General features: G+C 37.1%; 2 protein-coding genes across 2 annotated transcripts; one reads left to right on the top strand and one right to left on the bottom strand.

Moving 5' to 3' along the window:
- Positions 1–29,858: 29,858 nt before the first annotated feature.
- Positions 29,859–30,830, bottom strand: LOC308678897 (olfactory receptor 2AP1-like; the record flags this gene model as incomplete). Its single annotated transcript, XM_081346129.1, has 1 exon — positions 29,859–30,830. One exon carries the CDS (start codon positions 30,828–30,830, stop codon positions 29,859–29,861), a length of 972 nt encoding a protein of 323 aa, XP_081202255.1.
- A 1,901-nt stretch (positions 30,831–32,731) lies between these two features.
- Positions 32,732–56,733, top strand: LOC308678898 (serum albumin-like; the record flags this gene model as incomplete). The annotated part of the gene is made up of 15 exons (XM_081346130.1): positions 32,732–32,837; positions 40,233–40,293; positions 40,893–41,004; positions 41,508–41,719; positions 43,056–43,188; positions 45,982–46,079; positions 47,534–47,663; positions 49,021–49,235; positions 50,303–50,435; positions 51,615–51,712; positions 52,328–52,466; positions 53,630–53,853; positions 54,255–54,387; positions 54,483–54,560; positions 56,650–56,733. 15 exons carry the CDS (start codon positions 32,732–32,734, stop codon positions 56,731–56,733), a joined length of 1,956 nt encoding a protein of 651 aa, XP_081202256.1.
- Positions 56,734–72,089: the final 15,356 nt, after the last annotated feature.

Consider the following 72,089-nt stretch of genomic DNA (forward strand, 5'->3'; position numbering starts at 1 on the left):
TCCACTCAGATTTTTCTTTTTAACAACAAATATCATATATCAATCCCACCTGGAATTTGAAATGTTTTGGTTTGTGGGATTCGAATATCTATCCTTAATTTATATAAAACTTATTGATGAGGCATTTGAAAAGATCAAAGGTGGAAAAAAAATAGAAATCTTGAAATCACAATCAAGATATTCCAAAGTGCTTCTGTTAATGTCCTGGAGAATGTTCTAATAATTATCCAAGCCTTGATTATTAGAAAAACACATATATTTTTAACATCATAGGATTTTTTGAATTCAACTTCAAGATGTGATAATATTTATTTATTTTATTTATTTTATTTATTTCTTGTCTAGAGACTAGTGGCTTTCCCAAAAGCATCCTTAAATTTTCAGTTTCTCAACCTGTAAATAAAGAGATTAATTACAGGACTATGTTAAAGAAAGAGAGAGAGAGAGAGAGAGAGAGAGAGAGAGAGAGAGAGAGAGAGAGAGGGAGGGAGGGAGGGAGGGAGGGAGGGAGGGAGGGAGGGAGGGAGGGAGAGAGAGAGAGAGAGAGAGAGAGAGAGAGGAGCACTTTGTTCAGACTTCTGCATTTTGATATTCTGTAAACAATCTTGAGGGTTCCACAGAAAATATAACTACAATGAGATAAGAAGAACAGACAGAAAATGTTTTTCTGTGATGGAAAGAATCCTTAAAATGAATCCTTAAAAAAACATAGAAATCCAAGGTCATCAACAGTTTACTTAGTGAATATCATTACAGGCAAGATATAAGAGTGGTGAATAATCACAAAAAGAAGTGGTCCATTTCATTTACATCCAGAAAGTTAACTGAGAAGCAAGGTGTGTAGAGAATGAAGTAGCCACAAAACACAAGACACTAGTGACAAATGAACACATAATCAGGCTGTTACATAGGACAAGGGCTTTCATATGGCTAAACTTCTGTCATAAAACATTGTAGTTAACACTCAAAGTAAGCAAAAGTAACCAAGGAAATAGAATTGCAGGAAACAGACACTAAAAGGAATCACAGAGTAATCTCTTTTAAAACTGACCAAAATCCTAGGAGCAATTACAGAACTGTAGTAAATCCCCCAAAAAGACAGGTTTCCCAGAAATAAATACACCAGTTTCTGAAGATTATGAATAATAATAATAATAATAATAATAATAATAATAATAATAATAATAATAATAATAATAATAATAATAATAATAATAATAAAGTTGGAAGGGACCTTGGATGTCATCTAGTCCAACCCCCTGCTAAGGCAGGAAACCTTATACCATTTCAGGCAAATGGCTGTCCAGTCTCTTCTTAAAAACCTCCAGTGTTGGAGCATTCACCACCTCTGGAGGCAGGTTGTTCCACTGGTTACAGTAATTGTTCTAACTGTCAGGAAGTTTCTCCTTAGTTCTAGGTTGCTTCTCTCCTTGACTAGTTTCCATCCGTTGCTTCTTGTCCTGCTTTCAGGTGCTTTGGAGAATAGCTTGACTCCCTCTTCTTTGTGATAGCCCCTGAGATATTGGAACACTGCTATCATGTCACCCCTCACCCTTCTCTTCATTAAACTACACATACCCAATTCCAGCAACAGTTCCCTATATGTTTTAGCCTCCAGCCCCCTAATCATCTTTGTTGCTCTTCTCTGTACCTTTTCTAGAGTCTCGACATCTTTTTTACATCGTGGTGACCAAAACTGGATGCAGTATTCCAGGTGTGGCCTTACCAAAGCATTGTAAAGTGGTATTAGTACTTCACTTGATCTTGATTCTATCCCTCTGTTAATGCAGCCTAGCACTGTGTTGGCTTTTTTGGCAGCTGCAGTACACTGGCTCATATTGAAGTGATTGTCTACTAAGACTCCGAGATCCCTCTCACAGTTACTACTATTGAGCAAGGTACCACCTATACTATACCTATGCATTTGATTTTTCCTTCCTAAATGTAGAACCTTACTTTTTTCACCATTGAATTTCATTTTGTTAGATAGTACCCAGTGTTCGAGTCTGTCCAGATCCTTCTGTATCATTAGCCTACCTTCTGGAGTATTGGCTATTCCTGCCAGCTTGGTGTCGTCTGCAAATTTGATGAGTTCCCCATCTATCCCCTCATCCAAATCATTAATGAAGATATTGAAGAGCACTGGGCCCAGAACAGAGCTACACACTACCCAGAACAGAGCTACACACTACACACTTCCTTCCATGTAGATGCGGTTCCATTGAGGACCACACGCTGAGTACGGCCTGTCAGCCAGCTACGAATCCATCTGGTGGTAATGCTATCTAACCCACATTTTTCTATCTTATCAAGTAGTAGGTTGTGATCTACTTTATCAAATGCCTTACTGAAGTCCAAGTAAATTATATCTACAGCATTCCTCTGGTCCACTAGTTTTGTCACTTGGTCAAAGAATGTAATAAGATTTGTCTGGCATGATCTGTTTTTGACAAACCCATGTTGACTTTTAGTGATGACTTTGTTTGCATCAAGGTGTTCGCTGATTTGTTGTTTGATTATCTTTTCCAGAATCTTCCCAGGTATTGAAGTCAGGCTGATAGGTCTGTAGTTTCCTGGATCTATTTTTTTCCCTTTTTTGAAGATGGGAACTACATCAGCTCTCTTCCAGTCCTCTGGTAGTTCCCCAGTGCTCCAGGATCTTTGAAAAATATAGTTCAGTGGTTCTGAGATCACGTCTGCCAGTTCCTTGAGAACCTTGGGGTGTAATCCATCTGGTCCTGGTGATTTGAACTCGTCTAGGCTGGACAGGTGCTCACTTACCATTTTCTTGCCTATCTTAACTTGCGTTTCTATTCTGTTTTTTATGGCACTGGTTTGGGTAGGTTGGACTGTTTTTTTCCCTTTGTGTAAAGACAGATGCAAAAAACGAATTAAATAGTTCTGCTTTCTCCCTATTGCTTGTCACCTTCTTGCCACTTTCACCCATGTTTGTGGTTATTATGGTGTTTCCAAGTAGTGTTGTCACCACATAGAGGAGAATCTGAAGTTCAGGAATTGTTTTGAATTAGAAATGGTGGGAAGTTTTGAAGCCTAGAAACATGAATTCTGTCATCACTATTTGATTGCTACTTTCTCCCATTGCCAGATGGTTTCGTGCAGTAGTTCCTGAAAGAGACACCACAGTTATAAATATTCACTGAATGAGATTAGATTACAGAAATATACATTTTTTTTTAGAAATTGCATGGCTTGCATTAGACTTGTGATCTACTCTAATTACCAGAGCCTTTGTTCTATGTCTCAACATAAAGAAAATCAATTTTGTGCACATCTACTTCTACTTTTTATTTGCCTGTTTGTTTGTTTGTTTGTTTTGCCACCAAAGACAAAACTCACTTCAGCAGAATCCCAATACATGAATAAAAGTGTACATATAATATAAATATTAATAAAAAGGCACTCATAAACTGAGTGTGGAAATTAAACATTAGTTTTATATAGACGTTGGGCTATAGAATAGATATAAAAGTTTTAAAGAAGGAAGCAAGATATGCATCTTTATTTAACTCCTGTTAAAACAAGAATACAAACTCTGATATATTGTCCTCCCCTACATCCCCCTCATTGTCCCTCAAAGGGCCAGAGGCTCTGCCATCCCCCCTCCCATCAGTCTCATTCATACTCTCATACATTTGGGTGATTTCAAAAAGGGAAACAGAATTTCAGGAACAAAGCTGGAGACTTTAAAATAAATTATTATAGCGAACAGAATCTTATATGACCCAAAGCAATAAACTTTAGGTAATTAATTGTTACAGATATATAATGAGAGAAATTACTTTCTACTTTAATCATCAATCAATGCACAATAACATAACATTCAAATATAAAATTATAGCCAAAATTTTTTTACACACACACACACACACACACACACACACACACACACAGACATATATATGGCTCAGTGGGTTAGGACGCTGAACTTGTCGATCGGAAGGTCGGCAGTTTGGTGGGTCGAATCCCGAGTGCCGCGTAGCAGAGTGAGCGCCTGTTACTCGTCCCAGCTTCTGCCCACCTAGCAGTTCGAAAGCACGTAAAAATGCAAGTAGAAAAATAGGGACCACTCCGGTGGGAAGGTAACAGCGTTCCGTGCGCCTTTGGCGTCTAGTCATGCCGGCCACATGACCACGGAGACGTCCTCGGACAAGCGCTGGCTCTTCGGCTATGAAACGGAGATGAGCACCGGCCCCTAGAGTCGGAAACGACTAGCACGCATGTGCGGGGGAACCTTTACCTTTACCATATATATATATATATATATATATATATATATATATATATATATATATATATATTATTAAGCTGATTTCTGATTGATGTCATTAATATTATATATATATATATATATATATATATATATATATTCCTTGATAAGATTAAAAATACGAATCCCAGGCATGTTAAAATTAACAAACAAATGAACACTGGGATAGAATTAAAAACTAAAACAGTTTTTATTGCTGAAAAATCAAGCTTTCGTTGGCCAACTGCCAACGTCATCAGGATGGAGATGCTGGGGTGGGGAGATTCCGTTTATACTGTTGGTGTCTGCACTCTGCTCATGGAGCATGCTCAGATCTGTTTGTTGAGGTCTGCCGTATTTCTTTGAGTTGTCGCGCATCCGTTTTTGGGATGTATTTGTCTCTGGGTATCTGTTGTTAAAAGTGAATTGTTTATAGCTCCATGTGTTGTAGCCATAACCCTGGTCATTGTCCGTGTTCTCATGCCAGGGATCTTAAATGGTTGTTGCTCTTCTTCCTTGTGTTCGACATTGCAGAGTGGTTGTGTGCTGGTGCAACCTTGGATTTGATGCAATGAGATAATTTGTGAATTCTTGCGCTGTTTGTCTTCATGTCGCGCACGTCGTTGCTCTTCCCAATTTTTTAGTGCCTGGTATGCAGGGGGGAGGTCTATATGCCGGTTGATGGAGGAATGGTTTGAAAACCAGGCTTCCTTAAACAGGCGGCCGCCTTTAGTGTTGTCACTGGCAATAGCCTCAGTCCCTGCTAGATTAAAGGCATGGTTGTGTGTAGCCATGTGCGTCCACACCTGTGAACGTTGTTCTTGTCTTCTAATAGCAAGCTTGTGTTCATGCACCCTAGTCCTCAGTCGTTTTGCTGTCTCCCCAATGTAATTGCAATTGCAATTCTGGCATGATATCTTGTATACGACCGAGGCTTTTTCTTCATTGGGGAGTGGATCTTTAGGGCGCATGACGCAAGCTCGTAAGGTCCGATCAGGTCTGTGGGCAACACCGACTTTGTGAGGGGTTAGTATGCGCGCTGTGGCCTCGGATACACCGTGGATATAAGGCAGTGTTATCCGTGATGTTAAGGCGTTGTTACATTCATGGCGGGTAGGTTCACTTGGCCTGCTGTATTGTCTGATGAAGTTAGACGGGTACCCGTTGTTTTTGTTTTTATCGTGTCTGCAAAAACAACGGGTACCCGTCTAACTTCATCAGACAACTCAAAGAAATACGGCAGACCTCAACAAACAGATCTGAGCATGCTCCATGAGCAGAGTGCAGACACCAACAGTATAAACGGAATCTCCCCACCCCAGCATCTCCATCCTGATGACGTTGGCAGTTGGCCAACGAAAGCTTGATTTTTCAGCAATAAAAACTGTTTTAGTTTTTAATTCTATCCCAGTGTTCATTTGTTTGTTAATATATATATATATATATATATATATATATATATATATATATATATATATATATATATATATATATATATATATATATATATATATATATATATATATATATATATATGTTTCAAATGTTAACTATTTAGATTACCTTGCTAGGCCCCAAACATGGGGCAAATCTTTATTTCCTGTTTTAAGCCTATCTTGAAGGCTATCAAACAGGCAGCAGTCACACCGGACAATTCATATATTTGTGTAAATTACTAACAAAGAATTAAAGGGAAACTGAGATGCATTTCTGAGTCCTTAGTCGTCATCAGTCAGCTATACCCTTCTGAGATTCGAACCTGGGCTGATTGCATACAAGGCAGTGTTAATATTATATATATATATATATATATATATAATATTAATGACATCAATCAGAAATCAGCTTAATAAAATACTAGAAAGACTTAGAAGGCAAGACAAAATCAGTGAGGAAGATTTAAGGGCTTTGCGACCAAAGGATACGGCGATGGCAAGATTCTATGGGCTACCAAAGATACATAACAAAGGGGTCCCATTAAGACCTATTGTAGCATTTAGAAATACTCCAACATTTGGCCTAGCAAAGTGGTTGAGCAGATGGTTAAAATACCTGGTGGGAAAAAATACAACCACAGTAAAGTCAGCACATGAATTCCTATAAAAACTGAAATCAACGAAGATAGAGGATGATGAAATAATGATATCACATCCATACCACGAGACCTAGCCATTTTGATAATAAAAGAATGATTACAACAGGAGGAATCACTACATCACAACTCACTTAAGATAGAAGACATCCTCTTATTACATTTGTGTCTTAAAACACAGTTTAAATTCCAGGGAATGACATATCAATAAATCAAGGGCACACCCATGGGGTCCCCCATTTCAGGAATCATTGCAGAAGCAGTCTTACAACAACTTGAATCCAAAGTAATGGCCAACTCTCAACCAAAATTTTGGGCAAGATATGTTGATGACACATTCACCATCATCAAACTTAAGGATAAGATTGATTTCATGAGACAACTAAATTCAATATTTCTGGATATCCAGTTTACAGCAGAGGAGGAAGCCAATGGCACCTTAGCTTTCCTTGATGGCAACAAATGGCACCCTCCACACATTCGTTTATAGAAAAGGAACATGCACAGATAGGATGCTTAATTATAAAAGTAATCACCCCACATCCCACAAGATCTCCTGCATCTGCACATTATTCAAACATTTAGGCACACACTGTAACACGAAAAGAGCCAAAGACAAGGAACGTGATCATCTATATCAGGTATGCAGACGTAACGGCTACCCAACAAATTTTATTTGGCATTTCAGTAGGCACCAAGAACCACATTTGACACAAAATGGCTTGGCAAATACAACTTGGATGACAATTCCATACATAAATGGGGTTTCAGAAGCAACGGCAAGAATATTGGCACCACACAACATTAATGTGGCACACCAGCCAAACCAGACACTCCGTACCAAGTTGATGCGCCCAAAAGAACAACTATCTGAAAAAGAAAAATCATCAGTAATTTATAGGATGAGATGCAATGACTGCCAATATAGCTATATTGGAGAAACATCCAAACAACTAAAGACAAGAATCCATGAACATAAGCTTACAACAAAAAGACATGAACAATATTCACAAATATGGACACATGTGGTCGATAATAACCACTCCTTCAACTTTGCAGGGGCACAGACCATTGCCCAAGACACCTCCAAAGGAGGTAGATTACTTAAGGAAGTCTGGTTCTTAGATAAATTTACAATTAATCACCACATAGAATTGCCACCCACCTACCAGGCATTAAAGGCACATTAACAGCAAGAGAAAGGTCTACCCACAATAAAAAGGAGAGAAACCAAAAGAAATCAAAGTTGGACAACCAGGACACCAGAAGAGATATCTAAAACACAACAACCCACCAAACCCAAAAAACAGGAACAGATGACAAACAATCATGCAATAACTCCCGAAGATCGGAGGTGGGTAGAGCAAGGGAAGAGAAGACAATGTCACACGCACGCACAAACAGATGGAGAGCACCTGGAAGACAGGAGCTTAACAGGAATGGATGGACGGACAGGCACAATGAACAGATGAAAGTGACCATCCCAAGGGAAGGAAAATAACCAGTGAATGTGTAACCCATCGAACAAAATACAGCAAACAGAGGATAACGTGATTCATAAGAAAAAGAAGATACCGATCATGCAACAACTAGCCGAGAAGACAAGGAATGATCTGAAAACAACCCCAATTGAAAGATATGGGCGAACCAAGGAAAGAGAGCGTCGCAACACACATACACACCAACACACAAAGAACATCCAAATACAGCAAGATCAACTAAATCAGATAGCAGAAAGCAAGGGCGGTATATAAATAAACAAAAAACATTGGGGTGGCTAGTCCAGGGATAAGATAAAGATCAGTGGATAAGCACTGAAAAAAAGTTATACGTGCAAGTGAATTGGGGTGGGGAGCTGTTTGCAGAAATCACGGAAGGGAGTCAAGAGGGAAACCCAGGCATAGCACAGAATGGCCAATCACAGGCAAGGAGGGTAGAGGAGGAGGACATAGAGAACAAGGAAATACAAATACCAACAGCTATGACATTGGATGAGGGACAGCAAAAGAAAACAAGATCAGTTAAGGTAGTCAAACCAAAAGAGATAGGGAGGAGAAAGTTTTTAAAAAGGGACAGTAAGACCAGATTGCAAGGGAAGTGATGTGAGACAGTCAGAACAATCACGATTGACTAGAGCAAGGTCCATCACACGGCTGATGAGCAGAGCGCGGAACCAAACAGGCTTACCAATGGTTTTTCAAACTTCAATGCTTTCTCTGATGATGCTGGCAGAGGACCAGCGAAAGCTTAGATTAGGTAGATATGCTTTAAACAGTTACTTTTTATTGCTTAAATTGCTTTAAATTGCTTTAAATTGTAAGCCGCCCTGAGTCTTCGGAGAAGGGCGGGATATAAATGGGATTAAAATAAAAATAAAAAATAAAAAATAAATAATCTTTTAGCAATAAACAACTGTTTTTTATCCACTCCGGGGTTCGAAGATTTTATATTTTAAGTAAATATGCCTGGGATTTGTATTTCTAAAATATATATAAAGACAAAAATGAATATGGTAGACTTATATAATTTGGCTAATAATAATGATAAGATAAATAACTACCATGAAATGGAAAATCCAAATATCTCTAAAATACAGATGTAAACTACATTAAGTTTAACACTGTAAGTATAAGAACTATACTACAGTGGTATAAACTATAACAGTATATAAAACATGACAGCTACTTAAAAAGTTAAAGAGACTGAGGATGAGGATGAAGTTGAAGTTAACGACTAAAAAGGGAGATGAAAGGATATGTCTTTCATGACCTAAATATATGATTTCCAAGATTATTTAGCTAGTCATTGTTAAAAACTGGAATTTAGTCTATACTAGCTTATATGGTGTGATTCAGTTGTTTTTCTGTTTAGAAAATACTTTTAAATTGAATATTGGATTGGTCTTTTATTTTTCAAACTTTGATCCGGTAGACATTTTCACTAAATAAAATGGAGACAGAAATCTAATGTAATGTTCTTTTTGCAACTGCTGTATTTCAAATCTATTCTATGATTTCAGAGGATTTTCCATAAGTTGAAACATTTCTTTTCTCCCACATATAGAAAACTTTAACCTTTGTAACTAATCTATATTGTGCTAGTCAGTTATAGCTGGATGTCAACTCTGTTTTTTAAAAAACTGGTGAAGAACTGCTAGTTCAGTTATTATTTTGGGTAATCAAAGGTAAGAAATCCTTCTCCAATGTTTGCATTTCGATCAAAATAAGGAGGCAATTCTTAAAATTCTCCTTAAACTATTCATCTATATTTGGTCAGTTTCCTACCTTCTCTCTCCCACGACAGATCCAACAGTATTTATTGGTGATGTTTTTAGTCTATAGGCTGCACAATCTATCGATTTTTTTAAAAAGTGTTACAGATAGTCTCATATTTGTTTGTAAGAACAGTCTGTTTGTTTTTCTTGTTAAAGATTCACTAGGTACCCAGTTTGGTATAGTAGTTAAGGCATAACTGGGAGACTGTGAGTTCTAGTTTTATCTTAGGGACAAAACCAAGCTGATGACACTGAAGCAGTTACTGTCTCTCAGCCCTAGGAAGGAGGAAAGGGCAAACCACTATCAAAAGTTTTGCTAAGAAAAGTATAGGAACAATCACAATGAGTCAATTCTAACTCAAAAGAATATCTTGCCCTTCCCCAAAAGATAAACATAGTTATCATATTGATAAATATGCATCAATATGATGAATCTTCAGAGACAGTTAAACCTACAATACAATGGAAACTAATTAAATAGAAAAACAAGTACAATGGATGGGAATCAGGAAAGGATAACATAAGGGGAGAAAGTAAGATAAACATATAGGCAAAAATTATCTGGGTTTTAGAGTGGGAAAAGGAAGGTGACAAACTATAAAAAAACAGCTGTAAGAGGAAATGGTTAGCCAGAAAAGGCATACTGAATTGAAAAACAGGAAAACAAGCTGAATAAGATAAGAAGAAAGGCAAACTGAATTGAAAAACAGGAAAGAACCTATTGTTCTAAAAAGGGGACATAAATATCCACAGAGTTCAAAATAACCATTTAAATGTCTATTTTTAAAATTATTATTGTATATGTGAATATGAAGGGACACGGTGGCTCAGTGGGTTAGGACGCTGAGCTTGTCGATCAGAAGGTCTGCAGTTTGGCGGGTCGAATCCTGAGTGCCGTGTAACAGAGTGAGCGCCTGTTACTCGTCCCAGCTTCTGTCAACCTAGCAGTTCGAAAGCACATAAAAATGAAAGTAGAAAAATAGGGACCACTACGGTGGGAAGGTAACAGCGTTCCGTGCACCTTTGGCGTCTAGTCATGCCGGCCACATGACCACGGAGACGTCCTCGGACAAGCGCTGGCTCTTTGGCTTTGAAACGGAGATGAGCACCAGCCCCTAGAGTCGGAAATGACTAGCACGCACGTGCTGGGGAACCTTTACCTTTACCTTTACCTTATGTGAATATGATTTAATATGTTAGCAGGACATGTGTAAGAAGAGGATGGAAACAGTGTAACCTCATAGCATCTCAGCCAATGGGAAAAGAAGAGGAATGTGGCACCCAGGATAGAGCTGTATAAAGAAGGGCATATTTTGGGTTAGAACTTTGAAGAGAACCAAGCTTTGAAAGTTTATCTTCCGCTTATTGCAATAAACAAAATGAAAGGCCTTCACTGTGTCTTGGCTGGTTATTGGTCAGGCGAGCTTGCCTCTGGTCACGAAGGAAAGTAGCCAGGAGCACATAACAATATGTAACAAGACTGCTGAATAATCAAACCATCTTTATTATTTCAAATATGAACCGACAATCCATATGGTGAACTTGGTTACAGAGGTGAATAGCATATCTGTAATATTTGATTGTACTCAATTTTTCCCTACATTGTTTTTGTAACTGTTTTTCTGCCATCATAAATATATCAACATGTGCATACATAGTTTCCAAATATACACATTTTTCATTACAAATATTTTTAATCTATGAAATTTCTGCAATTATTTTTATTAGGGAGAATGTATTCCATATACATTTATCCTGAATATGTGTTCCTTTTCTGTGCATTTAATATACAAATTGATACTTTTGATAATTTTTTTACAATATCTGCCTAAGAATGTTCTATGGGAAAAAAAGAGGTCTTGGGATATTTCAAAAACATGGAATGTGGAACAGAATTGCAATACTGCAATTGACTTGCATTTCTAGTACTATGGATAATAATATTATGAAATTGTTGTTTAAAAATATTAGAATAGGAGAAGAGAGAAATAAACTGAGAGATTTTTCTATGTTTATTTTTCAGAAAATATTATACTCAGTGTAAAAAATATTTATCCTCTCTTTGTTATTTCAGAACATACTATATTGTGGTGCTTTGTAAGTCTATGCAAAATTCTGTTTTATTTATTTAACTATATTTTCTTAGGAATTTTCATATAATAAAAGATAAATCAAAAGCAAAGGAAAAAAATCAAAAAGTGGAAAAATAGAAAATGTTAAGAAATATATAAAGGATTTCTGACCTTCTTTTCAACAGATACTTATAAACTAATTGTCATTCAATAATTGTCATTCCCTCACTCCTTCATTTAGGCCACAGGTCTGCAACCCGCGGCTCCGGAGCCACATGTGGCTCTTTCAGCCGTCTCCTGCGGCTCCCAGTCCTCTGCCATGTGCAGTGCAAAAAAAAAAAAAGTGGGACTAAAAAATTTCAGCCAATCAATTCAAATATGCAGGGTAGGTGCATATCTCGCCTTGGCTCCACTCTTCAGTCAAACCCTGTTCTGCGCATGCACGCATGTACGCACATGTGCACACATTTTTTGCGGCTCCCAGTTTTTCCTTTTGTGAGGGAACCGGTTCCGAGTGGCTCTTTCACTGTTTCAGGTTGCTGACCCCTGATTTAGGCTATACCAGCTAAATCTTCAAATTCATAAATCATATTTTTTTCTTCTTTCATTAAAAAGCCCACATAAGTTCTCCAGTCCTCCAGTCCTTCAAAAAGTTTTTTATTGTTTGTTCTTTGACCATACTCAGCCCATCTCTGCAAATTCTGATGTTTTCAAAACCTATTCCTCCATTGTGTGAGTTTTGTTATTCTACTAGTTGTATGGGATCCTTGATACTCTCTAAGCCTGGTTGTTTTCCTGAGACATTTCATTACCATCATCAAAGACTGCATACTCGACCCCATCTACAAATATTCTCTTCTATCCTCCTGTTGTGAATACAAAAATCTTGCTGCAGTTATCCTATACGAAATATATCTGCCATGAATATTTTCTAATTGATTGTCTATAAGTAATATAGCAATATTAATTTAATGTCCTGAGCATCATTATATATCCGTGGGCTGTTAGGCTTTTAAATGGGACATAATCTTATGCAGAATTGACTTGGGAGGCCGGTGTGTGGTGTAGTTGGTTCACATAGTGTGGTGGGATGGAGGGTTTGTTGTCACTGTGTGTTGGGGGGAGAGAGCACAGGGGGAGGCTCAGCTAATCTCAATGTACATATGTTGTACTTTGACAATAAAGGTTTATTATTATGAATCTATCCAAAATGTCTTAGCTTTTTAACAAGTTCATCATGTCCCTTCATGATTTTACATTTCCAACACTGGTTTGAAATATCTTTATATACTGTTTCCTTATAGTTCCCTATACTATGAATTCAATGATACCCATTTTATAAAACTTTTCTCTTAAATTATGACTAGATACACACATTCTCTCCCACATGTCCATGTCTATGTTATATCCAAAATTAGTAGCTCATTTTGTCATGTAAACTTTAACCCTTTCTTATTTTGTTTAAAATCTTAACAAAAGTTTGTTTTTGTAATCATATGTTCATCATTTGTACATAATTAAATTTCAAATTTCATTTGGTGTTTTTCAATTCCAATTGTCTTTTGGCATTCATTAAAACTTTCTTTTAACTATACATATGAAAACTATTGAAAAGTATGTTCTTCTGCCATCAATTATTTTTTTTAAATAGTTTACAAGTAATAAACTAATTATTTAAGAATATAGCAGAATATCTCTCATCAACAATATGTATGGAAGTAAATATTTATTTATTATTTAAATTTATATACCGCCCTATTCCCGTAGGACTCAGGGCGGTTTATAGGGAGAATTAAAATACATAGCATACAAAAATTAAAAGCAGTTAAAAACTATAATTAAATTACAGTCCCTGAAATTATACTAAAACCCAATTAAATTAAATTAGTTAAAACCCCTCAGTCTGGGCCAAACAGCTTGAAGAACCAGGTTTTCAAGTCCCGGCAAAATGAGCGAAGGTCGGGGGCAGTCCTGAGTTCCGTGGGAAGTTGGTTCCATAGGGCCGGTGCGCCCACAGAGAACGCCCTTCATCATCACCATCATCACTTTAGCCATTGTCTATCTATTGCATGATGAAGTTTCTACATGTTTCCAACCAATACAGTCCTGAGATTTCTTTTGCCAATTGGGCCTGCAATACTGATGTTGATCCATCTTGTTTTAGGTCTCTTTTGTGGATGGTTTTTGTCAAGTGGAATCTATTCTATGATTGCCTTGATCCATCTGCGATCAGTTCTTCTTGCTATGTGACCAGCCCATTTCCATTCAATTCTTTTACTCTATTGATGATATCATATATTTTTATTTGTTCTCTAATCCATGTGCTTTACTTGTCTTGTAATACTGAGTATGTATAGTTACATGGCTCTTTGCACCACTCTTACCTTTTGTATCAGTTGTAATATCAGATAGATAGATAGATAGATAGATAGATAGATAGATAGATAGATTTATTTATTTATTTATTTATTTATTTATTTATTTATTTATTTATTTATTTATTAAATTTCTATACCACCCTTCTCCTATATAGATATAGATATAGATATAGATATAGATATAGATATAGATATAGATATAGATATAGATATAGATATAGATATAGATATAGATATAGATATAGATATAGATATAGATATAGATATAGATATAGATATAGATATAGATATAGATATAGATATAGATATAGACAGTGCTTTTTTTGTAAAAGAAAAAGGTGCCAGAATTCACACACGTCATACAACCCACCTTGCCTACCATACAAGGTTCCATCCAAAAAAGGTGCCGGAACTCCGTTCTGAGTGTTCTATGACAAAAAACAACAACCCTGGATATAGATATAGATATAGATATAGATATAGATATAGATATAGATATAGATATAGATATAGATATAGATATAGATATAGATATAGATATAGATATAGATATAGATATAGATATAGATATAGATAGATACAGACATAGACACAGACAGATAGATAGATATAGATATAAATATAAATATAGATATAATCTACTCAAGTCTTGCCAGCTATTGTGCTGACACCCAGATCAGAATTTTTGCCTGAATTTTGGGCAACATTTGCCTGACATTTGGCCAAAAAAAGTATCTAGCAGTATAGGTGTAGTACTTTCAATATGGACAACACAGATTAATACTGCTGGTTATAATTTACTTCAACCTTTTTACATTTGTGTCCTTTTTCTCTTTAAATTAACCCCCAAAAGGATTTGATTCATTAAAGTAAGAAAGTGACAAAATGTAATGTATACATATATTATTAGTAAAACATACTGCCTTTTTCTGTTTATCAATCACCTTTATTTTAGGAAGCTTTTTAATAATTAGAATTTTATTTTAAGAAATAAATTGTTCTTTTCCCTGTATGTTATTTTTATAACGATCATAAATGAGCTAAAGGATAAATACTGAGCATAGATGAAGAAGTAACCTTCAAGATGATATGAAAATAGATTTACATAACTGTAGGGAAGCTTTGATGTAAAAAAAATCATATTTGGTTTATGCAAATCTGGCAATAACTGATTTCTGTTCATTGATTAAATTCAACAAAGTGAATTCCATCTGAAATTTCAAAGTGCTTTAAAAATTGATTGAATCTCACTGAGTTGTTCAAACTGAATAACTGAATGGGTTTGATATGATCTGGGGCAAACATTCCTGCACATGAACAGTCTGAATAACTCAAATTCACTTTTATATTCAATTCAATTCAGAAAGTGATTTAGAATTTCAATAACATTGCCTTGAATTTAATATCTTAATAATAATAATAATAATAATAATAATAATAATAATAATAATAATAATAATAATAATAATAATAATAATAATAATAATAATACCACAACTTGGCCATCGAAACTGCACGATTATGAATGAAACACATAACAGTGATACCCATTGTCATTGGGGGACTGAGAACTATGTCCAAAAACTTTACAAAATACATCAAGAAATTGTAGCTTCCTACAATAACTCCAGCAAAGCTACAAAAAACTGTGCTACTCAGAACATCTTACATTTTAAGGAGATGCCTGGTTGATACCTAGGATGCTGGCAGCAACCCGTGTCAATCATTAATGCCAGTCAATTTGAGTGTTCAGCTGACTGAGTTTCATGTTTTATGAATAAAATCCACATTATTATTCACTATCACAGATTTTTTTTCTTGACCAAAAGGTTCTGTTTCTTTTCTCCAATAACATTTACTATATTTATGGTTCAAGCAATAATATCAATTATTTCTTGAACCATAATTTTCAAATACAATACAATATACAATATGATATATAGAATTAACATCAAATCAAAATAATATTCAGTGAAAAGATATTAATAATGGTAATAAGAATGCAATGTCAATTAACTGAATGCTAATTAAACAAAATGGAAACTCACATCTAAAACCAACATGTTTTAATGGAACAAATTTACTACACTTTTACAATGCGCTTATTCTATGGAATAATTATATGAAGACATTCACACAAAACAATATAGAATTGGAGTACTATATCTGCAATAGGGGAAGAAAGAAATAATAAATTGCATTTAGCCTTACTTCACCTCTCCTAGATATTATGGTTTGAATAATTGAATGGAAGATCCAACTTCATCCAGTGATATTTCCACAGTTGGTTTAACTGTTTGATGTTGGGCCAATTGATTATACACTCTGTTTTAGGGCATGCTACACATGAATAGCAAAGAAAATCTTCAGTTTTCTCATATGAAACAAGTCTAGACTGACAGCAACCACCTTTGATTGAAAAAGTATTTTTTTTCATGCCATGACAATTCTCTTAAGTTTAATGAAACATTCCACCAAGTATCTCAGCATATAACTTTAACCTGAATTGTATTATTTTAAAATATTATTTATTATATCTATTTTTTTTTTAAAAAAACTAGTGTTTTGTCTAAAACAAACATTTATTTTCCTAAAGGCAACTTTTATTCAAATCCAATTCTTTGTGGGTTAGACGAGATCATGTTTAACTCCAATGTTAGCTGCATATTAGCATATTCATTTGTCTTAAAAGAATTATATTCGTTTGTTTTCCTTTTTTCTCTTTCAATCTTTATTTTATTCACAAGATTAAAATACAAAAGTAAAAAAATAACAAAGACAAAACAAAGCTAGACAAGAACATAAAAATGTGAATTAAAAAAAAAGACAATCTTCCAAAATTGTGGAAGAAATTGGAACAATATGGTGAAGTAGTGGGATTAAAAATTAATAAGGAAAAAACTAAAATAATAGTGAAAAATGTTACAGATAAGCAAAAAAATCGAATATGAGAGGTGATAGAAGTACAGATAGTGAAAAAGGTAATATATTTGGGTATATATTTATTAGCTAAATGCTCAACATTAAAAGAAGACAAGTATATAAGACTATTGAAACAAATAAAGTTAGACCTGGAAAAATGGAAGAATTTAAAATCCTTTACTAGGAAGGATAGCTACAATTAAAATGAATATATTGCCTAAGATTTTATTCTTATTTCAGATAATCCCGATAAAACTTGGGGGACTTTTTTTTAAAGAGTTGGACTCCTTAGTTTTGAAGTTTATATGGCAGGGGGAAAAAGCTAGAATAAAAAAGAAAACTTTGCAAGATACTAAAGAAAATGGGGGTTTTGGTGTACCTGAGTGGACTTTGTATTATCAAGCATCTGTACTGACATGGGTGAAAGAATGGATAATGCTTAGGAATAAAAGGTTGTTATATTTGGAGGGACATGACTTACAGTTGGGATGGCACGCATTTCTATGGTATGGGAAAAACAAAATTCATAAATATTTTCAAAACCACTGTATTAGAAATGCTTTGATAGCTGTATGGGGAAAAATCAAAATGAAAGTATATGTAAAAATTCCAAGGTGGCTATCAACAATCGAAGCTTTTTCACATGTAAACTTGTTAGATTTTGAAAAAATGTGGACATATAAAGATATCTTAAATATTGATGGGACATTAAAATTGAAGCAAGAACTGGAACATCAGGGTATCAACATGTCATGGTGGGTACGTTTACAAATACAAAATGGATATGAAAAAGACATGGAAATGTATGGATTTTATAAAGAACAAAATGTGTTTGATAAGATATTATTAACTGCTGATGAGAAACTAATTAAAAATTTGTATAATTTTTTGTTAACTTTAGAGACAGAAAGTGAACAAATTAAAGGGACAATGACAAGATGGGCAGAGAACTTTGGTTATAATATAGAATTAGAAGAATGGCAAAAATTATGGGAGAGAAATTACAAATTGACAATGTCAACTGCATACAAAGAAAATCTGTATAAAATGTTTTATAGATGGCATTTACCTCCAGCCAGATTAGCAAAAATGTTTAAAAATGTATCAGGCAAATGTTGGAAATGTAAACATAATATAGGTACATATTATCATATTTGGTGGACTTGTGATAAAGTTAAAGCTTATTGGAGAAAAATACATGTTTGGCTAGAAAATATATTAGGAGAACATGTAGCGTTTAATCCTGAATTATTTTTATTAGGTATATTACTAGAAAAGACTAATAAACAAAATACATACTTGGTTCTACATATCATAACTGTAGCAAAAATAAGCTATGCACAATGCTGGAAAAATGAACAAGTACCATCCGAAGAAGAGCTAATAAAGAAGATACTGGAATGCGCAGAGATGGACAGACTAACTATGAGACTAAAAGACAAAGAAGAAACAGAATATTATGAAAGCTGGAATTTATTTTATAAATGGTTGGAAAAGAGAACCAAAGAGTGAAATTTTTATATGGATTAATGGATTATGAGCTCAATTCGCACGTTGTTTGGAAAATTAACATATGTATATAAAGAGTAAAAAATAAAATAAAAAAGACAAAATTCCATGTTATTGCCCTAGTTGAACACTGACAAGTCTATTGCAACAATAATAGCTTCCCCACTTGCAAATCAGGTCCAAAAGTAATAAGTTTCTACATTTCTTTGCAACTCAATTAACCTATCATACATTAACTATATGAAAGAAAGAATAGTTAACAGCAAAGCAAAGTTAAAGTTCAAGGCACTCTGTTACTAGACTGTTATTGTAATTTCATTGTAGAAAGTCTACACATTTCTTATTTACCATAAATCACCCCAGTCATTATCTCTGATCTGTCCAGGATCAATATCCTGATTTGGTTCTTAATAATGAAACCTTTCCTTGTGTTTTTAATTGGGAAGTTTCCCAACAATTGCAACTCATTTCCAAAGTTCATAAGTCTTTGTTGTAAATATATCTGCAACATCCATTGTTAAAAAAATTCTCCTTAACAACACACCGTTCCTCTTGCCAAGTAAGTCCAGTCCACCTTCATCAATTTTATTATCTCACTTCTTATATTCATATTCCTTTAATTTTTTTCTAGCAGATCTATATTTTTAAACTAATATTTTCTTCTTCACAACTGACAGCAATAAATCAGGTTCCAATTCATCAAATTGAAAAGCAAGCCCAACTGTTATTTCCTACTTTGGGATATCATCTTGAGTTTGCCATTATTGACTCATTAAAAAAATTTTGTTTCTATTTTCAAATAAAACTTGTAAGTTGGAGAGCATCCCTTTTGCAAATGCTTTCCAGAAAAGTTTATCTTATTTTAGAGACATGAGAAACACGCTGTTCTTTCTTCAAGAACAAGAAAAGCAGATAGTCATAGCCAAGCATCCACAAGGAAAGGTTTCTCCCCTTCTCCCCCACCCCCAGGTTAAAGAAAGTGCTTTTTTTTAGTACTAAGCATTGAAAGAACAGAAAACAATGTTGCAAAAGTCCAATTTAAAAGTTATTAAATAGGCCAGAAATCAACTAGTCATAAATCAAGAGATTGTGAAGCTTTAAAAAGTGGAATTAAAACTCAGGTTCCTCTCCTAAGATGGTGTGCTGATTGACAGATGATTCTTTTTTTCCTGCTGACTAACAAATGATTTTGCCATCAAAGCTGGTTATTTTGTGGCCCTACTCCCTGTTTTTTGAAGGGGAGACTAGGAAGGATCTGAGAATACCTTTGGATGATCAGGCACCTATGAAGAGGAGGGGGGTCTTAGTAAGGAGCAATTCTTGGTAAGGAGCAGTTGAAAGGTTTCATCTCTTGTCCCCTTTTCCCTTCAGCTGCTCATTTTTTTCTTAAGTATACCTGGACCAAAGTCTTTGTTATTTCTATTTACATCCAATGACTGATCTAAATATGTAGTGGCATGCAGAAGTAGATACTCTCAACTATTTGTTAAAAAAGAGTTCGTTAAGTATCTTGCATGTTTTCTGTTCTAGAAGCAATATCTTTCTCCAATTTTAATTGCCTTTTACAAAAGAAAGGAAGGTAAAGAACGTTTTTCCCCACAACCATTTGTCATTTGCCAATTCAGATTGCAAATGGGATAATTAGTTTAGCACAATAAAACCAGAAATAAAAACAAACAAAACAACAACTCCTATTCATAGGTCTATATGAATAAGTGTTTAAAAATTCTCTAATATAAATTTGTCATTTGCTACACTTTTATTTGTTTGTTTATACTCTATGCACTGGAGCAGTTGAGAAGATTTCTTTTATTATTTATTTGTTTGTTTGTTTATTGCAATGGAGCACTGCAATAGGTTTCTTCTTACCATTTCAAGTATTACAAAACTTAGTACAGAATATTTTTCTTGGATCGTGCTTCCTGGGATATGAGTAACACCCTTTTGCTGGATCCTTTCTTGAAGGCCCTCTTAAATCCCCTATTTCATAGGCTGTTCATGGAATAATTGATCAGGGGTGTTAAGATTATGCAGAAAATAGAGAAGACTTTGTTCAAATTGTTTAGGCTGCTATGTTTTGGTAATATACTGTATAAGCAATGATAATGGTTCCATAGAAAACTGTAATCACAATGTGATGAGAATAACAGGTAGAAAATGTTTTCTTCTGGTGATCCTGAAAGAAATTCTTGAAATGGTTCTGATGACACAAACATAGGAATCCAAGGTTATCAATAAGGCTAGCTTTGTACAAGCAGAACTTAGGACATTTATCCCCAATTCTTCTTGCTAGATTTAACAATGGTGAGTAATCACAAAAGAAAAGGTCTGCTTTATTTGGATCACAGAAGGTTAAATAGGAAGCAAGGTGTGTAGTGCATGCAGAAGCCACATGGCTTATCATCCAAGACACTAGTGACAATTGAACTCATAACCTGAGGTTCATGATTGTTATATAGGACAGGGTCTTTTAGATAGCTAAATATTTGTCATAAGACTCATCTCTATCTCATCACCAAAAAAGTAAAAGTTGCTATTTTTCTATGAATGTCTTTTGTATTGACTATTATTTTTGTGCTACTTTCTTTATTAGCCATGTTAGATATATAAATTAACTTTTATCACTTGAACATTGAAAAAAGTATGAAAATTAAAAAGAAGAGCAAATATGCATAGTTGTTTAATTTCTTTCATACACATAGTCCTTGTTTAATGAATCTACAGTATAAAACCCCCTCCCCCCCACACACAGAGGATATATCTTCTAACACTTTATCAATGATTACAGATCCTTGGTGTACAATTATTTCATGAAAAAATAAATTCTAGTATCAGTCATTATTTCCAACATGGGGTCCATAGGTAGTAAAACATAAATCTGTTCAAACAGTTATATTTGAATAGACAAACAGAATGGGACACCGCAACAGTCATAAGTATGAACCAGTTGTCAAGCATTTGAAATTTTATCACATGAACATGGGGATTCTGCAAAGGTTGTAACTATGAAAAGCAGTCATAAATCACTTTTTTTCATTGCTGTTGTAACTTTGAAAAGTTCACTAAATGAACTGTTGTAAGTCAAGGACTACTGTATACTATCACAATATTGTGAATTAACTGAATAAGCCATTTAGACATGATACTGAAAAGACCACTCCCCCACAAGTATCGAGACTGCCTAAATTCCAGAAGTTTATGTAAAACTCAGGAAGAGTATATAGGGACTCTCCCATCCTCAGATCTAGCTTTGTACTGTATATATTTTCCATGAAAATTCCTTAATATTTTGGTCTATTTCTGATCACTCAAATCTGTCACTCAAATCCAGCCTTTGTGAGTATAGATAGATAGACATTATTCCTGGAAGAAATTTGGGATATCCTAGATAAGTATTTTCTTGAGGCAGGCCAAATTCTGAAGACCACATCTGCTTCTGGGTTTCAGAATTAACTTCCAGAAAAACACTATATCACCCCAGAATAGTTGGGTCCGCTTTGTTTGTCTAAAGAACAAAACATTGCAGAATTCTTTAGAATATTCAACTCTCAGAAGGTTTTGTAGACACTTAATCAGGACAAGTCTATCAAACTTCCTTACACCAGTCTATTCATGGCCTATAAGAATATCAGAAAGATTTCCAAATGCTTTTTCCATTGGGTATTTTCAGCTGGAAATGTCTAGAAGGTCTACTTCTACATTAGCAAGAATATAATCTGTACCAGTTCCAAAAAAGCTTTAGATGTTTGAAAGAAAAATACCAAAAGTCTATTTACTCTGTTGTAAAATAAACCAAAGATTTGTAACAGGTCCTGAGGGAGGTCAAAATCCTGATACTTTTGTAACATCTGTAGGATACTTTCTCTCTATCTATCTTCTATTCACACAATCTTTGTACCATCAAACATTCTTTCCCAATGGTGCTTTGACCTATTCTTCAGCATATTAGGAAAACCAGATTACATAAAGATTCTATGGTACTTTTCCATTTCCTCCACAATTTGTACATGATTACAGAATGGAAAATGAGACTTGTAATAATGTTTGAGTCTGCATTATTTGAATATAAGCCTGGAATTAATTCAGACAAAATCCTTCTGGATATTTATGCTCTAGGGAATTCCAAATTAAACATATAATAAAATGATTTAGAGTAACTTTCCATTTAAGATGTGCCTTTAGGGAATATTAGAACACAGAATCATAGGGCTAGAAGGGACCTTGGAATTTTTCTAGTTCAACCCCCAGCTCAAGGCAGAAAATTTTATACCATTCCTGTGGTTGTCCAGTGTATATTTTGAAAACTTCCAATTATGGAGTGCCATAACTCTGGAAGGCAAGCTATACCATTGATTAATGATTCTCACTGTCAGAAAACTTCCCCTTGCTTATAGGTAGGATCTCTCTTTAACAGACTTCCACCCATTACCTCTTTTCCTCCCTTCTGGTGCTTTGGCAAATAAGTCAATCCCCTCTTTCTCTATGATAGCCTTTCAACTATTGGAAGACAATTATATCCCCCCCCCCTAATCCTTCTCTTCAATAGCTATACATATTTAGATCTCTCAGCTATTCATCAAACACTTTAGCCTCCAAACCATTTATCATTTCTATTGTTCTTCTCTGCCCTCTTTCTAGGGTTTCAACATCTCTTTCTTTTTTGCATGGTGGTGACCATACAATACAATAATCCAGGTTTGGCCTTACTAGTGTGGTATAAAGCACTATTATCACTTCTTCTGGGCTTGTTGGTTGATCTGTTGATGTAGCCCAGGACTCTTTTGGCAGCTGCAGTTCATACTTAAGTGGTTGTCAACTATAATATCATGTTTCCCCGAAAATAAGACCAGGTCATATTTATTTTTGCTCTAAAAGATCCATTAGGGCTTATTTTCTCAGAATGTCTTATTTTGGGGGCGTGCCCATCAATCTCTCAGGCCAGGTGGTACATGCCTCCCCTGCCCTGCATGGATTTGGAGGGTATCTGGCAGGTGGAGAGAGGTGGCCACATGTTGCATCCAGTGGGTCGATGCCACTACCACAAGGTGAGGAAGGTGGCAGGGAGGTAGAGCTGTCCCATGCACCCTGCAGGCTACGCAATGTATACCTCCTTGACTGTGCAGCTTCAGAGGGTGTCTGACAGGCAGAGGGAGGGAGCCATGTGGCACGAAGTGAGTCAAGGCAGATGGTGGGAAGATGGAACTGTCTGCCTCTACCTGCCAGACAGCTGCTGAAGCCACAGGCAGGGGAGGTGTCTGCCACCCAGCCTGCAGGGTGTGTGGGGCAGCTACAATAGGAGGTAGACTGGCTGTGGACCACCATGTCATAAATGGCCAGCTTCTTGTGCTGGGGCACAATGGACTGGGCTATGCCAGGCAGAAGGAGATATGGCCACAGCAGTTCAAGGCAGAGCAGCTGCAGGTGAGGTAGAGGCCAGAGGTGGCCAGGGGCAGGCCCATGCCTTTCTTGCCCAGCCAGCATGTGAACTGTAGCATCAACAGTGCCAGGGCCAAAACAGTACTGGGTTCAGCCCATAGCCCAGTGCCTGCAGCACTTCATAGGCATGCAGGCCAGTGCTAAGCAGCCCAAAGGCAGTGGCAGGTGAGGTGGCATAGGCAGTGCAGCTCCACAAGCAGCCAATGACAAAGGGGCCCTTGCAGGCTGGTGATGGTGGGGTGCTTTGGAGGTCATAGATCTCCACCCCATAAAAGGCAGAAGCAGCCCAGCAGGGGGACCGAGAGCAGAATAGCCAGAAGTACCCCAGCCAGATGGCAGGGCGGAAAGAGGCCATGGTATGCCCAGGGGGCATAGTATGCCAAGAGGCCATGGCATACCATGAGGGCAGCAGCAGGGCAGCAGCCAGAACCAAGGTTAGGCAGGACAATCCCAGATCACACAGCAGCCACATATCCAGTGTGGGAAGCTGCTCCCACACCATCTATTGGCCTGGCCAAAGATTCACCGGCCCCCAGCAGCAGGAGCAGGCATAGCAAGAACAGCAGCTGGGCCTCAGGGCTGGCCAGTCAGTGATTGCACCTTCTGAAATCAATCCAAGGAAGAACAGACAACTGTAAAAAGTTGCTGCTTTCATGGCCTGAATTTAAGATCCTCAAGATTATCTAACTAACTATTAAGAGTAAAACGCTGAACTATACTAGAAATATTCTAAAATGTAGAATTATATTCTGAAAATATTCTACAAAATCAAATTAATTCAATATGTGTTTTTTTATTCCTTAATAGGGATATTGATCTAGCATATGCTATATAATATAAAACAGAATGAACAATTTTAAAAATTAAATGAATTAATTTTCTATTCTTTCTGCATTATATTACAAATTCTATCCCAGCATTCTGAGGGCACATTAGGAAAAGTGCTAACATTGGTACTATGGGGAAAAATGTTTTACGTTTCTTCAGGTATGGAAATTTATAACATTGCATTTGGATCATTCCAGCATAGTAATTACAGAGGAATGCTTGACAAACCTTGACCCATTTGGTAATCATTTCAGAGATATTTCCTTACCTAAGTAGAGAAACAGAATGACCATTGATGAGCAAAAAAAAAAAAAAAAATCAAAGCAATTTTGACCTTTTCAGCTTTCTAGTTGTGAGAAAGCTGGCAATGAGCATTTAAAACCTACCTTCCTTCCTTCCTTCCTTCCTTCCTTCCTTCCTTCCTTCCTTCCTTCCTTCCTTCCTTCCTTCCTCCCTCCCTCCCTCCCTCCCTTCCTTCCTTCCTCCTAATCTCCTTCTCCCCTCCCTTCCCTATCATATCCCTGTCTTCTGTCCCCATCCTTTCTCTTCCTTTTAGAGTAAGCAAGTAATGGCTGCTGCCAGGTGGTGAAGGGAATAAGAGACAATAGTGTGACCATAGAGACAGGAATTCACTTGGAGTTAACAGAATTAGAGAATAACAGAGTTGAAAGGGATCTTAGAGATCTTCTAGATCAATCCCCTACTCAACATCCTAAATTTGTTCATAGTCCAAAATTGTATAGAAATCAGCCTTGCCATTTTGTATGACCAGGTATAGGTAGTGTGGTTACACCTGTTCACTTTCTCTGCTGTCAACTGTATTTAATTGTATAATGTAGATAACAGTGATAAAATACCAAAAATACAGTAGTTAATATTGAATCAAATTTAATTCAATGAATACATATCAATATAATCATAATCAACATGAAATGAAAAGCAGTCTTGGTTTCAGTATACTCAATTGCTAGCTAGGTGGAAGTTAGATCAAAAGGTTGGTATTACATTAATGGGTGAAAATTTGGTAAAACAGATTAAAGATCAAAATCGAGCGCATATAAAGAGAATTTATAATGCTTTAATAGAATTGGATTCCAAAATGGAATTAGTTAAAGATTGTATGGTAAAGTGGGCTCAAAATATTCAAGAACCGATCCCATTGGATATATGGGAGGTAATTTGGGTTAGAAATGTAAAATTTACCCAGGCCCAAAATTTAAGAGAAAATTTTTATAAAATGTTTTATAGATGGCATCTAGATCCTAAAAAGCTGTCTTGTATGTATCCCAACTTACAGCCCAAATGCTGGAGATGTGGTAGTTTGGGTGCTACTTATTTTCATATTTGGTGGACTTGTAGAAATATAAAAGCTTTTTGGATTAAAATTTGGTGGAACATTCAAAAGATTTTTAAGAGAAAGATAAAGTTTACCCCACAATTATTTTTATTGGCTGTTATCACAGATTGTGATACTAAAGAAATTAATTTGATGTTGAACTTGATAACAGCTGCAAGGTTATTGGTAGGGCATTATTGGAAGGATTGCTTGCCTACTATAGAAGAATGGACGCTTAAAGTGTCAAATTTAGCAGAAATGGCTAAGATTTCTGCTTATTTGAAGGATCATTCACAAGAAAGATACATTTTGGTTTGGAGAAGATGGCTAGATTATATTCAGAATAAATATAGGACTAAAAAGTTCCATTTAGCTTATGAGTAAATTTTAGATTGTTATAGTTATAGATCATTCGTGGTTTCACTGATGATACCCAACTTTTTCTTTCCACCCCGAACCAACCCAGCGATGCCCTCACCATGATGTCCCGTTGCCTGGAGGCAGTCCAGGTCTGGATGGGGAGAAACAGGCTTTGTCTCAATCCTGCCAAGACTGAGTGGCTGTGCATATCGGCATCTCGGGTTAACCAGACCATTCCACCTTTAATGATGGGGGATGAGGTGTTACCCCCGTTGATAGGGCTCGCAACTTGGGCGTCCTCCTTGACTCCCAGCTCAATTTTGAAGACCATATAGGAGCCGTGACCAGGGGGGCTTTTGCCCAGGTTTGCCTGGTGCGCCAGTTGCGACCCTACCTGGACCAGGATGCCCTACGCACAGTCACTCATGTGCTTGTGACCTCCTGTTTAGACTACTGCAACGCTCCCTACATGGGACTGCCCTTGAGGACCACTCAGAGGCTTCAGCTGGTGCAGAATGCGGTCGCGCGAGTTGTGATGGGGGTTTCCCGATACTCCCATGTAACACCTCTACTCTGCGAGCTGCATTGGCTTCCGGTTGCCCTCCGGGTGAGATTCAAGGTGCTGGTGATGATCTATAAAGCCCTAAATGGCTTGGGTCTGGGATATCTGAGGGAACACCTGCTGCCAGCATCAAGTTCCCTTCATCCAGTGCGCTCCCACGGGGAGGGTCTGCTCAGGGTGCCGGCGGTAAAAGATTGCCGGCGGATAACACCCAGGGGGAGAGCCTTCTCAGTGGGTGTGCCTGCCCTCTGGAACCAGCTGCCCATGGAGCTCAGGACTGCCCCTGACCTCCGTTCATTCCGCCGGGACCTGAAGACCTGGCTCTTCGAGCTCTCTGGCCCAGGCTGAGAATTTTAATTTTAATTTTAATTGGGGTTTTTACTTTTTTTTCAGGGATTGATGTAATTTTTTTAAATTGTTTTTAACTTTTGTATTTCTTGTTTTAAATACCCTGTAAACCGCCCTGAGTCCTTCGGGAAAGGGTGGTATATAAATCTAATAAAATAAATAAATAAAATAAATAGTTTATTATAATGGAAATTTTTCTTTTTTATTATTATTAGCTTTAATTATATGGTATTATTATTGTATTAGTATAATTTGGATACTTTTAGTTTGCTTGTATTTATGTTATAGGGGAGTTAAAGCGCATTATGTATTTGGTTATTTATTAGTTGGTTAATGTTAGTTAGATTATGATTATTATATATCTGCAACCCTGTAATCAGCTTTGGGAAGTGGGGGAGGGGGAGGGGGGCTTAAGGGTGGGTTGGGGAGGGGATAATATTGTAATTTTTATAAAACGTTTCAATAAAAAAAAGAAATGAAAAGTCTTTTCTCAAATTGACATGTTCTACTAGTCCTCTAGTAATTTGTTTACTATGTGAAACAATAGTATAAATTGTTAAATAAAGAGCCATGGTGGCACAGTGATTAGAATGCAGTAGTATTGCAAACTAATTCTGCTGACTGCCAATTGCCAGCAGTTTTGCAGTTCAGATCTCACCAGCTCAAGGTTGACTGAGCCTTCCATCCTTCTGAGGTTGATAAAATAAGGACCCAGACTGCTGGGAGCAATATGCTAACTCTATAAACTGCTTAGAAATGGCTGTAAAGCACTGTGAAGTGGTATGTAAGTTTAAGGCTATTGCTATTACTATATGTACAATGATGATAGATAAATGCAATTTCTATTTTTCTGCTGTATGCAGACTTAGAGTTTTCCAGTTACATTATTCTGGCTTATCTTCACTTTGTTTCATCATCCCCACCTTCCTTGAAAAAATGGAGCAAGAACAGGCCAATGTGTCAAGTGTCTGTAGGCATCAGTTCAATTCCAGAGGTCAATCGATGTAATTATGCATTCTCTTGCCAAGATGTTTTCCCTAATCAGTCTGACTTTTAACATTAGTACTTTCAACCCAAAAGAAATGTCCCCAAAGATATTCAGTTGTGAAACAAAAGATTCTTCATTGTCATTATTCTTTCTGGCCTCTACTATTAAAATGTCTGACCACTGTTTATACAAATTATGTGCAATTTATATGCTTATTTATCATAAGCGCTATTACATTCTATAAATAAATGATATCTCAGTTGGCAAAGAACCAACCAGATTTGTATTTTTGATACAGTTTTTCTTACTGCTTCTTTTTGATCCTTCCACTAATTGATTGGAAGACCAAAGTTCAGTTTTGAACCAAGTGATAAAATAATGTCTTATAGCAAATGATTTATGAGAAGCAAAATATATCCCATAAACTGTGTTCTTCTATTCCTTAAGAAAAGGGTTTTTCATGCTGATGTTCCTATGGAACTAGAAAGGAAATCCTTTTTATACAATAAAAATGTTAATTTGAATGTTTGGGAGTAAAGGAAGTTGTGATAATATACCTAAAGTGATACAGATAATTTTATATATCCTATTATTGCACATTCATCTTTTACTACAGATAGAAAGAAGAATTCATATTTGAACAGAATAAGACCCATGGGATAATAAACAGTATTTTCTATTCCCTCACATACAGTAAATGGACATTTTAATAAAATTTATACATTTTTACACAATATAATTTGTTTGATCTAAATTCATCTTGCTATCTTTTTTTTCTTTCAAAAACATTTCTCTCATTCAATCCATTTTTTTTTGCTCTAAAATTCATTCAGGTTAGAAAATAATAAAATTCCTATAAATTTTACAGTGCAGTATTTTTTCTTTTAAGGGAGTCCCATTTATCTTCTCTAGATCAAATTCTTTGTAGCTTTCATTTCCATTTAAACAAGGACTGACCTGAACATGCAATGCAATTGAGAGATAAAGTATTTTCTAGAACCACATAGAAAATGCCAAGAAAAGGTCATGGTGGCTTTAATTGCCTTTTGGACAGAAAAGGAAGGGAACCCTGTGTGACAGATCACTGCTCAGTTAGCACTTTACTAGTTCAGACTGCAGATAGGATGGCAATGAGTTTGGTATTAATGAAAGTTTATCTGTGAAAGAACAAACAGATAAAAATATGCCTGCTTTTTTTTGTTCCTAGAAAAAAATCTCAATACTTCACATTCTCACACTTTCTATACTTATTATAATGGATTTTTATTTATGCATTGTAAACTGAAAGATAAATTAATGTTGTTATATCTTATTGCACAATCAGCCAGATATTTAGACAGGAATTGGCATTTTTGTCCACCTATTTACAAGATCCTGGATAGGCAGTTGTTGTTATCATCAACATCATCATCATCATTATATCAGAAAAATGATATTTCTGTTTACATTTCAAATATCACAATCCCTGCTATTATCTCTGGATATTTTATCTGGGTTGTATACCCAATGATATTCTCAATAGTGCAAGTTTGCCAATAGCTTTCCCAAGAGCCTTTTTAAATTCTCCATTCCTCAGAGTATAAAGAAAGGGATTGATCATGGGAGTCAGGATTGTGTAGAAAACTGAGAATTCTTTGTTCAGATTCCTGAGTTTGCTGTCCTTTGGTAATAAGTACACAATTATGAGGGTCCCATAGAAAATTGTTACAACAATAAGATGAGAGGAACAAGTGGAAAATGCTTTTTTTCTTCCAGAGGTTGAAGATATTCCTAAAATGGTTCTGATAATGAAGATATAGGAGGTTATAGTCAGAAACAAAGGTGGTAGTGTGCATACAGAACCCAAGACTAACATTGCCATTTCAGTCTGCTCAGTGGGACTACATGAAAGCATTAACAGTGGTGCATAATCACAAAAGAAATGATCAATTTTGTTGGTGCCACAGAAAGTTAATTGAGAAATGAAGAAGGTGGTGAGTGCAGCAGCCACAAGGCCAGCCATCCAAGAGACCAGGCATAATTGAATACAAGACCTGTTTTTCATTATAGTTATATAATGCAGTGGTTTACATATAGCTATGTACCTATCACAAGACATTACAGATAAGAGGTAACTTTCAGCTCCTGCTAGAAAAGCAAAGAAATAAAATTGCAGGAAACACCCACTAAAAGAAATTCTATGATTGTCAGTTACAAAACTGGTCAAAATCCTAGGGAGGATTGTTGAAGTATAGCAGGTTTCCAAAACAGACAAGTTTCCCAGAAAGAAATACATGGGTTTGTGAAGACTACAATTTACTATTATTACTACAACTATAAGAATGTTTCCAGTCATTGTCACCATGTATATTATTAAAAATATAACAAAAAAAATGGTCTGCAACTGAGGAAGAGTTCTGAATCCTAGGAGGATAAATTCTGCAACCATTGTTTGATTATCTTTCTCATCTTTAGCCATGGAGTGTTTCATCAAATGGTCGTATACTCTGTAAAACAATATTGCAGTGTTCAATAAAAGTTCTTATTTAAAGTCTTGACTACAATGATCAGGTGTCTTGCTTTGTAGTGGGGTTTCTCCCCCTCATATACTGATGAAAGTTGATCACCACGTTTATGGACAATCTTAGACATTTTATACTAAAATAATTAACACTTGCTGAAGCATATAATTTAATAACATGAATTTATTTATGAATACTTTTGTTTTGGTTTTCATTAGGACTGTCCTGTGTAGCTTAATTTTATCTTACATTATTTTAAAATTCAGTTTTTTAAAAAAATTGTCTGAACATGTGCCTATTTCACAATACATGTTCTTGCATCCACATTTGCTATTGTCCAATTTTTAATACATGGTTTTTTTATATTTATGAGTATTTAGTGTATATATGTATGTATATACTGTATATAATATCTGTTTATTGTGTATATATATATGTATATATGTATGTATTGTTTTTCTTAATATACAATTATGCATACAAATTTAAAAAGCTTTAGTGCATTTTTTAAAAAAATGAGTCTATTCTCTGGGTCCACATATTTCCAATTTCTGTGTCTAATACTAGTTTAATGCAATCTTTCACCTAATTAAAAAACTTCAATAAATTCTTCCTTATCAATAAACTTGCTAATAGAATCGAGAGGGGATAGTCTTAAATGCCATTAACACAATTCTTTTTTTGCATACTAGGGTTTATTATCATTAAGTGCACTACCCAAATTTGTGGAAAATGTGTAAGGATGCATAGGTAATGTTAAAATGAGGAAGAATCTATTTCTTTGGGAGCTATTATTCAGAAAGCAGAGAGAGAGAGAGAGAGAGAGAAAAGACATAGAGACAGAAACAGACCTTTGTATTTTCAAACTGGTGTCATCCATTGATGCTTTGACTTCATGTCTCAACTTATCAGGATCACTGGATGTATTGTTATTCATTTCAATTTCCTCTGCAATATACATGACCCTCAAATAAATATAATGCAGTATGTTCCAGGCATTGATGAAATTAGTAATGTTCAAGCTTATACAGTACCTGTTGCTTATTTACTTTTCTTCTCCGAAGATCTAATCTCTGTGGGCACATCTGCCATAGGGAATTATGTTAAGTGTTCAGAGTACATTTTTTTCAACAGAGAATACATAAAAAATATGAAATGAATACTTTCTTCTTAAAGTACCGGTAATCATGAAATTATCCCTAAAAAATACAAGTGTTGGGGAAAGAAGTCAGAAAGAGTGAAAGAGATTGTTACAATGGATTTTAAATGTAATAGTATATTCACATAATAGCAAAGCACCAAGACTTATATACCACTTCACACTGTTTTACAACTCTCTCTAACTGGTTTACATAGTCAACATATTGCCCCCAACAATTTGGATTTCAATGCTGCAAACATTGACATGTTTTTGCACTGACAATATAAGAGGCAGTCTTTTGCTTTAACTGTTTGGTTTTGAATCACTAAAGCATGGGAGAAATGCAATCCGGATGTTTTGACAAGATAAGGGATAGCCGCTTCAGAAGGGAAGTGAAACTTTGTGTGTTAAATTAATTGGTAAATGTGATTCATAACATATAAATAAGGGAGGGAAATTATGTATTATGTGGTGTGTCAAGGGGAGGATAATTCAGATTCTGGCATCCATCCATGAGTGCCGATGCTCTGTTCTGCTCTTTATAGACTTTTTTAGAATAAATAATCATGCAGTGCTCTTTGATGTGTCTTTTAATTGGAACCATGACATCATGCCAGAATATACTTTCTTTCAAGCATGCTGGGGAGTCCTGAGCCCCTGCCACTGTCTCTAGCAAGGGACAGAAGCTGGCAAAGATTCAGGGAAGAATCTTCAACCATGGGAAGAGGAAGCCTGACAGCTGACGAAACCTCAGAGGAGGGACTAATGGATGGCTTGCTGTGGGAAGATGAGTTTGGGTGGATCTCCAACCCTCAGCAGCTAAGTGAGCCTATCTGGTTGTCAGGTTGGAACCACTCCAGCGGAGACTAAAGATGTCTTGAGACTGCACTACCAGAGCAGAATGGTGGAGAGCTACCAGACCATCTGCCACTGAGAATTTTGGTCAGTGGAAAATCCTCTCTGCAGTCCAGACAGCCTGCCAGCCCCAGGAGTACCCTGCCAGGCCCCCCAGACCCACAGAGACAGAGGACCCCAGCCTCGGGCCTCTGCAGCAATGGGAGGTTGGGGAACCCATACAAGTGAAAGAACAACAAACTCTGAACTTGCCACAGCTAATAGAGGCCTTGCAACAGCTGGGGGTGATGCAGAAGCCTGGAGATCAGGAGCTGGTGGGAGGACAACAACAGGAAGGGTGGCAACAGCAGGGCCCAAATGTGCAACCCCTGAACATACAGCAGGACCAGTGGGGCCAGCACCAGTAGGGGCCCTGGCAGCCATTGAATCAACAACCAGGATGGGGCCAGCAGCAACTGGAGACACAACAACAGCAATGGGGGTCCCAGCAATCAATGATGAGCCCACCCTTCAGAGCAACCTTCAATGGGGACCCAGAGAAATGTTTTTCTTCCTCAACCAAGTACGCTGTCACTTGAATCGCTGGGCCCATCTCTACCCAGACCCAGGTGCTATGGTCGATGTGATTGCGTCCAGACTAGAGGGAGAAGTATCCGAATAGTTGAACAATTTATATAACGAGCAAGCCCCTGACTTGGAGGACCCCCACCTTTTCCTCCTAGGGCTGAGGGAAAGATTTGAGGACCCATCCATTGCCCTCAAAGCAGAAGAACAAATCCACAAGATAAAACAAGCTGGCCGGCCTGCCCTGGAGTACGTGCAGGAGTTTCGAAAGATGGCTGGTCGGATAGAGAGATGGCCTGAGCAATCCATAATTCATCTTTTTAGAAAGGGTTAGACAACCACCTTTCTCAGGCATGTATCTATTGAGCTGTGCCTGACCAGCTGCATGAATAGTACCAGGCAGCAGTGAAATTAGATGTTCAGCTCACCCGCTATAAGAAGCCTCTCCTACCTGAAGCCGAGCCGAGGTCAGAACAACCTGAATTGCAATCACCCCCACAAAAATCTCCAGCTACTGTGATGTCTGAATGACCCAGGCCACCTGTAGGCCCAGCAATTAAGTATTTATGGTGCAGACAGCAGGGACATCAAGCAGCGAAATGCCCAGTCTTCTTCCCCCAACAGCAGAACACACCAGGACCAGCAGTGAGAAAGAGACCTGCACAGCAGCTAAAGGGAGAGAAATCCAATCGGATGATGCAGGAACCTGTTGCCCAGGTCACATCCCCCATACAAGAGGATGCCAGAACTCAGGCTGGATCCACCCCCATTCTACCCTCTTTCAACAGTGATGACAAAGGAGAGAATGACCCAAGGGTGTGTCCTCATTGTCCCACCTTTTTTACTACCTGCCAAGCTCATAATCCCTAAGTTGGGTATGCAGGTAGATTTAAAGGTGCCAGTTGATTCTGAATGCTCCCAATGCATCATTAGCTTGCCATTTGCCATGAAACTGGGCATATGAGCAAAACTGCTCTCCAAACCTGTGAGGTTCGAGCAAGCTGATGGCTCCTTGATGGGAGGGACTTTAGTCACGCAATTAATGGAGCCCCTACACTTAGAAATAGGTGAGCACTGGGAATTTATTCACTTCCTGGTGGCCTCAAAAATGACTGGGACTGTGATCTTAGGATTATCCTGGTTGGACAAATAGCAGCCATTTATCTGGTGGGAGAAAGGAATGAGAACTGTGAGACTACCTATAGGGCCTGATCCCCCCCATTGATTCAACAGATGTTATAAAGAATTTTAGCCCACCCAATGAGCGAGTGTACATGGCTACCTCATGGCCACTAGGTGAACTGCTCATCCCCAGTGAGTATCAGGAACTAGCGGAGGCATTTAGTGAGAAAGAATGTGATACCTTGCCTCCTCACTGGCCCAATGATTGTTCCATTGAACTGTTACTGGAGACCAAACTTCCCCAACCAAGAATGTACACTATGTCCCCCCTTGAAATGGAGGAGATGCAGCAATATGTGGATACAAACCTAGCAAGGGGATTCATTGAATGGGCCAAATCCACTGTGGGAGCTCCTGTGTTGTTCAAAGAAAAAAAAGATGGGTCTCTTTGTCTCTGCATAGACTATAAGGGCCTTAATGCTGTGAGTATGGAAAATAAATACCCTCTTCCCCTCCTGAAAGACTTACTAACCCACCTGGTGAAGGGGAGTGTCTTCACTAAGTTAGACCTGAGATAACCATATTATCAGGTGAAAATAAAGGAGGGGGATGAGTGGAGAATGGCCTTCAACTGCCCCTTGGGAAGCTACCAATTCAAAGTCATGCCATTTGGACTGCAGGGGGCCCCAGCAGTATTTATGTAGTTGCTTAATGAGGTCCTACATGATCATTTATATAAAGGGGTTCTGGTGTATCTTGTGACATTCTGATATAAAGTACAAATATGACTGACCACATAAGACTGGTCAAAGAAGTGTTAAAGAAACTATTGAATGTCAAAATTTATGTCAAATTGTCGAAATGTGAATTTCACCAAACCTGATTAGATTATCTTGGCTATAGAATTTCCAGTGTGGGCATTGAAATGGACACAGCCAAAGTGAAAGCTATTGTTAGGCATATGGTGTTAGCCTACAATGTTGGGTTGAAAATATATTAACCATAATGCTATGTCTTTAAGATGTTAATTGGCCAATGGGTGTGTAAGTGTTCTCATGGCCATAAGAGGAAGCTAGGAACGTAGCTTCTCTCTCTCTCTGAATTCACTGATCTCTATTATTACTGTTTTTGCTCTGCTGTTGGTTTACTACTGTTGTAAACCTGAACTGTGTATTGACCTCTGGACCGGTAAGAAGACTTTGTAGTTTGGATTACTCCTTGGACTGTTGCTATTGTGTATGACCTGGACTGTTTATTTTTGACTGTGCATTTTTGTTTTTACACCACCTCAAAGTAAAATACTTTTTGCTTTTACAACTCAGTGTACTCTTGTGTGACTCTTACTGCTCTCAGTACCCTTCCTTGTCTGTGCAACTCTTTGGTAGCACAAGGAGACCTCTGCACAACAAATTCCTTAACAGCTATAATTGAATGGCAGCCCCCAAAGACTCGCAAACAGCTCCAGAGCTTCCTAGGGTTTGCCAACTTCTACTGTCAATTCATTCCCTCTTTTGCTGAGATTGCTCTACCCCTTACAGAACTACTCAAAATGGGCAAGGGAGGGGGAAAACCACAACATGGACAACCACTAACATGGACTATGAGTTGTCAGAAAGCTTTTGAGAATTTAAAAAGACTATTTGTGGCTGAACCGGTTCTAAAGCATCTCTGCCCAGGGGAGCCCTTCATAACTCAAGCAGCCGCCAGCGACGTGGCAGTAGGAGCTGTGTTACTGCAAAAGAATAAAAGTGGGGTCCTGCAACCTTGTGCCTAAGAAATTCACTGAAGGCGAGAGGAGATGGACAGTCTGGGAGAAGGAGGCCTTTGCAATTAGGTGGGGGTTATTAAACTGGCAACACTATTTAGAAAAACTTAATCATGATAAGCTTAAATCCATTTAGTTTTGATCATCCTGCATGTGTTTTTGTGTGTGTGTGTCACTCTGCTTTCAAGTCATTGTTTTACTACTGGAAATTGCCTGGAAAAGTCCCTCTCATTTTCTTGGCAAGTGGTTTTCTTTGGAAGTGGTTTCCCTTTGCCTCTTTCCTAGAAAGTGACTAGCCAAAAATTATCAGCTGGTTTTGTGCCTAAGGTGACTAAGAATTCACAGACTCCTAGTTTTTAGCCTAATTCTTTAACCAGTATACCAAGCAGGTTCTATTTAATGGTCCTGCACATAGTTTAATGTGAAATCTACCCAATGTTTTAATCCATAGTGGAATAGATCATCAAGAATATATCCTGTTTTTAATGGGTTAGGTTTGACAAAGCTGAAAGATAGATGACTTCCACTAAACATCATATTTGTGAAGGCATCTTTGTATGTTTGATGAAAGGGAAGGAGAGGAATTTAACACTTTCTTCTTTATTTTAGAAAGTTTTCTTTTTGGAACTGAGTATTTGAATTTCAAACAAAGATTCATAGGGTGTAGAAATTTTAATGAATTTAATGAAAAATAGTTATTTTTCTCAGTTGAAATTGTAAACACTTGATCCTTGAATACTGTCATAATTTATCAATTCTACTCTAGACAATGCTTCAAAAAGTGCAACCTGTAGTGTTGGTCTGTGAAAAACCCCTTGCCAGTCCTGGAGATCCTAGAATGAGATGGGCAAAATCTTCAAGTCTGTTGTTGTGAGATGGCCTGCAAATTAAATAAATAAATACATACATAAATAAATCCTAATAGTTAGAAATCTTTAAATACAGAGACTAGATGCAGACTGTAAAAACAAGATGCCATTAGACAGCTATTTGCTGTCATTCAGATTTTTGAAGTTCAAATGAATTATCTCTAGGCTTAAGGCTTCTTTTGGAAAACAAACAAACAAACAAAGCCAAAACATTTGGGGCAATTTCCCCTATTTTAGGATTCTAAGAGGCAAAAAGCAGGGATTTCTCTTTAAGTAGATTTCCTAGTTCCCACCAACTGACAATATTTTGGGGAAAGGACTAGGAGCATGACCACTATATTTGACAAGGAGATAGCCTTGCTCAATGCCTTATAAGACTTTGAAGATGATGAGCAGCACCAACAATACACCTGGGAAAGAAACTGAAAGCCAATATAGCTACACCTATTCTGTTTGCCATAATATTTTCAGAAACATGTACTTCTTTTCTACAGGACAATCACCCCATTCTCACTCAAGCAAAATCCTCTGCTATTTTATGTGAGCATTCATTTAATTTAAAATGAAGCTCAAAAGACATGTCCAGGAAAACATCCATAAAGCAATAGCAATTTCAGTAATGGAGCCAAAACTAAAAGTTCCATCTTGAAGTAAGTAAGAACAAGCATTACCAGTAAGAAATAGATAGCTAGATGGATAGATAGATAGATAGATAGATAGATAGATAGATAGATAGATAGATAGATAGATAGATAGATAGATAGATAGATAAATAGATAGATAGATGAGATGATATATAAATGATATAATAGCAATAGCAATAGACTTATATACCACTTCACAGTGCTTTACAGCCCTTTCTAAGCAATTTACAGAGTCAACATATTTTCCCCAACAATCTGGGTCCTCATTTTACCAACCTCAGAAGGATGGAAGGCTGAGTCAACCTTGAGCCAGTGAGACTCAAACTGCTAAACTGCTGGCATCCAGGAGTCAGCAGAAGTAATAATAATAAATGATTAGATATAGATATAGAACAATGTGATGGATGGTAAAGATAGAGACAGATAGACAGAGACAGAGATAGACATAGAGATATCAATGGCAGTCAGTATATTGTATTTTGGGGGAATGCAATATATAGTCTTTCATCAGGCAAATGGAAACCAGCTGGGTGACTTTCAGCCAGTCATTCTTTTTCAGCCCAAGGGATTTTTCCTATTTAATTACATATATTATTCTTTTCTTTACAAATTAATAAAATCATAAATAGATAAATTGAAAATCATTTATCTATTAACTTTAAAGAATTGTTGGGGATGATGATGATGATGATGATAACAATAATTTATACATACATAGAAAAGAGTTTTGGACTAGGATCAGAGAGATGCAAAGTTCTATTCCTCTTTTATGCAGAAAAGCCAGATGGATTACTCTGGATCTCTCACTCTCTCTCAACCCTAAACTGAAGAAAGTCATTAAAATTTTTCTGTTACCCAGTACTGAATGATAGTTAATGGTCATTAAACTTTAATGAAAAACCACACATACATAGACATACTTCATGTGATAATGTGCATGGACATAGTGATTGCTATTCTACTAGTTATTAGATTCTAGCCCAGATTTTCAGACTCAGTTGCAAAGGTCAAATATTTGCTCAAACATGTAGTCTTAAAAATTAACATCATGGATCTTTGCTCTGATCCTGACGAAAAACTGCTACTCCATCCTCATCAATTTGATTCACCTTTGGACAAAATTTCCAAAGGTCTAAGGTTATAGGGCAAGAGAGAAAATAGTTTACTTTACTTTTTTGTAGTATGATAAGCCAAAAGACTGTTTATCCATGTTCTGAAAAAAAAATGCAGACATTTCTTGAGGCAATACTTGTCTTTAACAAACAAAGTGCGCAAATATTTTATTACTATAATTATTAACAAGTGTCTTTCTTTTGACCTTTCCATGGATACAGGATAAAGTGGGTGTTGATTACCCTGAGATCCAGGCTGATATAGTATAAAAGTTCCACCTGTCCATGTGTTCTTCCTACCTTGTCCACTCTAGCCCAAAAACAATTTGGAAACATGAAGTGGGTAATATTCGTTTCTTTGGTATGCTTGGTAAGCTTTGCTGAATTGAAAAACTTACCCAGAAGATATCGGCATGCTGGTATGATGTTTTTTTTCTCTCTTTTAAAAATTCAGTTTTATGTCTTCATTTGATTGCTCAGATATTGAGTTCATACTGCTATTTTAGAAACACAAAGGCAAGGCTTAGTCCCCAGGGAATTATATGATCCTTCAATAGAATTTTTCAGAGTATCTCCTAGTTTCTCTTCAAACTGTATAAACCTTTTATATTTTCAATTGGATTTTTATCCAAGAATTTCCCAGTGAATTATGTTTATTTTATTATTATTGTCTGTAAAAATATTGATAATGTTTGGTGGTTATGGTTAGCAATATTTAGAGGGCAAGAAATTACCCACAATAATACCAAAATGGTATTTATGTGCCTACTGATTTTCCATGATTAAATATTTTGCATGTCCCAAATAATAGCATTCTCTATTCCTGAAATCTCTTCCAATGGAGTATAATACTGTAAATATTTACTGATATTACTAAGATTACTAAGTAGAATCTTGTTGACCTCAGCGGATTTCAAAATGCTAAGCAGGCTCATATCAAGTTAGTAGTGGAAATATCAGACAGAAGGCATCTAAACAACTTGTGACAAGAAATGGTAAAACTAATTTGTTTTCTTGCCAAGAAGACCCCTTAAGATGTCTTCAGATAGCTCCTGGGAATTGCATTAAATGTGCTATTCTCTTTTGTTTCATTACAAGATAAACGAAAATTTAAAACACAGTTATTTTGTAATTATTTTATTTATTTTATTGGTCAGATTTGAAAAATTATTAGAGTACATTCTGATGATGATAGGGTCTCCCCAATCTTTGCAATATTTGTAATAATTTAATAATAGTGATTTTTTTTTACAAGTGAGTAAAATTTGTTCACTACCCTCTTTATAGAAGACCATCCCTGGACCATCAATATTGCCTCTCAAGTATCGAGTAATGATTTTGGTGCCATGTAAGTATTCCAGAAAATTGTGCTATAAATTACACATCTAAATAATAAAATATGCATAGAGAGTACAGTAATGGGTTGCAATAAAAAAGTACAAAACCACCATAAAATGGCTATTCTTCTTCCCATAAAACGAAATAAAAATCTTCATGATTCAGTATTTGCTGATATGTCTAATTTTAACAGACTGAGAAGGCAGACCTGCTGTAAATCTCATATCTCAGGATTTATTAGATTCTTGTTTTCACCTTCAGAAGGGAGAATGTCTCTCTTGCTCTAATCATTTCTTTCCTAATGCTATAGAATCCTGAGCATGAAACTCTCAAGGTCAGAACAAACAAGATGAACTTAGAGTCCAGGCACTTCCCAGAGCCTTTCTACATTCTCCACTGCTTGTAAAATATGTCCCCGGTAAAAGAGAATATTCATAGCTCAAGCTGGTTCTCAGATAATGTTATCTAATTGGGTAATAAAATTTCTGCAATCAAACAACCAGGCTCGGAGAGCACCAAAGACAGAATATATTGCTATATTGCTATTCACAGACTGTTTTCTTAATCACGTGTGCTTTTTTCCAGTCTCTTAGTCTTATTCTCTCAAAGTGTACCACTTGCTGCATTTGAGGAGGTGAAAAAACTGTCAGCAGATATTCTAGCACTTCACCAGAAATGTGTTGCTAATGAACAATCAGACCCAGAATGTACAAAGCCTTTGGTAAGTGTTTGGAGTATATATAGACATATAGATTAACTAAGTACTTACAGGATCCTAAATGAATCAGTTACCAGAATCAAATGTTTATTCTTCAGGTTTTGGGGGCTGGAGGTGAAGCCCATCATCAGTACTTACAGTTCTGTTCAGCTAGAGTTATTTGGCATATGTTTAATGGTAAAATAAGTATATTAGCTCCATTCCTAAGAAATCAATTCCCCTCCAAATCAAAATCCTTAGTATTTCTGTCCTTCAAGTTTCCAACCAGGCTGTAATATCTGGCCTGCCATGCTAACTCCCCAAATTGCTTACTCCTGCTCTAAGGTACATTTTATTAACTGGGTTATTAGACACATTACAGCTGGCAGGATGATACACTAATATGGAATATGGATCTAATGTCTCATTTCCCCCCAAACCTGTATCATTTGACATGAATATTATTTATGTAAATCACTGCTAAATGATGCTTATATAAGAGACATATTTTTTTTCTTGTTCTATAGGGTACAGTTTTCCTGGACATACTTTGCCATGATGAACAGTTTTCCAATAAATATGGATTTAATGACTGTTGTGCTAAGGCTGATCCAGAAAGAAATGAATGTGTTTTGTCTCATAAAATTTCAGCAGCAGAAAGTGTTCCTGCCTTTGTTCATCAAAATTCAGAAAAAGCTTGTGAAGCGTATATAAATGACCGAAATGCTAATGTAGCCGAGTAAGTCAATTGGCTGAAGATTGTAGCTTAGAATCATTAAATCTTGTTTAAGTGAATGACACTAATATAAAATTGCACATGCTGCTTCTTAATTTCATTTATCAAATGCAAACAATACATAATCTTTACTGACTGTTTCTAGCAGGGTATTCCTGCTTATGATTTCATTCAACTATCCTTCACTTCTTCCAGGAAGTCACATCTGTTGATGCAATGCAGGGCAGTTAGATAATTTTGGAAATATTTTTTATAAACTTTATGCAGAATTGACTTGCGAGGCCAGTGTGTGGTGCAATTAGTTCACATGGTGTAATAAGATGGAGGTTTGTTGTCACTGTGAGTTGTGGGGTGGGAGCATGAAGGGAGGCTCAGCTAATCTCAATGTATACATGGTTGTACTTTCACAATAAAAGTTCATTCATTCATTCATTCATGTTAGATAATCTGTTAGTCTGTTATTCTGTTCTGCTAGCCTTGGCTATTACTTCAGTTGTGAAATACAATATTAAAGTGAAAACAAAAACATTTGCACAGACATGTATATAAACTAAAATGAGGAGCTTCAACCATGTATTTGCTCAATAATAACAGCATTTTTTTTTAAAAAAGGTGCTGCAATGCAAGCATAATCCCTCTGTGATCTCAGGCATAACCTTATTATTTCAGGTCTTGTTACTATTCTGCCCATCATCAGTATTGGAAATTTATCCTCATTAGACTATTAGAGAATTGTGGTTTTGGCTAACTTTAAAAAAAGTTCATCTGCCTTATTTTTTATATAACATAAATACCATTTCATCAGATTCTAAAGGACACAGATATAGACTTTGAATCTAAGTATATGAGTTGCATAAAAGTATGCTAGTGATTGATCAAATTTCTCTGATCAAAATCCAGTGAGAACTGCATCTAAAATACATACAGCTGAAATCTAAGTACAAAGAGTGATAAATTTAAGAAGAGGAAACTTTGAGAATAATTATTTTTTTAAAAAAGAAAAGAATCCTTGATCTGTATTATCCTACACTCAAATTTATTACTAGACAAAAGGTTAGGTTAGATCTATTTTATTAAAATAAATTTTATTGTATTAAACCCAATGGATTTTAACCATGCTGTATATATTTTTGATCATCTGTGGATTTAATATTTTTTTTCTTCCTTTCTAGCCCTTTTCTGCAATTCTTCCTAAACATTTCCTTTTCCACTGAAAATAATTTCAAATTAAGAAATGAAAGAGTACTTTGGTGATAAAAAGAAACAAAACATTTTTTTCTCTTTCTTTCTGTCTCTCTTTTTTGCAAACACACACCCACACACGTTTTGTTTTTCATAGACATCTTTATGAGGCTGCAAGAAGAAATCCTATATTACTAACTGTTGTACTTCTTGAAACATCTAAAAGCTATGACAAAATCATGGAAACTTGTTGTGCAGTAGCTGATAAAGGTGCCTGCATCAAGGAAAAGGTATTTCACTTTGTATCTTGAAATTTTGTAGAAATAAATTGTAGCATCTATTAATACTGATACTATATTTTTATTATTTTGCCACAGTCATTCTACTTTTATTTGCAGGTCTTTTTTCATAATTTTCTCCAATTCTTTATAATATATATATATATATATATATATATATATATATATATATATATATATATATATATATATATAAGCAATTTAGTTTCTTCAAGTTCTATTACTTTATTTATTGTATGAGGCCACTAGTTTTTGCTTGAGGCTAATGATATTTCTTCCAATGCATCATTTTGCATTGCTTGGAATCAATCTGTGTAATCTTATTGCAACAGCTAATTAGATGGTCCACAATTTCTTCAGCTTCTTTGCATAGATGACATTTGTTATCTGTTGCTCTCTTTTCAATTCTGACTTATGTACAAATGTATGAGTTCATTCTAAAGGCTTAATTTTGTGCACCATAATGAATCCCTCTATCTCTTCAATGTTCCTGCATCTAGTCATAACCAAGTAAGTATATGCTTTGCCTACTATTCTTGTAATGTACTGGACATATTATATTTTCCTTCATTATGTCTCTTTTCTATTCTTCACTTGGGTTTGGGTTTTTTTTTAAGCCAGTTCGGTCTTTTCAGTACTCAGTAACCCATCCTGGTATAATGGGTTCAGTGTTTCATATTCACTGCCTTCAGATATTCTTCTAATGTCCTTTTTTTATTCTTCAACCATCTGATGTATTTGCAACATTCCACGCACACCTATTTTCTTTGGTAAGTAGACTCTGTCAACATCACTGTGAGGATGAAATGATGATTGATTGTCATTATTTTTCTGGTCTTTCTATCCAGGACTTCTTGTCCTACTTGAGTCCAGGCCACTATTCCAGCTGTGTATCTAATGTCTGGAATTGCCCAGGCATTAATTGCCTTGATGGTACAAGAGTCTTCAACTTATGACCACAACTCACCCCAGAATTTCTGTTGATAAATGACACAGTTGTTAAGGGAGACTTTCCCGTTTTAATGATCTTTCTTGACACAGTTGTTAAGTGAATCACTTCAGTTATTAAGTTACTAACATAGTTGTTAAGTGAATCTGGCTTTTGCAATGACTTTGCTTGTCAGAAAGTTGTGAACTGGGATCACATGATCCCAGGACACTACAATTGTTATAAATATGAATCAATTGCCAAGCATCTGAATTTTGATCACATGACCATGGGATTCTGCAATAGTCATAAGTGTGAAAAACAGCATAAGTCATTTTTAGTGCTGTTGTAACTTCAAACAGTCAGTCACTAAATGAACAGTTGTAAGTCAAGGACTACCTGTATTTACTCCACTGAATGTGTACTTTAAGATCTTCTTCACTCTCTTGATATATCCACTTCTAACCTTTTTCTTAAGTTTAGTGTACTTGATACTGTGAGCCTGAAGAATGCCAGGTGTCTGTAATGATCATCTTCATCCATTCATTTGATCAGAAACCCTTGATGCTATTTCCATAGGGCATCTTGAGTTCAGTGTTCAGTATTTTTCCCCATTTGATGGTGAGCATGGCTCATTAGTCCAGTCCAAACTTCATTGCAATATCTTGGCTATATATACTGACAGTGTTGAGGAAAATTCTATTTCAGATAATAGTTTTCCATACATCTACAAATCATCCATGCAGAGAAGGTGGGATAACCTGGTAGATGCTTTGGATGTTTGATAGCCACCACCTGAGTTATTCAGTATTGTTGACAGAGAAATCATTGCAAAAAAATAGTGAAATTGAGTCTGTTTGAAAGATTCCTCTCCTAACATTTACTTCTCCCAATCTATCACCGTTGACCTATGATCATGTCTTCCATTGTGCCATCAATCTTTGCACAAACCGCTGTTCTTTCAACTAACTCCTATTATTGCTAAACATTTGGTTAACAAATCAGTGGCAGGGAGTCCATTCTACATTCAAGTGGGTCTTCCTTCTGTTACAGTTTTTCAAAATCATCTTCTCAATTAGGAGTTGCTCTTTTGCTCTTTTCCTGTTTGGACAGTTTCCTTTCTGCTCAGGTGCTAAGAGCTTGAATGGTCCTTGATGCTCTCCAAGCTTCATTGTTTTCTTGCAGATGTAGTATAATCAGTGCTAACAATGTTACTTAGTTGAGTTATGAAATGTCTGCAAGAAAACCACCAAACTCAACCAAAGATCCCTCATTTCAATGCTGAGCTACAAATATTCTCCTTTATTGGCAAATAATGATTTTTTACAAGATGTTGTTGGATTGCATCAGCTACCACACCAGTTAGCAATTTGAAAGTTTTGATTTGTTACACAATCAGCCAAATGTTCAGAGTGGATTTGGCATTTTTATCCACCTATTAAGCTTTTTCCCAAGAACCTGGGGTATACAATATAGTTGCTTGGTAGTGTTAGAGGTATTGTTGCAAGATGTAATCTGTTCTGAATAAGGCTGTCTTTTGCAATTGACTGATGGTGAATTTGTCAAAGTTGATGGTGTTGTTCTAGTTGTTTGGAATTATAAGCAAGATGTGTGGAACTTGGTGCAACCTTTACATTCTTTTGCCATAGTCATTATATTTCTTCTTATCTCTCTTTCCCAATCTATTTATTGTACTGGACTGAGTAAAAATGTTTTATTTTTCTTTTTCTTCTTCTTCTTCTTCTTCTTCTTCTTCTTCTTCTTCTTCTTCTTCTTCTTCTTCTTCTTCTTCTTCTTCTTCTTCTTCTTCTTCTTCTTCTTCTTCTTCTTCTTCTTCTTCTTTTGGTTTGTAACAGGCAACAGAAGCCAGACATAAATTCGATGAAATAATTGAGGAACAGGAGAATACTTGTTTTAATCTGGAGAAATATGGAAAGGATACTTTACATGCATTGTAAGTCTGGTTTATTTGGGATGTGATAGGGAATGAATTCATAGGAATGTGCATAAAATATGATTAAATTATATACCCTAGAGTCTAGACCAGGGGTGTCAAACTTCCGGCCCATGGGACGGACGCGCCATGATGAAACCGCACCCACCTCATTGCTGGCAATGGGGAAAAAGCTCTGATTCGTCGTGCGACATCACGTGACATCGTGAGTTTGACATGCCTGGTCTAGACCTTTGGTGCCACCTTTAGTATATGTCAAAATAATATGTATAACATGGTCTGGGGGCAACCATTTTGTGTTTTTACCATTTGAGAATGACTTATACTTGTTTAATAGGTTAATAATTTGCTATAATCAGCCCTTTTAGGTAGTGCTGACTAGAAGCACAAACTTGCAACTTATAAATGCTATCTTTGAATAACAGAATTTTACAAATCTGAAAGGACTTCACTTATTTATTTTTACTTTCAGGGAAACTGTAGATAACCCCTTCTGAGCTGCTTCATAGTCCCCTTTTCTTTCTGTGGACTGAGAGAGTTATCTAGGCAGATAACTACTTTTAGGGCCTTAACAGATTTAATGATTATTATGTTAATTTTTCAGTCAATGCATTTTTAATACAATTGATCTAAGGACAGATATTGTTCAATTTCCAATATTTTTCAATAGAACAATTGCCAATTGGAGTAGGTGCTAACTACTATTTACACCCCTTGTACGAGATGGTGATCTCCCACACAAACACTAAACAGCTTGAACTCTATGTAGTTTTTTGACATCAACAAAGGTCAAATGGTTGTGACCCACTATTGGCAATCTCTATTTTTTATGTTTACTAAAGTGACTGATTTTTGAATATGTGAAATACTCTTGGGACTGTAAATTTCAGGAAAGATTCCTATTGTTGTTAAATACTGGTGCTATGCCAAAATCTGTTCCATAATTTGTTTTTGTTTTTGTTTTAAAAAAATACATTCATGATCCTTGAGAATTTATTTCAGATTTTTCTTATAGCTCTTTTTAGCTTACTTGCTTTTCTACTGGCAAAGGAGAGGATTCTGCTCAGAGTTCAAATACATCCTTCAAGACAATATGGTTATTTATTTTTCTTACTTTGGAAAACTTCCCATGGGAATAATTCCAACAAAATGTCTTCCCTGGAAATTAAATTTCCTGATGCATGGGGAGCTATGCTGGAGCAATTATTCTTCATTGAAAGAAAAATAGTTGTATCTGTACCAGTGTGATTGTGCAATAAAAGAAACCTAAAGCCCCAGATATGATTGCAAAATAAATTAAAATTAGTACCTTATGCAATTATGGGGATGGTCAGATTCTGAATGGAAGAGTATATGACTTTGTGACATTGCAATTGCTTGTGGAAATACATGGTAGAAATTATTAGAATCTTCTTTGAAAGAATCCTAATGCTTTCCTTTGTTTTCCTGTCTAGGAAATTTATTGAGACACATGAGAAGTTCATCAATGCTAATCAGGAAACTATATCCCATATTGCTAAAGACATTGTGCACATCTATAAAGAACTCTGTAAGGGGGATTCCCTGGAGGCTTTACTTGACAGAGTAGGTTGTATTCATATCTGCTCCTTCAAGCGTATGATATATAGATATGAGCCTTGACTTTATTAAGCTGTTTTCTTCCTTTTTTCTCTTTTTTTCCTCTTTTTCTCTCTTTTTTCTCTTTGTTTCTCTTCTCTTGAGTGTTTTTCAAAGCACTCAACCATGCTTTTGAGTGGATAAGATATTTGCTCAATGAACCTTTATCCTATATACTGCAGAAGACAATAGGTAACTTCTTAAATGTTCTGTCTCAACCCCAAGGATTTGTTTTGTTTTATTTTTTTGCTTGGTCTTTTTTTCTAGAACTACCTTTTGAAATTTTCAAATTTCTCTGGTGATTTTTCTCAAACCAAATTTTCTAAATTCTTGAAAATGGAGTTCAACACACATACATACAAATAGATACATTTTGTTATTTTGTTTTCACAACTGAAGATTGATAATACAAACAGATAATAGATAATATGCAGACCCAGGTTCTGGTTCTCCTCAGGCATTGAAGTTGGCTAGCTGATCTTGGGCAAGTCAATTTCTCAATCCCAAACCATCACGGTAAAACTCTTTCTTTAATCAGATTTTTTTTTTTGCTGTGTGAAGCAGGCCAGCACATTGCAAATAAGCAAGTCTACAACCAAGCAAGAAGAAAAAGGAAGAGAAACAGGAAGAGAAATAGGAGATAGCTGGGATACCATTTTACACTACTGAAGAGGGCAGCAATTTCAGTGGGTTAGGTGATGATATAAAATGGGCAGAGTTTATTTAGATTTATGTAGTTCTGTTTTTAAAAAAAGTTGACCACTTTGATGGACTTTGATGGACAGCTATGTAAAATGACCAAAGACACAAAAAATATGAAGCATATTAATACTGACATCTTAAAAACAGAGAAATAACCAGGTAAACTACATGACCCTCTCTCTGTATGTAACTGACATATAGAGGTTTAAGGAATGAACTCAAATCCTACTTCCACACATCCCTCTAGATGTTTTTACCTAATCATTTTTTTCTAGAAACATCAGCACAATACCTCTCTCTTCACTTCAGTTTCCTAGAATGACAGAAGAGGAAAAACTAGTGATCCCCTGCAGGATTAAACACTTGCAAAGAAAAATAAATAAACATTGTACACCTGTGTGGAAAAAGACTGTTTTAAGAATTATGTGGCATTCTCAAAAATTTGAAATAGATGACACAGATTTATTAACTTACATCAAAGCAAGATCTTTTAAGACTTATGTGTTCACTATTATTAATTTTATTTGGAAAGAAGTCTTGAAAAGTTTTGCAAAAGTCTATAGTTCTTCCAATTATATAACCTGCCTGTTTCCAAAGGCTCAAGTTCTCTCTTTTCTTATAGGCATCCCTGTCACAATATGTCTGTGAGCACAAAAATGATATATCTGCTAACCTTGATAGTTGCTGTGAAAAGCCTCTGGTGGAAAGACCAAGCTGCCTGTCTACTATGGAAAATGATGCAAGGTCTCCTGATCTGCCCCCACCATCTGGAGAAATCTTAAAGGAGGCAGAAGCATGTAAATTGTATGCTGAACATGGAGATGAACACATGAAAAGGTACAGTTAGTAGGGCTAGACTGTATAAAATAATGCAAGAACAAGACTTGTGCTCTGGATATATGGAACAATTCCTACTCTAACTTCAGATACAATAAGGCAATGGGTATTGGAGTAGTAGAGTATTGGCTGTTTTCCCTAAGTATTATTTTTAAACCTTAAAGCAGCAGCCCTGAATATCTCTGGCTTTGTAGACCAGCAGGGGGAGGGGAAGAGAGGATGGACCTGCTGCTCACACAAATGAACCTTTGCACATATGCACACTTGCACACTGCTTGTGCAAGTGGAGCTGCGCAGGTGTGGGTGTGCTTGCCTGCCGCTTTCACGGCCCAGTTCTAAACAGGTGTCAGCCTGATATTGGACCACGGCCTGGGGAGATTGAGGACCCCTACCTTAAGGAGTTTCTTCTCAAAGAAGATAAAATTATTTTTATCTCATAACTTTATCTTGGCTTCTAAATTAGTTTGTTCAGTATGATTTAATTGCATTGCCAGCACTGAAACAAGATTCAGTTGCTAGCCCAGTTGAGTTTTGTTCATTCAGTGGAGAAAATATTATTATCCTTTGTTTAAAGTAGTAAATTGTTCAAGCAGATGGAGGCCACAAAAGTAAGATGACCTAGAGATAAGACATTGGAATTAAAAAGCTAATGAATCTCTCTAATGTAAGACAGGAATAAGAGGCAAAAAGAAAAGAAGCAGAATTAGTAGTTAAGTAGCAAAATAATCTGGCAAACTAACCTGAGAGAGAAAACATGGATTCATAGGTGATCTTGGAAAAGATATACATTTAGTAATCCAAAGTATTATTTCCAACTGATATCAAAATAAATGAGTCATGCTATAAAACATAATGGAAATTGACATACAACTGTTTCCTATTCGCACCATAATTTTAAATGGTTGATCCGGAAGGACATCTGCAATATCTAGAATTGTATAATGACAATATTTTAATTGTATAATGACAATATTTAATTACTGAAATAATATATTTGAAGAAGAAGGAATATATTGACTCCTTTCTGTAGCTAGCAATATTTTTATCCCATTTTTTATCTGTTTTAGCTTCCTCTTTACTTTAACAAGAAATCATCCTGAACTTTCTAAACTGCTTGATCTGGAAATTTTTAATAAATATAAAGTATTGCTGGAAAAATGCTGCAAATTAGACGACAACGTACAGTGTCTGCACACAGGGGTGAGTTCCTTTCTCTATCGGCAGGGCACTTCCTGTTGATTCCCTGCCCACTCCTGCCCAGGCCTTCCCACCCCCATTGAGGCACTATTAATAATTATTCAGAAAGTGAAAAACAAATTACCAGTTGAAATGCATCCTGTATTAAGTGTCATACATAGAATGGAAGATTTCAGCCTTAAGCAATCCATGTAGCTGTTTTTGTTTGTTTGTATGGTTCCCTGTTTTGTTTTCATATGTTTTATTTTCCTTCAAAGATAAAGCATTCATTACACCAAAAGTCAGGTTTTAGATCATTATAATGTATATTGAGTGGAGCAGCCCTTGAAGAATCATAACTGTTGCAAAGTATAATAGTCAGCTTTCTGGTATTTGTTTTTTTGACTATATTACACAGGCCTTATATATAACACTAGCACTGATTTCATATTCAGGCCAAATATTCAGTTCTTAGTTATTATAAATCCCTAAATATCACTTCTTTCTATTTAAGATAAGCTATTTATCTTTTTATGTTAATTTAGAAGAGTGCTGCAACACATCTAATCTACAAAATAGGTTCAAAGAATAGGAAAGTGTGGCATAGTATTTTCTATGGCAGTGCTCCATACAGAGAGACTACAGTTGTTGGTGCTGTTTAGTTAATATAAATGGCTTTGGGACCCCTTCTTTAGAATGGAATGAGGCACATTGTATGACATTTTTAAAAAGTGGATAATTGAGTACAGACTTACTCAAAAGTTATGATGACCAAGGCAGGTTTCTGAAGATTTCTGAATTTTGAATAGAGGTGGCAGGAAAGCAAATATGGAAAGAAAACACCGTGGGAAAAAAAATCCTAGATCTGAAAGGGATACCTGGCACCAGCCAGATTAGAAGATACTGTTTGTTTGTTTGTTTGTTTGTTTGTTCCTTCCCTTATAGTCACAATATTTGCATACTTAATCATTACAGCAAACTTGTTTTTAACAAATCATAATCTTTGCCATTCTTTTCCATTCACATTTCTCTCTAACATGGGCTAAATCCAAAGTTGCCAATTCCAGAGTAAGAGTTGTCTCCTCCAGAGTAAAAATTGTTTATATTTCTCTGGCTTTCTCCCAGCATTATTCACGTTGCTTCTTCCTAGGTCTGTTCATTGTTATTGCAGGTATTTTTTTTAATATATATATTTTTTTCCAGGAAGAACAACTTAAATTATATATTACTAAGATTACAGATGTTGTGAAGAATAATTGTGACAATTATAAAGAAATAGGAGGGTACTTCTTCCAAAATGAGTAAGTTTTTCTTTGAATTATTCATTTGCAAATGTTTATTAAACCGAACCATGTGTGGATGCGGAATTGTATATTTTCAAGGGGATGAAGGAAAATAATATTCCACTAAATGTCTTGAAGTTCTCTTGTACCTGTACAGATTTTCAATCTTTTTAGAACAGTATTCAGGAAAGTAATTTATAAAGGTTTTGCAGCCTATGAATAAAAGAGAGGAATCAATTGTAACTACAAATATATTTTAATAATATTAAATTGCTGAAATAGTAAAGTTTCATAGGTATACACGAATTTTAAGGTGCACCAAAGGAATAAAATACCAAAATGCTTTGCCCACAAGTTTAAACCATTTAAATAAACATAAAAGTTACTATTTATTCAGGTGCTTCTCTGATGTCCCAAACAGAAGGCAATAGCTCAGATGTGTTTGCTTTATCAAGATCTTTAGATTTTTGTAGAAAAAGAAAGATTGTTTGAATTTTACTAAAACCCTGGAAATTAACCTTCAGCTTTAGGAAAGCAGTTCTTTTTTTCCCTAGCATCCTTTAGTACTTTTACAAACCTGCCTTAATCAACAGCACACTCTTATACATAGTGTCTGTTGGCCTTTTCTTGCAGATATTTGATCAAGTATAGCAAAATTATACCACAGGTTCAAACTTCAAATCTGATCGAGATCACCAGAAAAGTGGCAAAGGTTGCTGAGAAATGCTGTAATTTAGAAGGTGATCACCAAGTCTCATGTGCTGTAGAAAATGTGAGTATTGTTTCCACCAAATATTCTATTCTTTTGCTTTCTATTCCATTTCCTCCTTTAGCAATACACCACAAGAAAAAGTCCTTAGATGTTCTGAGTGGAAGGAAGGGCTGTGTGGGTTTCCAAAGCTAAATTCTTCCCCTGGGCCAATATTCTATCTGCAAGTAAACTCCAGCACAAAGCAGAATCTTCCACAAGCATCTCAGCAAGCAACAAAAGTTCTATTAAAGGCTCTAAATCTGGACTGAGGGCAGAAAAAAATCTTAAATAAAATCTAAACAACTAAGGGATTAGTTATAAATCTTAATGTCTATGACAGTGATCTAATCCTAATCCTTAGGTAATCAAAACATATTTACACCTCTGTTGTTCCTAATTTTTCCTCATTTATAGAGCTGTATATATTCCCTTGATGCTCATAACTCTGAAAATTCTGGGGAATCTTATATTTCAGTGCAAATAATTTAAATATTACCACTTGCAATGCATACTGAAATATGCTTTTCTAAAATAATACTCCATTACATGCTTTTCTGATGTATCTTTTTGAAACATCTCTCTTTCAAATTAGTTAATACAGTGTTCCTGACTAAGAGGATACCATCCATTTTGTTTTAACTCAAAAATCCATTTTCAAAATATTTTATATCCTTATTAGAAGCTGTGTATTCTCAGTGGAGAAATATTAGCTTTCAAAGGCAAAATTATGATTTTGTCTTTTTTATATTTCATTTATGAATAAAAGTTATAAATTTATAAATCGGAAACCTTAAAAAATAAGCCAACAGATGAAACATTTCTCTAAAGCAATTTACTGAGTCAGCTTAGTAGATGCAATTTTGTTTCCTGTTACTCTCTTGGGATGGATGGAGACCGATGGAGAGAAAGACAGGTAGACAGACAGACAGAATCAGCAGTTATCTATGACACATCTCAATGAAATTTATGCTCTAAGAAGGAAGGAGAATGTGATTTTGGACATTCAGAGAAAAAAGCTATTAATTTAGCAAGTGTTTCATTTGAACTACCTTTTATGCAACCTTTTTAGCACCAAATAAAGCATAAATCTTAAAACATTATGTGCATAGCATTCATCTTACAGTAATCATATCATGCAACTGAAGAACTTAATAGGATATTTTTTCCTCTCTCTCTCCTCTCAGACGGATAAAGTGATAGGATCCATATGTAGACTTCACAAAGAACATTTCATAAACAAACAATTTTGCCATTGCTGTAATTCCTCCTTTATCTCACGTTGGGAGTGTATCAGTAACTTAGGACCCGATCCATCGTATGTCCCTCCTCCATTCAAACCTGAAGTACTGGATGCTCCTGAAAATTTGTGCTCACCCAATGAAGAGACTGTGCAGAAAAGTAAACAAGGGTAAGAAAACAAAGTTCTTTTAATTTGATGTCCTGTTACAGTTTTACATCAAACATGCCATGATATGTCATTCTTCTGCAGTTCCTCAATGCATTCTATTGTATTCTAGGCATGATTTTATTTAGATACCTCCCATATCAGTCTCCTTTCTTAGGACACTTGCCTTCTCAAAATGTCTTTGGTGATTTATCTTGCAGCATTTGTTTTCAGCCTTTTTCATCTTTTCTTCTGCTAAAATTTCTAGTTTTATCCCTGGGAGTTGGGACAAAGAAAGTACATATTAAAAAAAATTGTATATGCATGAACTTATATATTTCTCATTTTGGGGAACTAGAAGAGAGTGAAATCATAGTAGCTCCTAGCTTCAACAGAGAATTTAATAGTTATTGTTTGTCTTGCAGTTTGCTTAGCGACTTGATAAAATCCAAACCTAATATATCAGATGAAATGCTTGCCGCTGCAATTGAAGCTTTCCGTAATCTCCAGACAGTTTGCTGTGCAGCTGAAAACAAAAAGGAGTGCTTTGACACAAAGGTATATCTGAAACAGAAAAAATGGATAGGGAAAGTTTAAGAAAGTGTTCTTCCTTATTGCTGCCTCAAAATTTAAATTTCTCTATATCAAATAAGCACCAATTTGGTGCAGTAAGTGATCACTCTTACAGTTCTCAGTTTGCATGGCTATATGTAAAAGAAATAGGAACAGATGTAAGGATTCCATCCCTAATTTCCTCCTCCTTTTATATGAAGAAAAATGTTTGAGCTAGTATTTTATAAATGTTCTCCTAGAGTTCTGTCAATCATTCACCCATTTATTATTAAGGACTCTGTGACTATTGTGAGAAAGTGTACCATATATTATGCTGGTTTATGGGGTAAGAAGACCTCCATGCCATCTATCTTAGTGTTGATTTTTGAGTAGTTTTAAATGCTAGGCCCCAAAACACAGGACAAATCTTATTGCCTGTTTCAGCCTAACCCAAGGCCATCCACAGGCTGTAGTCACAACAGTGACAGCTCATATTTGTGTAAATTTTTTGGATTGCTAACAAAGAATTAAAGGGAGACTAATATGGCCATTTCAAACTCATTTGTTCTCATCAGTCAGCCATACTCTTCTGAGATTCGAACCTGGGCCAATTGCACATTAGGTGTTTTTCTATCTCGATGGCGCCCCCACAGCATGAATAAAAGAGATGATACCTCTCGCCTACCAGCCATTTGGAAACCCGCCTTGATTGACAGATGAGTCCCAACCACCAAGAATGATACCAGACCCAAACTCATGATAACATCACATGACATCACCACCACACAACCATTCAAAAAGCAAATCCAAACCCACAATGATAACGACACACAACCACAAAACAGAAACCTAACTACAGCTGCAACATTAGCCACTTTAAACCCCTCCAAACCACACAGTAAGCAAACTGACACCCACTATAAAAACATGGCACCACCACAAACACAGAGCCTAACAAAAGCAGCACAACTCACCAGTTCAGGTCTAAGGCTGGCAGCTGAGACCAGCCCATCCACTCAAAACACATCCCACCCAATCAGAACACAGCCCCCATTCGAAACACACTCCCACCCAATCAGAACACAGCTAAGCCCCCACCCAATCAGAGCACACCTCCACCCACAGAACACACCCCCTCTGGCAGTTTAAAAAAGAGGAACAAACAGCCACATGCTTCTCCCAGAAGAAGGAAGCTAAAGCCACCAGCCTGATGATGACGGATGGGATTCCGTCGAAACGTTGCACCTACACCTTTAGTTCTACGCGGGAAGAAACCCGAATGACCGAAGATCCACATATAAACACCCGCGAAAACCTCAGAAAACATATATATATACAGTATATATATATTATGTACGCACACACACACGTATATACACTCATACACATATATAGATGTGTGACTTTATCTATAAAGTCACACATCTTCACATCTTCTGTATCTTCTTGTAGAATGAGAAACTGACAAATCTAAGAAGCGTGTCCCCGTGGTTATGAGGATGGAGGCTTGGGAGGGCTGTTAGGAAGAGCATAGTTAATTTATTCAACTGGGTGAAGATTTGTGTGATTTACTTTGTTCAGCAATATATATATATGTATTGTTCAGAATATATATTTATATATATATATATTCAATTTCAGGGTCAAAAACTGGTTGAAGACATCCAAAATGATCATATAATTCAGTAATTTTCTCAGGTGAGCTAATACAGAACTATATTCAGTGTTTTAGTGATTTTATGATGATGATGCTTGAATGGGATTGGAAAATACAAATGTATGAATAAACCTATATCCAGTCATGATATTCCTCAGATTAAGATAACATGACTCCTCAGTCTCTTTAAATATATCCTTCCTGAAAAATCCAAAGTGAATTAATTTATTTTCTATATTCTCAAAATCCTTTTGTTTAAACTAATATTTTCTCTTTGTGTTTGTAACAGACCATAACAAAAAAAATGTTGAATTATCTATTTGTCCAACTGCCATAATTTATGTTGGAACACATAGATTCTTATCAGTGTCATAGTTATCTTTAGCTTTGCCGGAGTCTTTAGCCATTTGCAATATTATCTCCAAAATATGTTTCATGAAAAACACTAGCAATGGGATTATCACTAAAACATATTTCTTCCATAATCTCTCTCTCAAATTCATTTTCTCACCTTAATTCTTTTTCCTTAATTCTTGAGAACTGAATTTAAATATTCTATATCTATATCTTTGGTACTAGAAATAACAAATTCATCCTATTCTTTTTTGTAGCTTCCACAATGGAAGAATGCTGGAGATAAAGAATCCAAATGTTCCCAAACATCCTTGGTTGATGCTTTCATGACAACCTTCTAACCCCAAGGACAACCAATTCTGCTGTAAAAATTACTTCTTATGAAAGTGTGACAATCTTTAAAATGAAAATGAATAAAGTCTTTAAAAGGAGACTTAATGCTAAAAAGATATGCCATCACATGCCTCTGATTATTTTTTTCCATATATGGATGTCTGTGAGTGTGTGTGTGTGTGTGTGTGTGTGTGTGTGTGTGTGCAAGAGATAGTATGAAAAAGAGAGAATGAAGAAAATAAAATTCTGGGTGCATTGAGAGTATCCAGTAATCAATACATCAAAAATAAGGTAATAATTTTTTCTGCTAATTTTACAGAGAACTCCCAGTAGTTTTAAAATGTGGAAATACTTTGCCATAGGCTTTAAATAGTTCAATTATCTGTGTGGTGGAAATCCTTTTAAATGAACAGTCCCAATACCTATTTTTAAAAATGGAAGATAATATATCTGGTGAAAAGTCATCCACATCCCCAAATAACACACTCTCTCTCAAACACACAAACACAGACCCACCAAAAATCTCTTCTAATATGATTCATGCTTTAATAGTCATGTGTAACTAAGATTCTCATTTTGATATGGAAGAAAACAGAAAAATCTTATGTTCCATGTATTCTTTAAGGTGAAGTAAAGCTACATCTGTAATACATACATACTCATTACCTTATTTATTTTGGAGTTAAAGAGATGGTTAAAAGGTGAAATAAATTGTAAGCAAAATAAACTGTAAACAGGACATTAAAAATCTTTTAATTAAAGTATTGTAAGTTGATACCAAAGCCATATTACTACATTATTATATTTTCCCATGGCTTTCTATCCTTATACGCCAGTCTTATATCATAGTCACAGATCACTTCAAATGTGATCTTTTATTATTTAAATATCTAATATTCCCCTCTTTATGATATCTTATTAAGTTAATCCATCACATTTTTCTCCAGATTTCCCTATCCTTTCCTATCTGTATTTTTTCAGGAATTTGATTCTGTTTGGGTTTTTCTATATGTCAGCCCTATAAGGTTGACCAATGCCATATAGATCAAAACCTCATTTACTGTAACATCTACAGTAACAGAATCCTAGCTGAATACCAATATTTCCACTATTTTATTAGTGAAGGAAATCAGTTTAGAAGCTGGATTAACTAGATACATCTTTGCCTGATGTATCTATAAGGAATCAGTTAACAACATCTTTTCCCTAGGGTTGATAATGTAATTATATATAGGCATCAGCATGGCTTTCAAAAAAAGAAAGTCCACTTTTATTGTGGATGTTAAAAAGAAGATTCCTGAATTCCAAGCAAGGAAAGAGATAGTTTAATCTCTTCCTTACACATGCTATATTTCTCTCATCACTGCTCAGAAGAACTGTGCTGCCACCACGTGGCTGTTCTTTGGAAATTACCAATATGCTAATTGGGTCTGCCAGTACCTTCCCCTTTGTGATGTATTTCCTATCCTGCTCATGATGCTGTACTAGGATCCACCCCTTCTGGGTTGGACTTCCTCCTTCTCCTTGCTCCCTTTTGTTTTTTATTGAAAAGTTTTAAAATACAGTTTTCCTTTAAAAAACCCCCCTTCCCCCTCCCTGCTCCCCCCCCTACCTCCCCCCAACCTCCCTCCCTCCTCCCCTCCCTCCATCCCCCCCTCCCCCCCCGACTTCCCAGAGCTAAATACAAGGTATATATCTATAAAAAGGCAATCATAAACAACCATATACTACCCACTATAAAATCTAAAATCCATTACTCTCTAGCTTATATAGGATAAGACACACCTTAACAATATTAACTATATATAAAAAACTAGAATAAAAAAGAAAAAAAAACGAAAGAAGACTTATTCGAATGCTACATAAAACTTCTTAACCCTATACTTGTTCTGGATAAACTCAATCCATTTTCTCCATTCCATAATATAGCGTTCTTGCGAATGATCTTTCAAATAGGCCGAAATCTTCGCCATCTCTGCCAGGTCGGAAACCTTTAAAGTCCACTCTTCTATGGTCGGCAATTCCTCTTTCTTCCAATATTGGCCTATCAAAAGTCTTGCTGCCGTAATTAAGTTCAACATCAACTTAGTGTCCACAACTGTAGCGTCTGCAATTATTCCCAACAAAAAAAGTTGCGGACAAAACTTTATCCTCTGTTTAAAAATCTTCTGCATATTCCACCAGACTTTAATCCAAAAAGCCTTAACCTTCTTACATGTCCACCATATGTGAAAATATGTTGCATCTTCATCACCACACCTCCAACATTTAGGCTGGTAATTCGGATACATACTTGTAAGCTTTTTAGGATCTAAATGCCATCTATAAAACATTTTGTAAAAGTTCTCTCTTAGGTTTTGAGCTTGAGTAAATTTTACGTTCCTCACCCAAATCTTTTCCCACATGTCCATTGTGATAACTTCCTGAATGTTTTGGGCCCATTTTATCATACAATCCTTAACAAGCTCTGTCTCTGAGTCAATCTCTATCAATGCAAGATATATCCGTTTAATATGTGCTGGTCCCTGATTTCTAACTTGCTTTATCAAATTTTCATCAGTCATTGTAAAACCATTTTTCTGGTCTTCTTTCCACCTGGCCCGTAGCTGAGTATATTGAAACCAGTTTTGAACAACCTTCTCTTCTCGCAAGAGGCTATATGACTTCAAACACCAGACATTTCTTTCCAAACTTAGGATCTCCTTGTACGTAGTCACATCATGTTTGAAGCCAGCATGTATATTTTCTATTGCGTGTTTTGGAATTGCCCACAAGTTCTCCTTGCTCCCTTGTGTTCCATCCTCCATTGTAACATCTGAACACAAGCCATGCAGACAGTAATCCTGTTACTATCTTTTGACCTTAAAGTTCCGACCACGTTCAACTGACCACACCTTCTCTGCTGTAACCACCTTCTACATGCAAAATAAAGGTATTTCAGATGAACCAGGGGCTTTATGAGTTCACTGTCTGCAAAGGGCCGTTAAATGTGACTAAATTCGCTTAAACAGACCAATAAGTGTCTCAACAAGGAATTAAAATCACGATCACAATGTGTCTGTAGCAGAACAGTCAAAAGACATGTAGCAGGCCTGCAATCCATTGTGTATGCATGTTATCTGCAAAACTTAAGTGAAAAATCAGTGATCAATTTTACTGGCTGCATTGTGTGTGTTGTCTACAAGTAAGAAGTCAAGGATAACAATTACTCTTACTGGCTGCATGTGTTTACCTCAATCAAGTTTAAAGTCCAGTTAGAAATGTGTTTTAATTTCTAAATTCTGCAATTTAAAGTCTGTAACGTTTCTACAATCAAGTTTAAACAGTCAGGAAATGCAATCTGAATTCCTTCTCTCTGCATCCTTCAGGTGCATGTTGTTTTTGAGCAAGGCAGAGGTAACAAAGGATTTGGAGATAACATTCTATGAGCTTTTGTTTGAAAAGGCTAGTAAGCATCTCATTGCCTCTCTGCCAGTTATTGCCTGCAATTTAGAATGACTGTTTGTTTGCAACCTTCAAGTTTGTGAAACCAAAAGAAAGCTTAAGGAAATTTCCTGCCTGCCTTTTTTCAAATAGTCTTTCTCTAGAAGTTTCAGAGATTCACGTTTTGAAAAAGAACTCTGCTTCTCTGGCTAAGCTATTAGTGGTCATAAACATAGACAATAAAACTATTTGTTGTCCTGGTAACCAGCTCTTGGTGGTTCACCCCACCTCAGGAATGCGAGCTGTGCAACAGCTTGTAAGCTTGGATGTCATACAGAGAGAAAAGCATTCATTGATAGCCATTGTCTTGAGAGTTGAATTTTTCTCAAACAAAATTTTGCCAGTTGCAAATGAAATCTATGACTAGCCATGCAAGCATTTCTACAGAGATCATCCTGTGCTATTAGCCATTGGTTTTTAAAGTTGAGCTCCAACAAAAAGTTTGCCAGCTAGCAATTTTTTTTTCTTTCCTCTCTCTTTTGCAAAATAAAGATTGCTGAGAAACAACTATAAAAGAGTCATTAAGCAATTAGTCACCTAGTAACAAGCAGCGACTCCTGGTGGCCAAACTGAAATGCTTAAACTGTCTGCAAATTTGAAACGCATCTGAAAGCTTGTATACAGAGAGAAACTTTGATTCACACTTATAGCAAGCTATGCAAGCATTTTTATATGATAGGAAAATGATCTAAAATCCTAAAATAGGTGTTTTAAATCTCCAAAAAGGAGATCATTCAGCAAGCAAACCAATCCTACCCAGCCCACTAGCTTAAACAAAGGAACGAGGGAGCAATTAACCTCTGTCAGTGACAAGTTACAGCCTACGGTTTAGCTCTTAACACGGAGAGACAGTTCCTCCAAGGGTTTCAAACCGGCTCACAACTTGTGGTCATAGGGAAGAACAGTTGCTTCACTTAATGTCCCAACTTAAGCTAGGGAAGATACCAGGCTTGCATCCAAACAGCGACCCTAGTGGTCAAGAGGTGAAGTTTGTTGAAGTACTCACCTACACAAGCAGCATTCCAGTGGCTGCTCAGCAATTAAAAGGCTTGTCATCAGGCACGTGTAGAGTGCCCCTAGTGGTCAAAGGGTGAACTTTCTTGAAGTCCCTAACCACACAGAAGGTGCCCCTAGTGGCCAACAGGTGAACTTCCCTGAAGTTTCTGACTGCACAGAAGGCGCCCCTGGTGGTCAAAGAGCAAAGTTCACCGAATTTAATCAGAAAATATCTAGAAAATTTCTGTATCTGTCCTAGCCATGGTGGAATGTCTCATTGATTTTGAAGAACTGGTTCAGCCAGACAATCCTGAATTGCATCAAGAAGTTGGAAGACCCAAGCACACAATAAAACTAACCCAGATACTCAGAGAAATTTATGAGACAATGAAAGATGAATTTTCCACTAATCTGTCAGAGCTATGGGACAGAACTGCATACGCCATGAGAATTTTGCTCAGTCTTGATGGTAATCCTGCTGTATTAAGAAACTTTATAGATCACTTATCTGCAGCTTATGAATGTTACCAGCGGCTGTCTGCAAAATTCACAATTTTCTTAAAGGACTCTAATGAAGATGATTCCTCAGCAGAACTAATTAAAATTGAGGATCTGAACCAGCAAAAAGATCTCCTGGTGCAAGGGGCAAAGTATAAGGCAAAAAACCGTATTGCTGACCTGCAAGAGACTAGATCTCATAGGTCCACATCAAGTAGACACACAATAGACCATATTGCTGACCTGCAAGAGACCAGATCTCATAGGTCCACATCAAGTAGACACACAGTAGACCGCATTGCTGACCTGCAAGAAACTAGATCTCATAGGTCTACCTCAAGCAGACGCACAGCATGCTCTGCTAGATCCTCTCGCTCCAGGGCTTCAACGATACATGACAAGCTACTAGAGGCTTGTGCGCTTGTAGAAGAAAAGGACATGCTACTTTCCTTAACCAGAAAGGAAGCTGAAATAGAAGTCCAAAGAAAGGTCCACCAAGCAAAGGAGGAAGCCCAAAGAAAAATCTGCCAAGCAGAGGAGAAAGCACGTCAAGCAAAGGAGGAAGCCCAGAGAAGGGCCCACCAAGCAGAGGAGAAAGCCCGTCAAGCAAAGGAGGAAGCCCAAATGAAAATTCTGCAAATAGATAAGGAACGAGCAGCTGCCCTGGCAAAGCTGAAGGTCTACGAACCAACAACAAAGAAAAACACCGATGTGGAGTGCTCCATCCCAATAGAAGTGAAGGATCCGATGGAGCGCACCAGTCAATATGTGTTAAAGCAAAATGTTTGCAATGATGCAGAGCCATCTTCCACACTGCCTACAAAAATCATAGACATCCCAGAACTGCAAGGGCCTGCACTCCTTCAACACCGCAGCACAAGTGCATCTTCTGCACTTCCCACAAACATCATAGAGATCCCAAAACTGCAAGGGCCTGCACTCCATCAACACCGCAGCACAAGTGCATCTTCTGTGCTTCCCACAAAGAGCACAGAAGTCCCGCGCCTGCAAGGGCCTACACCTCTTCAACAAAGCAACACAGGTGCGTCAGCTGTGCTCCCTCCAAACAGCACAGAAGCCCCGCACCTGCCAGGGCCTACACTTCTTCTCCAAAACAACACAGGTGCGTCAGCTGGGCTTCCCACAAACACCGCAGAGGTTCCGCGCCTGCCAGGGCCTACACCTCTTCTTCTAAGCAACATAGGTGTGTCAACTGTGCTTCCCACAAAGAGCACAGAAGTCCCGCGCCTGCAAGGGCCTACACCTCTTCAAGAAAGCAACACAGGTGCATCAGCTGTGCTCCCTCCAAACAGCACAGAAGCCCCGCGCCTGCCAGGGCCTACACCTCTTCTTCAAAGCAGCACAAGTGCATCAACTGTGCTTCCTACAGACAGCACAGAAGCCCCAAGCCTGCCAAGGCCAGCACCTCTTCAACGCCCAGAAACAGGTGCGCCAACACCTCAAATCGCTTTACCTCTTGCCAATGACAACATAACTTCCAGCAATGATCAACGGTTGAATCAACAACCAGCACAAATTTTAGAGATTACACCACAGCTAAATGCTCCTGCAACATCATTCTATCCTGGTGTACCTGATCCTTATTCACCAGAGAACTCTCACACCCAAGAGGCCTCACAAGTTTGTTCAGCATCAAAGAGTGAGAGACCAGACCTTCCTGAGTACGCCAAACACGCCAATCGTCGAGAGCCTACTGCCAATAGCCTCTCAAAGTTTAATGACCATCCAGAAGACTTCAGATCCTGGAAAACAACTTTCAAAGCTGTTGTTGGTGATCTCAACCTTACCGCCAGAAAGGAACTCGACCTACTCTTTTCCTTTCCCCTATTCTCATATTTTTGCAGGTTTATAAGTCATCACGCCTGGACGAACAATGAACCCAGCTTCGACTTCGCTGAATCCAGTGTGCCTGCTCCATTACCATCACCAAGGTATGGTAACACAGCAGCTCAACACAGAGACTCACGTGGAGCTGTGTCTACAAGAAAGATGGACATCTCACTTCCTGTATCATCTCCTCCTCTATGGACTGATTCAGGTGGTAGCATTGCACCTCCTGTACCATCCTCTCCTCTTTGGAGTGATTCAGGTGGTGGCAACTGACATCCTGTACCACCTCCTTCCAAATGGAGCAATTCAGGTGGTGGGGACGAATATGCTACAGGTGCTGTGCTTCATATGGCCATTTTGCTAAAAATTGAAAAGCCTTTGACAAGTGCACAGAATGCGATAGCGACAAACACGATACAGCTACGCATCCTGATCCACTTCCAAGCAATCCACAGCAACCACCTGTTATCCAACCATGCTTCAAGTTATGGCGGGGAGCAGCATGGCAGGGAGCATCAAAGTCATGCTCCAGTCACAAACGTCTCATCTTAACTCCGATCTTCAAGTTAGAGACCTTGTTCTGTTCAACGTCCAACGAGCTCAAGACTCGAAAGACACCAAAACTTTCACCAGACCATCGCAGAACTTCTCCTGCTTTTGCCTCTTGAAGACTGAACTCGTTTTCCTTCTTGAATCCTGCCTTCTAGAAGAAAAGTGCCTTCAACCTGATCCAGACTATTGAAGCCTGAAAAGGCAGTTTAATGTTGCAATATATATGCATGTTCTTTTATATCTTTCAGGTCTTGAACGCAACAAGCAAAACCTCAGCCTGAAATGGCAGTATTATTATTGCAATATGTATGCATGTTTACTTATATATCTCAGGTTTTATGTCCTATATGGACGCATGTTTACCTCTTATATCTCTCAGGTTTTTATGGCTCACACCTCAATAGCCTACACCCCAAAATACAATTCACCATGGAAACAGAAGCTAACAATCAACTTCCCTTCCTTGATGTCTTAGTCTACAAGAAATCCAACGGCTCCCTAGGACACACTATCTACCATAAAAAAACACACACAAACCGCTATCTGAACACACTCTCACACCACCACCCAGCACAGATCAACTCCGTAGCCAAGACACTCATCTCCAGAACAAAACACCTAGCTGACGAACAACACCTAAAAAACGAACTACACACTCTCACTAATGTACTAACAGCCAATGGATTCCAAAGAAACATGATTACCAACTTAATACGAAGAGAGACACCCACAAAAACCCAAGACAGAGAACAAGAAAATGGCAAAGCCCTCCTCCCATACTTAAAAGGGACCACAGACAGAATCAACAAGATCCTCCAAAAACACAACATCAAAACAACATTCTACACAGACAGAAAAATATCCACCATCCTAAGAAACCCCAAAGACATAATTGGGTTAGAAAACCAAGGAGTATATGAAATCCCATGCACCACCTGCCCCACCACATACATCGGACAGACCAACAGAAGAATAAGTGCACGCATTGAAGAGCACAGAAACTCACTCAGAATGGGAGAACAAACTTCATCCCTGGTCCAACACTTTGAAGCCACGGGACATGAAATTGATTTTAAAAAAACCAAAACTATCGCCAAAATTGAACATTTTAACAACAGAATAATCAGAGAAGCCATTGAGATAGAAAAACGCCCCCACAGCATGAACAAACGAGATGATACCTCTCACCTACCAGCCATTTGGAAACCCGCTTTGATTGACAGACGAGTCCCAACCACCAAGAATGATACCAGACCCAAACTCATGATAACATCACATGACATCACCACCACACAACCATTCAAAAAGCAAATCCAAACCCACAATGACAATGACGCACAACCACAAAACAGAAACCTAACTACAGCTGCAACATCAGCCACTTTAAACCCCTCCAAACCCCACAATAAGCAAACTGACACCCACTATAAAAACATGGCACCACCACAAACACGAAGCCGAACAAAAGCAGCACAACTCACCAGCTCAGGTCTAAGGCTGGCAGCTGAGACCAGCCCATCCACTCAAAACACACCCCCAACCAATCAGAACACACAATCCATTCAAAACACACTCCCACCCAATCAGAACACACCTAATCCCCCACCCAATCAGAGCACACCTCCACCCACAGAACACACCCCCTCTGGCAGTTTAAAAAAGAGGAACAAACAGCCACTACCACATGCTTCTCCCAGAAGAAGGAAGCTGAAGCCACCAGCCTGAGGATGACGGATGGGATTCCGTCGAAACGTTGCTTTTACACCTTCAATTCTACGTGGGAAAAACCCGAATGACCAAAGATCCATATATACATATACACATATACACATATACACATATACACATATACATATATACACATATACACATATACACATATACACATATACATATACACACACACACACACACACACACACACACACACATATATATATATATATATATATATATATATACACACACACACACATACAGTATGTATGCCCACACACATATATAAATGTATACATAATGTAGTAATAAGGACAATACATCTTAATTCGATTATGAATAGAAACAGACATTCTTATATTTGTACTATGTATTGTATTTTTGTTCTTATAGCTGTATTCTGCTAGAATGAAAAATGAAAATTGTAGCATCTCTAAAAATATAATATCATTGCAAAGATATGTATGCCCACACACATATATAAATGTATACATAATATCATTGCAAAGATATGTATGCCCACATACATATATAAATGTATACATAATGTAGTAATAAGGACAATACATCTTAATTCGATTATGAATAGAAACAGACATTCTTATATTTGTACTATGTATTGTATTTTTGTTCTTATAGCTGCATTCTGCTAGAATGAAAAATGAAAATTGTAGCATCTCTAAAAATATAATATCATTGCAAAGATAGATTCTAGAGAAATCTGCAATAAAATGCACATAAAATGAATTATAGAAATTGTATTAAAATATAATATATATATTTATTCTAAATAGTTGTATTTATCAAAACAAAACAAAACAAAATCCTTCCAATCCTCCCTCTCTCTCTTTCTCTCTCTCTGTGTCTGTGTTTTGTGGGTGTGGTTTGTGTAAAGAAATAGAACTTAAAGACTTTAATAAATCAACAAATGTCAAACCATGGTTTAGCTCTCCAAATTTATAAAACCCATTTCAGCTGAGATCTTGTGGTGAATGCCTGGTTAAATAAAAGTGTTTTTTGCAAGTTTTCCTTTCAAATCAAGTCAAGTCAATGTTTGTTACAGTCAAAGCAAGTTAAAAACACTCAAGAATATCCAATTAAAAATTCTAGAATAAAATAAGAAATAAGCAATAAAATCTACATTAAAATCAAAATTTGGCATCCAATTTGTCAGTTGCACATGAACAAAGCACAACAGTTAAGGATTAATGTTATATTATAGTTAGGCCATGCTGTGTTTTCTTCGTGTGCAACTGACAGGTTGGATGCCAATTGGATGTAGATTTTATTTGTTATGTATTATTTTATTCTAGAATTTTTAACTGGATGTTCCTTGAGTGTTTTTAACTTGCTCTAGTCTTTTTAATAAACATTGACTTGACAAGTTTTTTAAAAAGAAACTGTTCTAACTCCCTTCAGATGCATTATACTCTAAAGGGTCATAGAAACACATGCTCCCCAAAGAAGCAGCAGTGCTTCAGGATGAGGCCTTTAGGGTAAACTCCTCTATTTTTTAAACTAAACTAGCACTTTTCAAAGAACGAAAATATCATTTCAGATCTTTGCCTGTAGGCAGGATGACTTGAAAAAGAAACCCACATTAATTCATTGGACAATTTGTTTAAGAGTTTAGCAAAGGATGATTACATTGTGTCTAATTCAAAGCTGTGCTCACAGCTCAGAACACAAAATGCTTTTAGTCCCTCTCAATCAGTAAAGATCAATCATTTTATTTGATCCATGTTCCTTTCTTATTTTATGCTCTGTACAGAGTGTTAAGACAGATATGATGTACCAAACAACAAAAATATTGTAGGAACATGATGACAATTTTCAGGAGGTTTCATCAAAATGTCTTGTATAATTAAGAGGTATAAATATAAGAGGTTTTAAGATTTTATATTTGCCTGACAAAGACTTTACAAGTGAGGTATGTAAATCAGCAACATCCTTAGAATAGGATTATTATAGCCAGGTGGGGTGATTCTTCTTCTTCTGGAAAATTCAAATTAATACTGTAGATAGAGCTCACAAGCTACTTTAAGAAGACTATATATTCATACGTATTGAGTCCACATGCTATGCCACATCAAAGCATGCTTAACCAAGATTTATTCAATAATCTAGTTACTTTTCTAAACCAGAGTAAAAGAAACTTATATTTTAACCTAGTGCACACTATCATGTCTCTTTGTGCTTATCCTAAAACTGTTCCTGCTAACTCAAGGTAACATAGTTTTGTGACTACCAATATCTTAGTTTTATTTTATTTCCAGTAATCCAACATAAATCAGTCCCTTATAGAAACTCTTTTTAAACATTAATTAATTTTCAAAATAGAAGAGCAAGAACAACTATAAGTATTCTGGTAAAAAGCAGATGGCACTTTTCCTCTCCATTTGGGGATGGGAAACCAACAAAAAGTGAGGCCAAAGACTTGCTATTTAAAAACAACAACAACAACAACCTCAATATAATCCAAATTCAATTATTCTTTATGTCGACACACAAATTATAAATTTCTCAGTGCTCCCAAAATAGAAAAAATAGACAGGAACAACTCAGATTTTTCCAACTCAGCAGCCCTTTGCTTCATTGAAATGTCAGTGAATGATTTAATTAATAATAGCTGCTTGAAAATCCCAGAAGTTCAGATTCAAAGAGCAGGTAGAATTACAGAAACATCTGGTAAAAGGAAGGGAGGAGGTAACTGTGTTTATATTAACAATTGATGAAGTAAAAATGTCACTACACTAAAGAAATTTTGTGATCTAGACTTAGAGACACTTCACTTTTTGCATACCCTATTATGCATCCTGTGAGTTTTCTTCATTCATCCTTTTTGGGGGATACCATCCCAAGCTTGCATAAAGAAGGCATTGTAAACTTTAACTGACCAAATTCTGTGGGTTGAACAGAGATATCCAGATCCCTACTCATTGTATTAGGAGATTTTAATAGTGATAACCTAAGCCAAGAGCTGCTAAGATACATTCAGCATATTAACTGTCTCACAAGAGGAAAAAATATTTTAGACCACTGCTACTTTACATTAAAAGATGCCTTTCACTCTCTATCAAGAGAGCTGTGGGAAACTCTGATCACCATATGATTTATCTTATCCTGTTTATTGTCAAAACTAAAAAAACATAAAACCAACATTTAAAACAATGAAATGTTGGACTGAAGAGGCAAAGTTAAAGCTACAGGCTTGCCTCAACTGCACAGACTGGAAAGTTTTTACAGCTGCCTCAGCAGACAATGACGACAATTAACCAGTGGAACAGCTTGCCTTCAAACGTTGTTGGTGCTTCATCACTCACTTTAAGAAGAGACTGGACAGCTACTTGTCTGAAATGATATAGGGACTCTTGTTTGAGCAGGAGGCTGGACAGGAAGACCTCCAAGGTCCCTTCCAGCTCTATTCTGATTATTTTCTGATTATTTTATTTTGATACTCTGCAATCTTCTGCAATTATTTTTCCACATTCTGCTATCCCCTGGTATTGCCACATCACTTATCCACACTTTTTTCTTTTGAATCACAGCTATATGTGTGGTGTTATGATCTTCTTTCTCTTTTCACAGATACAATGAATTATCGATCATTTATTGAGTAAAGAAGCAGGGACAGAGATCAGAATATACAATATTATCCCACGATCATGATACTGGATAGAACTCTTTACATTGGTGCTATGTCAGTTCCCTGTTAAAGTCTTACTTTTTATTCTAATTAACAAATCAATCTGTCTAAACCACAGGTCTTCAACCCGCGGCTCTGGAGCCTCATGCGGCTCTTTCAGCCGTCTCCTGCGGCTCCCAGTCTTCTGCTATGTGTAGTCCCCCCCCCAAAAAAAGCGGGACTAAAAAAGTTCAACCAATCAATTCAAATAAGCAGGGTAGGTGCATATCTCGCCTTGGCTCCACTCTTCAGTCAAACCCTGTTCTGCGCATTTGTGCATGTACGCGCATGCGCACACAATTTTTGCGGCTCCCAGTTTTTCCTTTTCTGAGGGAACCGGTTCCGAGTGGCTCTTTCACTGTTTCAGGTTGCTGACCCCTGGGCTACTGCTAAGCTTGTAAGCCGCCCTGAGTCTTCGGAGAAGGGCGGGATATAAATGGAATTAAAATAAATAAATAAAAAATATCCTGCTATGTTTCTCAAAGCCATCTAGACTGGAGGTACTTTAGCCAAAAACTATGACAAAAGTTTCCATTTTGCACAATTTAGATTTGACCACAATAGTATTCTTTTTTTATCATGTACTTTATTGAGGTTTATTATAACATAAAATATAAAGTAAATAAAAAGTAAGGAAAAAGGGGGATATAGGATTTTTAAAAAGAAAAAAGTATTGACTTCCAACTCTTTCTAACACAATTACAACCTTTACTTTTCACATTATCTATAATTGCATTACCTATAATCTGTAATTCTTCTGTTCTTTGGTTCCCTCGTGGTCAAAGAATAAATCTTTTAAAAACGATTTTTAAAAAAGCTTTGTAGATTAAATGGTATCTTCTAGCCCAGGGATGGCGAACCTATGGCACGCGTGCCACAGGTGGCACGCGAAGCCATCCCCGATGGCACCTGAGATATTGCTGGGTCGCTTCAACCTTCTTCCTCTTCACTCATGTGCAGCTCTTTGTGCTCTCTGCGCATGTGCAGAGAGAGTATATAAAGCAGGAAATTTCGGAGGACACAGCATTTGTGGCAGAAAGTGTGAGAGAGAAGATGAGCAGACAGCGGATGAGCGAGCAAGTGAGTGAGCCAGCCAACAGAGGTAGGTTTCAGCGGTGGGGGTAGTGGTGGTGGGTGCTTGCCTTTGATGGTGGGAGTGGGGGTCTTGCCTTGGCCTTCCTAGGCCTCCCTCGCATGATCCTCCCCCCTCCCTACCGGCCTTCGAACCTCCAGAAAGATTGCTTCCATCCCCTCCCCAATACCTTCGGGCCTCCAGAAAGCCCTCTGCCACCACCGCAGGCCCTCCCTGACTCCGTCCCCCTCCCCGGTACCTTTGGGCCTCCAGATAGGTTTTTATCACTGCTGCCACAGGCCCTCCCTGACTCCTGCCTCCCTCCTACAGGCCTTCGGGCCTCTAGAAAGACTGCCACTGCCGCAGTCCCTCCCTGGCTTCTGCCACCTCCCTGGTACCTTCAGGCCTCCAGAAAGGTGTTTGCCACTGCCGCAGGCCTTCCCTGGCTCTCCCCCCACCCTACCAGCCTCCGGGCCTCTGGAAAGGCTGCTGCTACTTCAGGCCCTCCCTGGCTCCCACTCCCTCCCTGGTACCTTCAGGCCTCTGGAAAGCTTTTGCCACTGCTGCAGGCCCTCCCTGGCTCCCAACACCTCCCCCGTAACTTCGTGCCTCCGTAAAGTTTGTTGCCGCTGCCGCAGGCCCTCCCTGGCTCCCACCCCCTCTCTGGTACCTTCTGGCCTCCAGAAAGGTTTCTGATGCTACAGCAGGCCCTCACTGTCTCCTGCCCCCTCCCCGGTACCTTTGGGCCTCTGGATAGGCTTTCTTCACTGCCGCAGGCCCTCCCTGGCTCCTGCCACCTCTCTGGTACCTTCGGGCCTCCAAAAACGGTTCCTTCACTGCTTCAGGCCCTCCCTGGCTCCTGCCACCTCCCCAGTACCTTTGGGCCTCTAAAAAGGCTTCTGCCACCACAGGGCCTCCCTTGCTTCAGCCACCTCCCCGGTACCTTCGGGCCTCCGTGAAGGTGTTCGCTGCTATAAGCTATAAGGGCACTGGGGGAGGGGCTGTCTTGCCTCGTGCTGCTGCAAGGCAGCAGTGGCAATGTTGGGGGGGGGGGTGACCTGGTGGTCTGAAGCTGCCTCAGCTGGCCACTGTGCTCAGCAGGCCCAATGAGGCAGCATTCACACTCACCCAGCTGCCCAGCCTCATGGGGCAGTGGCAATGGTTTGTGTGGGATGGCCTGGTGGTCTGAAGTTGCCTCAGCTAGCCACTGTGCTCAGCTTGCCCAATAAGGCAGCATTCACACTCACCTGGCTGCCCAGCCTCATGGGGCAGCAGCAAGGGATGGGCATGCATACAGCAGAGTGTGAAAAATGGTCTTAAGTCACTTTTTAAAGTGCCGCTGTCACTTCAAACCATCACTAAGTGAACTGTTGTAAGATGAGGACTACGGTAGACTTTACACACCAGCCTGCTGCATAAACAATTACAAGGTGCAGGGAAAACAGCAGACAGAATATTTTGTGATATCAAAACATTTGAGAGAAAACTGCAGGTTTTTGAAAGAGACCTTG

The sequence above is a fragment of the Vipera berus genome (assembly GCF_964194415.1).
Source record: "Vipera berus genome assembly, chromosome: Z".
NCBI classification, from domain to species: Eukaryota; Metazoa; Chordata; class Lepidosauria; order Squamata; family Viperidae; genus Vipera; species Vipera berus.